General features: G+C 40.6%; 1 protein-coding gene across 3 annotated transcripts; it reads right to left on the reverse strand.

The window, feature by feature from the left end:
• Positions 1-12,286: 12,286 nt before the first annotated feature.
• On the reverse strand, positions 12,287-54,113 carry LOC111144516 (LON peptidase N-terminal domain and ring finger 1). 3 transcript variants are annotated; one of them, XR_002640406.1, is made up of 13 exons: positions 53,405-54,113; positions 41,745-41,863; positions 40,644-40,766; positions 30,442-30,591; positions 29,690-29,930; positions 29,492-29,588; positions 28,206-28,320; positions 25,141-25,262; positions 22,695-22,853; positions 22,447-22,609; positions 19,210-19,362; positions 16,610-16,868; positions 12,287-12,337 (listed from the first exon to the last, which is right to left on the reverse strand). XR_002640406.1 is itself a non-coding variant. In XM_022498833.1 (12 exons), the coding sequence occupies exons 1-12, from the start codon at positions 54,111-54,113 to the stop codon at positions 16,710-16,712; spliced, it is 2,277 nt and encodes a 758-aa protein (XP_022354541.1). In that variant the 3' UTR covers positions 16,367-16,709. The 3 variants fall into 3 exon arrangements, 2 of the variants coding, with proteins under 2 accessions (XP_022354541.1, XP_022354540.1); XM_022498833.1 differs by lacking the exon at positions 12,287-12,337 and having other exon boundaries at positions 16,367-16,868; positions 29,492-29,555; XM_022498832.1 differs by lacking the exon at positions 12,287-12,337 and having other exon boundaries at positions 16,367-16,868.
• Between the last annotated feature and the right edge of the window lie 17,976 nt (positions 54,114-72,089).

The following is a 72,089-nucleotide window of genomic DNA, read 5'->3' on the forward strand; positions in this document are numbered from 1 at the left end:
ATCAGGGATTTGTCTTCTCAGTGTGAGTCTCCAGAACCTGGGGTGGTTGCTGTTAGGTCTCCTCCTCTCCCGTCTGTGTGCTCACAGCCTCCCTCCCTCACACGGAACTTCCTGCCGTTCAGCTCCTGACCTCATCTCTGCCCTCCTCAGTGTGGCCTCTTCCCTACATTTGCTTTGGAGAATCTGTTCCGCCAGTCTTTGGGTCATCAGTCACACTGACTGGGTGTTATCTACGTGTATCCGTGTGGCAAGATAAGCCTAAGATCCTCCTCCTCTGTCCTTGTCCCCCTAGTCTAAATTTTGAAAATCTTACCAAGTTGGTGGTAACATGAACTCATTTATTCACGTATGTCCAAATCTCTATAGTCATTCTGTACGTGTTTTTTGAGTAATGACTATATGTACAAGGTGCTAGAAGCATTCAGATATTTTGACTTGGGATGGAAGGGTGGATTTTCCTGGCAGTGTCTCACATTTACCAGCCATGCTGAGGGGAATGATAAATAGATGTTCTGGGACCCAAAAGCATGATTATGTTGAGTCTGACCTGCTGATTTTTCTCTAAGTCCCTTCCTTTCCTTGTGTTTGGCAATGTTATCTCTACCTACAAATCCTCCACCTGAAGTTACTAGAATCAGTTATGATCTAAGAAAGGGAATTTTCAACCGGCTGTCACCATGCTTCCCACACAGCCTTTGCCTCATAATCCTTATCAGTCTGAAAGGAAGGCTGTGTTAATGTCCTGAGGCTGAGGAGCAAAGTGCACAACCTTGTTTACCACAGCTTTGTGGTAAATCTTGAAATCAGGGAGTGTGAGTCCTTCTACTTTTTTATAATTGTGTCAGCATTTCCATTAATTTTAGGATTGGTTTGGTCAGTTCTTCAAAACAAAGTCATCTATATGCATAAGGAATATTGGTCTATAGTTTTCTTTTGGTATCTTTGTGGCAGCCAGGAATAAGTCTGATTTTTTTTTTTTTAAAGATTTTTTATTTATTTATTTGACAGAGATCACAAGTAGACAGAGAGGCAGGCAGAGAGAGAAGGGGGAAAGCAGGCTCCCTGTGAGCAGAGAGGTCGACGCGGGACTCGATCCCAGGACCCCGGGATCATGACCCGAGCCAAAGGCAGAGGCTCAACCCACTGAGCCACCCAGGTGCCCAAGTCTGATTTTAAAGAGACCAATGATATAGAGAAAAATTATAACACAATACTCTGGAATGAATTTATCATTAAAGTAGCGTGTTTCTTTTTTAAAGATTTTATTTATTTATTTGACAGAGATCACAAGTAGGCAGAGAGGCAGGTGGGGGGGGAAGCAGGCTCCCTGCTGAGCAGAGACCCCCCCCCCCGCAATGTGGGGCTCGATCCCAGGACCCTGAGATCATGACCTGAGCCGAAGGCAGAGGCTTAACCCACTGAGCCACCCAGACACCCCATATTTGAAATGGTTAAAGAGCATTTCAAATCAAAATACTAAAAATCAGAGTTAACCATAGGGCCTAGGTGGCTCAGTTGGTTAGGCATCTGATTCTTGATTTTGGCTCTGGTCATGATCTCAGGGTCATGAGATCCAGCCCCACACGGGCATGGAGCCTGCTTGAGATTCTTCTCCTCTCCCTTTTCCTCTCCCTCCACATGTCCCCCCCCCCAAAAAAAAATCAGCACTAACCTGAATTATGATAGACAATAGAAGAAAATCATCTTAGCGATGAAGACTTAATTACATTGTTCTCAAATAAGAACAGATTTAAGTGACTATCGACTGACTTTGAGGAGGATAATGAAAACAGCCTAGGGAACTGAAAACAAAGAGGTCAGAAGGATATAAGAGGAAGTAAGAGATACAGAAGATAGGGGATTAACCACCAAGAGAAGAAAATCACATTATTTTTTTAAAATTATATTCAGGAGAACTTTTTTAGAAATAAAAGGTCTGAATATTCATATTAAGAGTCCACCATTTACCTAAGAAAACTGAACTATAATGTTCAAGTTTGAGTCCAAGCCTTACAAACTATTAGACTTGAATGAATTTTTGCTTCGAAGCTGGAGGCTCCAGGTAAAAAACCTAGATCACTTGCCAGACTGATTGTTGTTCTTTGTTATGCACATGTCTACGTCCATTCCTGCTGTGGTGTCCCCCACCTAGGAGGTGCTCTGTTAATAACAACTGTTGCAACTATTTCACTTGCCACTTACTGCCCTGTTTGGGGGTTGAGCATTTGAGAGCAAGAGGTAAATCACAGGTCTGTTCGAACTCCACTGAGGTGGAAATATTCTTGGAACTAAAGGTATGTTTTTCTTTCACTCCCTGGGTTGCATAAGGAGTTCTTAAAACCTTTCACCTTGCCATTTTGTTTTTGTCCTTGCTTAAACATGTTCTAGCATGTTCTACTATTGAACAATGAGTTACACTGTATGCTGCTACATCATTATTTCTTTACCTCCGTACTCAATTTGTTCATGATAGTAAAATTCACTTCAGTAACCCCGCAGACACACATCTTTTTTTCCCTCCCTTCCTTCCTCTCTTTTGGAAGTATCTGATCTGCTTTTGCTTCCTTGGAATATCTTGACTAATTTCAGTGGCACTGGTTTATAATCAAATGGATTAAAGTTTGGTAATTATTCATTGAGTACTCAGTAATAAAGGCATTTTAAAGAGTGCAGAGGCTATTTTAAATATGGAACACATAATGTTATATACCTTTGTTCTATTGTTTGTTTTGTTTTAATTTAGATCTCTGCTAGTTGAAACTACATGAAGGGATAAGAATATCCTACATGAGGGACACCTGGGTGGCTCAGTCAGTTAAGCCACTGCCTTTGGCTCAGGTCATGATCCCAGGGTTCTGGGATCGAATCCCACATTGGGCTCCTTGCTCAGCGGGGAGCCTGCTTCTCTCTCTGCCTCTGCCTGCCACTATGCCTCCTTGTGCTCGCACTCTCTCTCTCTCTCTCTCTGACTAAATAAATAAATAAATAAAATCTAAAAAAAAAAAAAGAATATCCTACATGAAATCTGAGTAAACAATACAAAATGTGGAAAAAGTACAATGCATGATGGCTGTTATAATCAGGACAGGCAGCAAGTAAAATAGGGCCAAGCAGAAAGACCATTCGTGCTACTTGAGAGGTTAGGCATTTGACAGCAGAGTGATTTTTTAGTTCAGCCTTGGAGGATAAGTAGAGTTTCACCATACACTGTAGAGAAATATGGCTTCTAAGACAAGAAACCAATGCATAGGGCTGGTGGTGGAGGGTTCTTGGAGACCGTGTCAGGAAATATGTGACAAAAGAGGCTGAGAAGCACTGTAGGCTGAAGGTAGAGCTGAAGAGGTTAGACTTTATCCTTCCTCTGACAGCACAGGGACCATCAGAGGTTTTCAAGCCAGGGAACAAGATGATTGGATCGGAATTTTCGAAACGTTTTTCTTGAAGTGGTGAAGGGGGTAAATGATGGAGGGAGAGACTATCAGAAAAATTCATGAGAAGAGGTGGTCTACCCAAGTAGTCTTCAAACATTTTTGTTCATGAAGTCCCTAAACATTTTGAGAAAAAAGTTCCTCTTCACATATTTTAAGTTGAGGTATATGTTTATATCATAAATTTAAATAATGACAAAAAAGTGCAATTTTCAGCTTACAGTAACAATACTTCACAATAAAACAGTATAAGACTATTTTTAAATGTACTCAATGGAATAAATATAGCAGCAATTTGATTTTTACCCATAACCATTTTTTAAAAATATACAATCTCTTCTTTAATCCTTTTGTTCTTTAATTCCATTCTATTATCCTTCCAAGAAGGTTATATAACATATTTTATACTTGAAAGTCTTTTATTAATCACAATTTTTTTGCAACAAAACACACATGTATATGTATATAATACACATATATATTTGCCAGGCCTAAATCCCTTGAAGCCAGAAATTAAAAGTTGACCTACTTGAAAAAATTTTTTTTAACATTTTATTTATTTATTTGACAGGGAGACACAGTGAGAGAGGGAACACTAGCAGAGGGAGTGAGAGAGGGAGAAGCAGGCTTCCCTCCGAGCAGGGAGCCTATTGTGGGGCTCGATCCCAGAACCCTGGGATCATGTCCTGAGCGGAAGGCAGATGCCCAACAACTGAGCCATCCAGGCGCCCCTTGAAATAGTTTTAATAGCGGTAGGCATATAAGGAGAACACAAGTGTATGAATGAATTATCCTGCCACCTTTCCAAATTATATAGCACAGTTTCTGAACATAAACAAAATTCACTCTACACAAAGATTTTTCATGTGTCAAAAAGTAATAAATTCAACTTTATGCTCTAACTCTGAGAAAGGTAATAGTGTTTGATAATGCCACTTCCTGAAAATAAATTTCTAAGACATCCAGTGTTGTTTCTGAGTTGCCTAAGTGGAAATTAAACCCAAATTCCAGATTCACATTCTCTGTTCTGCTGAATTTCACTCCTTCAGTATTGCTGCAAACTAAAGAATCGTAGCTAACCCCCGAAAGCAATGACAATTCCCACTTTTCTTTTGTCTTCTAAAACAAGAATTGAATCTTCCCTGTATTTCTCGCTTTTGTTCTTCTTTAAGGATAAATGAAAAATTTATTCAGGGAATATAAAATTGAATGGCAGAAGACTGATGCTGGACAATGTCAAGTCAGAAACTTTTTATAAGTAGAGTTTTTAATATCCCAGGTTGGAAAGCCTAGAACAATCTCCACTTAGGCCCTTCTGTATTCCTGCCTTCCTGAGTATACCGGTTTAATGATTCTGTAGAAGACCGTCTTCAGATGTTCGTGTTAGACATATAGTTACAATAATCATGGTTATTTCTCATTGGAGTACTTACTCTTCTGCTGCATATTTTTTATACATTGTCTCTAACCCCCTATTTTGAAAAAGAGAAAGCTGAGGTTTTATATATATGAAAATACCTACCCAAGCCCAAACAGCTAGTTAGTAAAGGGGCCTGGATTTAAATTTGGTTGTTTAAAGTGGTATCCTTTATACAGAAAGAATGTACTATAGTCTATGAAACTGATGATAGGTTATAAAAATGTCAGTCTTAAAAAGTCATTTAACTTTACTTTCTGTATTGTTCCCATTACAAAAGGAAAAATCTTATAAGAATTCCGAGTACCATGTTTTTAAAAATTTTTTTTTAAATTCCAATATGATTAATGCATGCCATATTAGTTTCAGACATACAATATAGCGATTCAATATTTCTATATAGTACTCAGTGCTTATCATGTAAGTGTACTCTAAATACCTTCTATCTATTCCCCGCCCCCACCCCAAGCACTTCCCTTCTGGTAACTACTAGTTTGTTCTCTATATGTAAAATTCTGTTTTTTGTTTGTCTTTTTTCTTCTTTGCTTATTTGTTTTCTTAAATTCCACATATGAGGGAAATCATATGGCATTTGTCTTTCTCTTATTTTACTTAGCATTATACTCTCTAGATCCACCAATGTTGTTGTACATGGCAAGATTTTATTCTTTTTCATGGCTGAACAATATCCCATTGCATACATATGCCAATCTTCTTTATCCATTTATCAATCAATAGACAATATGGTTGCTTCCACATTTTAGCTATTGTAAATAATGCTACAACAAACATAGGGGTGCATATTATCTTTTCAAATTAATGTTTTTGTATCTTTTGGGTATATACCCAGTGGTGGCATTACTGGATCATATGGTAATCCTATCTTTACTTTTTGGGGAATTCCCATGCTGTTCTCCATAGCGGCTGCACCAGTTTGCATTTCCATCATGAAGGTTCTTTTTTCTCTACACCCTCCCCATCACTGTTATTTCTTATTTTTGATTCTAGCCATTTTTACAGATGTGAGGTCATACCTCACTGTAGTTTTGATCGCATTTCTCTGATGATGAGTGATGCTGAGCATCTTTTCATGTATCTCTTGGCCGTCTGGATTCTTCTTTGGAGAAGACATTCATTCGTTCATATCTTCTGCCCATTTTTAATTGAATTATTGGGGTTTTTTTTGTGGGGGGTCTGGAATTGTGTATGTTCTTTATATGTTTTGGATACTAACCCCTTATTGGCTATATCATTTGCAAATATCTTCTCCCATTCAGGAAGTTGTCTTTTAATTTTGTTTTTGTTTCCTCTGTTGTGCAAAAGCTTTTTATTTTGATGTAGTTCCACTAGTTTATTTTTGCTTTTTTCTTTCCCTTGCCTTAGGAGACCTGTCTAGAAAAATGTTGCTATGACCAACGTTAGAGACATTATTGCCTGTTCTCTCTTCTGGGATTGTTATGGTTTCAAATCTCGCATTTAGGTCTTTAATCCATTTTGAGTTTATTTTTGTGTATGGTATAAGACAGTGGTCAGTTTCATTCTTTTGCATGTAGCTGTCCAGTTTTCCCAACATTTGTTGAAGAGATGGTCTTTTGCCTATTGGATATTCTTGACTCCCTTGTCATAGAGTAATTGACCAAAAAATGTGTGTTTATTTCTAGGCTCTCAGTTTCATTCTGTTGATCTATATTTCTATTTTTGTGCCAGTCCCATACTGTTTTGATTACTACAGCTTTGTAATATAACTTGAAATCTAGGATCATGATACCTCCAGTTTTGTTTTTCTATTTCAAGACTACTTTGGCTATTCAGTCTTTTTGGCTATTGAGTCTTTTGTGGCTCATACAATTTTAGGATTGTTATTCTGTGAAAAATGCTGCTTTATTTTGATAGAAATTACATTAAATCTGTAGATTGCTTTTGGTGATATGGACACTTTAACAATATTTAAGACTTATTCACAATACTTAAGACTAGTCGATGGACATGAAATATCTTTCCATTTGTTTATATTTTCTTCGGTTTCTTTCATACATATTTCATAGTTTTCATAGTATAGGTCTTCAGCAGAATTTATTCTTGGATATTTTATTCTTTTTGGTCTAATTAGAATTGTTTTCTTGTTTACTCTTTCTGCTGATTATTATTTAATATTATTTAATATTTATTTAATATTTATAAATTTATGTTTATAAATTTATAAAAATAATATTTATAAATTAAACATATTAATTTATAAATTAAATATTAAATATTTATTTAATATTATTATTATTTTCTTGATTACTCTTTCTGCTGATTATTATTTGTGCATAAAAGTACAATGGATTTCTATATATTGACTTTGTATCCTGCAACCTTACTGAATTCATTTATCAGTGTTAGTAGGTTTTTTGGTGGAGTCTTTAAGGTATTCCGTATACAGTATCATGTCCTACGCAAACAGTGAAAGTTACTTCTTCTTTACCAATTTAGATGCCTTTTATTCCTTTTTCTTATTTGGTTGCTGTGGCTAGGACTGCTAATCTTATGTTGAGTAAAAGTGGTGAGAGTGGACATCCTTGTCTCATTCCTGATCTTAGGGGAAAGGCTCTCAGTTTTCACCATCGAGTCTGATGTTAACTATGGGTTTTTTAATATACGTACTTATTATTCTGAGGTATCATAAATGGACTTTAAACTCTGTCAAATGCTTTTTCTGTGTCCACTGAAATGAACATAAGCTTTTTATCTTTTCTCTTGTTGATGTGGTGTATCATGTTGATTGATTTGGGAATACTGAACCCCCTTGCCTCCTAGGAGTAATCCCACATGGTCATGGTATGTTGAATGATTTTTTTTTAATGTATTGTTGGATTTGGTTTACTAATACTTTTTGATGATTTTGGCATCCATGTTCATCAGAAATTGGCTTATAGTTTTGGTTGTTTTTTTGTTTGTTTTGGGTGTTTTATTGTATGTTTTTTGTAGTATCTTCATCTGCTTTTGGTATGAGGGCAATTCTGGACTCATTGAATTTGGAAGCTTTGTGTCCTCTTCTATTTTTTGGGAATAGTTTGAGAAGAGTATGGATTGGCTCTTCACTAAATATCTGGCAGTATTTGTTTGTATTTGTGTAGGGTCCTGGACTTCTCTTTGTTGGAAATTTTTTGATTACTGATTCAATTTCATTGCCAGTAATTGGTCTGTTCAAATTTTCTATTTCTTCCTGCTTCAGTTTAGGGTGGTTATATGATTCTAGGAATTTATCCATTTCTTCAAGATTGTCCATTTTGTTATATAATTTTTTATAATATACTCTTACCCTTTGTCTTTCTGTGGTGGTACTTCTCCTTTTATTTCTGTTTTGAGTCCTCTCTCTCTTAGATGAGTCTGTCTAAAGGTTTATCAATTTTGTTTCTTTAAAGAACGAGCTCCTGGTTTCATTAATTTATTTTTTTAGTTTTTATTTCACTTATTTCTGATCTAATCTTTATTTCCTTCCTCCTGCTGTTTTGGGTTTTGTCATTCTTCTAGCTCCTTTAGGTGTAAGGTTAGTTTGAGAATTTTCTTGCTTCTTGAGGTAGGCCTATGTTGCTATCAACTTCCCTCTTAGAATAGCTTTTGCTGCATCCCAGATTTTGGACCATCGTGTTTTCATTTTCATTTGTCATCATGTAAATTTTGAAATACTCTTTGGTTTCTTGGTTGACCCACTTACTTCTTAGTAGCATGTTATTTAACCTACATGTATCTGTGTTCAATCAATTTTTTCTTGTGTTTTATTTCTAGTTTCATAGCACCGTGGTTGGAAAAGATGTGGGGTATGTCTTCAGTGATTTTGAATTTGTTGATGCTTGTTTTGCAGCCTAATATGTGATCTATTCTGAAGAATGTTCTCTGCGCATTTGAAAAGAATGTGTATTCTGCTGTTTTAGGTTAGAATGTTCTGATTATATCAGATTCATCTGGTCCAATGTATCCTTCAAAGTCACTGTTTCCTTGTTGATTTTTTGTTTAGAGGATATATTCATTGATGTAAGTGGGGTGTTAAAGCATTTTACTACTATTATATTAATATCAATTACTTTCTTTGTTAATAGGGGCTTTATGTATTTGGGTGTTCCCATGTTGAGTGCATAAATATTTACATCTTCTTGGATTTTTCCCTCGTGATTATGTAATGTTCCTCTTTGTCTCTTATTACATTATTTGTTTGAAGGTCCATTTTGTCCCAGGTAAGTATTGCTACCCTGGCTTTCTTTTCACTTCCATTTGCATAACTGCTTTCCCATCCCTTCACTTTCAATATGCATGTGTCTTTAAGTCTGAAATGAGTTTTTTGTAGGCAGCATGTAGATGAATTTTGCTTTTGTATACATTCTGTCACCCTATGTCTTTTGATGGAATGTTTAGTTCATCATTTACATTTAAGGTAATTTTTATTATTTTTTAGTTGAGAAAGAGCACAAGCGGGCAGTTCGGGACCAGTAGAGGGAGAGGGAGAAAGAGAATCTTCGGCAGGTTCCACACCCAGCACAGAGCCCTTCATAGGGCTTGTTCTCACAACCCTCAGATCATGACCTGAGCAGAAATCGAGATCAGACACTTAACCAATTGAGCCACAGGTTCCCCCTCAAGGTAATTATTGATAGGTGTGTTCTTAATGCCATTTTGTTGTTTGCTTTATGATTGTTTTTTTCTCTGTTCTTTTCTTCTCTGCTCTTCTTTATGGTTTGTTGGCTTTCTTAAGTGAGATATTTGTATTCCATTTCTTTATTTTTTGCAATTCTATTACCAGTTTTTTTGATTTAATAGTTACTATTAGGTTTATATATAATATCTTGAACATATAGCAGTCTATATTAAATTAGTGGTTAAGTTTGAACACATTCTAAAAGCACTAAGCTTTTACTCCTCTCCTCCCTCACCCCCCATTTTAGATCTATAGTGTCATACTTTACACCTTTTATTGAAACCCTTAATGGATTTTTATAGATATATTTTTTGCTTTTGTGTTTTCCTATTTTTCTTATTCCTGCTTATTTATTTCCCTTTCCACTCAGAGAGTGCGCTTTAATAATTTTGTAAAACTGGTTTAGTGGTGAAGCATTCCTTAAGCATTTTTTTTTTTTTGGTCTGGGAAACTATTTATCTCTCCTATTCAGAATGATGGCCTTGCTGGATGTACTATTACTGGTTGTAGGTTTTTCTCTTTCAGCACTTTGAACATGCTACTCCCTTCTGGTTTGTGCAGTTTCTACTGAAAAAGCCTCTGATAACTGTTACATAGAAGAGAAACCCCATAAAGTTTTCTTTTCTCTTGCTACTGGTAAAATTCTCTTTATCACAACTTTTTGCCATTTTAATTACTATGTGCCTTTGTGTGAACCTCCTTGGATTGATTTTGTTAGAGGGTGTCTATCTCCTAGATCTGGAAATCTGTTTCTCCAGATGAGGGGAATTTTTGGCTATTTCTCTAAATTTTTGGCTCCTTTTTTTCCTCTCTTCTCCTTCTGGGATCCCTATAATGGGCATATTACTATGCTTGGTGGGGGTCACTGAATTCCTTTAGTCTCTTCTCATTTTCATTTTAATGCAATTCTTTTTTTTCTCCTATTCAGCTTGATTCCTTTCCATTACTCTGTCCTCCAGGTTGCTGATCTATCCTTCTGCTTCTGCTGGTCTACTCTGTATTCCCTCTAGTGTATTTTTATTTCAGTTACTGAGTTCTTCATCCCTGGTTGGTTCTTTTTTGTTTTCTATCTCTTTGTTGAGGATCTCACTGAGATCCTCCATTCTTTTCTCAAGTCCAGGGAGTATCTTTATGACCATTATTTTAAATTATTTATCAGACATTTTACTTCATTTCATTTAGGACCTATTCTTCTGTCTCCTCATTTTGTCTAAATCTCCGTGTCTGTTTCTCTGTGTTAGTAAAGTCAGCTATGTCTCCTGCTCTTGAAAGTAGTGGCCTTAGAAGAAGAGGTCTAGTGCCCTGCAGGACAATGCCCCCACATCCCTGTGGGTTGCACGTACCCTACTATTGTGCCTGACCAATGTTTGTCTTCAGTCATCTGCAGTGGCTTTTTTTTGCCTATTGTGGGCAGGATTTTGTGCCTCTGATGTTAATATCTTGGGCTTGTGTTGAGTCCAACCGGATGTCTGCCAAAGCTGTAGTAGCACTAAACTGTGGAGAGCTCTCCTTATGTTGTCCCCTGTGAGGCTTTGTTGGGTGGGGCCTGCAGTCAGACCAGATGTCTGCTCCCAACCTATTGCTGGGACGAATGTCAAATTGATATGTGGTTATTTCCCCCCACTCCAGTGGCCTGAATCACCTTGGAGTGGTCTTGGCCCTCTTGGGCTGCTTGGGCTGCCAGAGTTGTGGCACCATTTTGTGTGGTCTCCTGCTGATGGCGGGTTAGAGTAGGTGGGTCTATAGAACAGAAAGGCTGGTTTCACTGTGAACATGCTAGGCAGAGTGTTGGAGCTGCACTGGTTCCTGCAGGTGTCTGGGTATCTAGGCTGGGGATTGGAGGAAGGAAATGGTATCTGACAGTTCTTTTGTTCTCAAAGAAGTCTCTTAAAGATTCCTGCCCTTCCAGAGCATGTTCTGAGAGTAGTAAATAAATTTCCTTCCAGTATACCCATCTTCTTTCAAACTGCTGCTTCTATGCTTTATCTCAGTGTGCATGTTTGTTGTGCTGTCTCTTTAAAGGTGGGGACTCCGTTTCCTACTGCACTCCTGCTCTCCCAGAGTGGAGTCTGCTTATTTTTAAAGTTCCAGGTGTTACATCACTGATTATATGAACTTGGGATGTTAGGCGTCTCTGGTTTTCAAAGACAAATGTTGGGGGGAGGGGAATTTCTCTTTCCAGTGGGGGTCCCCCATGCTTCAGGTGCCTGGCATGGGATCTGTACCCTTTTCTGTGCCTTTAGTTGTCCCCCCTCCCTCCTGTGGACAGTCTTGTGGGTCAGCTTGGTTCCCGACCTCATCTGCCCTTATTACTGTTCTTGGTGTGGCATCTTTAAATTTGACTTTAGAGGGTTTGTCCTGCCAGTCTTTGTGTCACTTTCTGGGTTATTTACACTGGTTGGGTGTTATGTAGATATATCTGTGGGACAAGCTGAGTTGAGTATCTTCCTATTCCACCATCTTTCCTGGAAGTCCTTTGGTTAGCGTGGTTTAACATTTTTACCACTAAACTAGGTTTTCACATTCACTTCTCTTGATATTTCCTAATAGCAAACAGTGGAAGGATAATGCCAAATACTCCGTGACGTTTTTTGTTGTTGTTATTGTTTTGTTTTAAAGGTATTTGCCTCTACAATCATTCTTGACTACTATTTCCAGTTTCCAGTCTTCAAGCTTTTGTGTACTTGAAACATGACAAATTTGATCAGTGCAACCATGCTGTTCATAAAGGTTCATGGAATCACAATTTCAAATAGTAAATCCCAAGGAGTAAGTAGTTGTAGATTGAACAGATGAGCTCTAGATGGCTGGCCATCCCTACAGGAAAGACATACAGGAATTTCTAAAGAAAAATATACCACCTGTTGATTTATTGATTTCATTTTTACATAGTGTTTTCTACTTCTTAATATACCATGGTAATCGTGGTATAATTGTACTTTTGAATTGTACTTTTTCACATGGTCTCTCCATTTGTTACCAATAATAGGCACTGGTTGTTTCTAAGTTTTTGCTGTTCTAGAGACATTAAGAGTATCATCATTCATGTGGATTCTATTTTCTTGAATTAATGTACTTCCTTTAAAATAAGATTGGGTCAAAGAATATGACCATTTTAATGATCCTCGATACATACACTGCAACATAACTTTCTAAAAAGGTTGTTAGCAATTTACACTGCTCCCAGAAGTATATGGCCAAGCCTGACTTGGCCATCTCACAACCTGGGTGAGCTGCTTAAAAACAAGCTTTAATTTCATCACTGTATAATGCCTATTATGTGTCAAGCCTGCGATGTCAGAAAGTCAAGTGAATCATTTCCAGACCCTTCCTTACACACTAACCTTCTTAGATGTTTTATAACTTGATATGGTGGTAAGGTCGAGCCAGATGCCCGGGTTCAAAGTCAGTTTCACTGCACATTAGCTGTGTAAATCCTTTGACAATCACTTAACTACTTAGTCTTTCGGTTTTCTCATCCGTACAAGGAGAATGCCTACTTCGCAGGATTTTTCTGCGGATTAAATATGGTCTTACTACATGTTGAAAGTAAGCCTATGCTCTTTTCAATACCCTAAGCCAGGACCCCAAAAAATCCTTACGCATACATTTAATTTTGGTGAACAGCCAAAAGCTATTTGGAGGCAGGTCTGCAAGAGAACTCATTTATTAAACTGTTATAAATGTTTAATGTATAAAACCACTTAACATTTTTAAAGTGCTGGCATTTAAGCATTAGTTTATGAAGAAAATTTATTTTTTTATGAAGAAAATTTATATTGAATTCATATTGGGCCAGTCCTGTCATTGCAGATCGATGCCAGACAACGGAGTTATTGCTATTCTGTCTGTCCTCAGTCTGCCTGTGTAAGCTTGCCTTCTTTCCTTTTAAATGAGTCAGTTTGGTCCCTGAGAAAGCAAGATTATTTTTGTCTTGAGGTCTGAGAAAACTACTTGTATGAATTGCTTCTTCTCTTGCACTCTCCTTAAGAGACTTCTATTAGATGGATGTTAAAATTTGAATCAATCCTCCACGTCTCACACTTTAATGGGTCTCTCCTTGTGTTCTGGAAGGGGCCCCCATCCAACCTTCCACCTCACTCATTCATTCTTTGCATGCATTCTTCTATTTTGCTCGTCTACTTATTTTTATGATTCATTCACTGATTCAACAAACTTCTGTTGAATGTTTCTGTGGTACCAGGGATTGTCTAAAAACATTTTTTAGATTTCCAGATTTTTTTGAATTACACATCCTCAAATCGAAGACTGTTGAGTTTGTTGTCTCATTTAGAACTTTTCCTCAAATTTCTAGGATTTGTCTATTTATCTTTGACATTTGGGATCTTTGTTCATTCTTTCGGAATTGCTGGTTCAGTCACAGGTCACCTGCCTCCGTTAACTGTGGGGGAACATAGGGACACAAAACCACATGAGGTAGTGCAGGAGTCTGCAGTCTTAGAGTGTGGGCTCTCATTCCTACTGGGGATCTATAGCTAATGTTTCATGGGCCTTCTCTAGCCCAGTGTCCCCATTCTGTGATTTGGCTGGAGAACTATTGCTGTTGCTACCTACGGCTCAGCCCAAGTAGGAAAGAAGCCAAATGATCTACTTTTGTCAGGTGTTAGCTCCCCCAGAAATCCTCTGGAGTCTTCTAAGATCCTCCCCTAGTTTGGGGGATAGTCCTCCACTTCCGCAAAGCTGTGCTCTCCTCAGTCTTCTAGATCATGTCCTGTTTCCCTATCTCAGAAATTCCTCAAAAGCATTTGTCAACTGATGGATTTTTGATTTCACAACATCATTAGATTTCATTTTCTTTACTGTCATTTTGTTGGATTTGGAGGAGAGAAGGCAAAGGCATCGCTCAGTCTAACCATCTTTATACAGTCTCTCTTCTTAATGGGCATTTATTTCAGTTCGGTGGTCAGGCTAGTAAATCTGTCCAAACTGCTAGACACCAGTCATAATACTCGTGAGAGGGTTTATGCACGATTCAGTTACCTCCTGTCAGTGCCATCAGCAAAGTACAAGGAAAGTGCTATGGAGTTCAGAGTTCTATTCGAGTGAGGGTGTCTGGGTTCCTTGAAGAACAGGAAGATACGGGCATGTGGCGACAGGTGTATTTAGAAAAGAGCAGCAACTAGCTTCTTGGACTTGAAATGTTCAAAAGTGACAAAACTTAGTTACATCAAGTGATGAGGGTAAGAAATTGATCAGGTCTTTGTTTCCCTTTCTGGATAAATGGTTCGTAAGGTACAGGATGAAAATAATTGTCCAGGGTTCCAAGAAAATCTATAGATATAATAACAGAACATTCATCACAAAATTAGGGTCAAATGATAAAACTCATGAATTCCCATGTACATGTATGTATGTACATGTAGTATGTACATGTAGACAGAGATCCTTTCATGCCCATTTGTGTGTGCGCTTATCAGCCATAGATTCAGCACCAGGTAAATCCTACTTCTTTCTCCTACATATTTTGAGAACTACAGGTAAAATCTGCATGTGTATTACTACCCGGACACTACTCAACGGGCATTCAATAGTTTATTATAAGAAAGTTTACCACTCCAGAACTACAGGTAAAGTACATTTGGGGAATGGCCCACTCTTTGGACAGATCCTTAATTAGCATAATTGTGGGGGCAAAGGAGAGTTCACTAGGCCTTCATTTCTGAATATATTTTTTATAAGAATATGCACTGTTCAATGACTTATCTAATTTGGAAAATCCTACCCGGGAAATTGGGGCCTGGTGTTTAACCAAGGAATCTCAAATGGGGGTAACGTGAAGAATCGTGTCTTTACCCTAATTCTAAATGTTAAAAAATTGTACTTTAAAGGTTTGTTTTAGGGCCTAAAGCCACCTTAAGACACTGGATTGTTTAGTCAAAAATGATCAAAAGAAGTATTTTGAAGGCTATAAGCTTCTCGTGTCACAAAACAATAAGCAAAACTCATCCGATCTTTATGACACTGACCTAAAATATAAGAAAAAAATTATTATGAATTTAGCTTTTATTCAAAATTAAATAAGCAAAAGCAAAAGTTTAAGAAACTTTTACAAAGTACTTACATAAAAGAAAGTTAATAGGGACAGTCACAAGTTTGCAACAAATAATTACAAAAGTATCTAGGGCAGCAAGAATATAAACCATGTCATAGCATGGTGATCTAATTGTGATATGAATAAGGCATAACTAACATTTGCACCAAGACCAGAATTAAAAAATAAAACATACTTTAAAAGCTTAGTTCTACATTAAGCTTCTCCTCTTCCCCCAGATCCTTAATGCATGTATCCTATGTAATTCTTTTAAACACATCATGTCAAACTATAAATTATATAGATGGGCAGTTAATGTGAAAAGCCCCCTAAAATGTACAAACTAACTGGTACTGAGTTGAGTTCTCCATTTACCTTTATGTACAGTTCAATGTAAACCATATTTTCACAGTTTTGAGTGTTTTATGAATAGATGCACAGTACCATGGCAGGTTTGCAATTGTTCCTAAAAACTGGCTCTAGGTTCTGCATCCCAAGCCTGCTGGCCTCTAGGACGCAAGTATTTACATAAATAAGGAACTGTGTCATAGTCAGTGGTCAAGACAGTTCAGCAAGAGCAGGATTTCCAACCGAGAGAGATACTCAATACCGTAGCTTACAGACTTGTGCAAATAGAAGCATTTAGGACAGATACATCTGAGGTGAATTCAACTCGCAAAAACTTGTCTCACTGCTGTTGTAAACTCAGGCAATAACCAACCCTCAGCCAGGTCTGCTCTCTATGGCTTTTTTTTTTTCTTTTAAAATTTTAAAGCCAGAGAAAATGCGCACGCGCGCACACACACACACACACACACACACACACACCCCACATACACACGGGTCTCGCTTCGTTTTAGAATATGGTACATAGTGCAACTTCATGACAATGTAGAGGTCTGACACACATTCAGTGCGTGTTTTTCTGTGCAAGTTCTTAGTGGTCTCCGTCCTACTTGAAGGTATTGATTTGCAGAACCACATGATTCAGGAGGTTGAAGGAAGGGGAAAAAAAAAAAAAAAAAAGGTTTCCTTACATTTCTCAAACCAGCACTGGATGTGCAAAAGGCAGCAGACAACCCGGCCGTCGGCACAGCCAGATCAGGGTAACTTTAAAGGAAGATCCAAGCAGTCAGTTTACTTAGATTGGTCTCTAGAAAAATAGGTCAGTATATGCTGTATCTTTGTCAACCGTTCTTTCAAAGACTTCATCGACAAGACAGACAGCTGGTATCGGGGATCTACAGGGAGAACGGCCAGGAGCCACCAACACCAAGCCGGTCCGTTAGGGGTTGCCTAAAAACGATCAAGTTCATAGTGTTAATACAAGGCACATCTCTGGGACAAAAGCAGTAACAAACCAACAAGCCACTGGTCACTGAGCGCTTTACTACGTGTCCAAGAGTGTCTCTCAAATTCTTCTAACAGGCAGGTAAGGAAGGCTCTTATGCCCGTATGAAAGGGGGAAAGGGGACACCGGACTGAAACCCAGACCTGACGCCAGGGCCGGCCCTCTCTCCTCGGCCCCGCGCTGCCTTGCGGCAGGGTCGCTCTCCTTCAGGCTGCGGACATCTGGGGACCGTCCTGTGCCTGGTGTCCTGTTCAGCAGCAGGTCTGACCTCTCTCCACTAAGACGCCAGAGGCGGCAGTGAAAAGTTCTCTCGAATTGCATGAGGGGTGAGGTCTTAAATGTGAAAGACACACATGGAATAGCAAGGGAAAGAGGAAAGGAGCCGTCAAAGACAACGACACACCACATGTGCCACGGGGACAAAACTGTCCTGAGAACTACTTTCTTAAAATACATATCTAAAACGTTAAGCGGATATTTAAAAATGTCTGCAAAGAACTGTGGAATCCTAGGCAAGATATGAAAAGGTCTCCACCTCTAGCTTTGTTCTAAAAATAAACATTTCCAGCAAAGAAGTCCTTCGGATGCTGCTCTGGTGTTGCAAGGGCTGTCTGCGAGCTACTGAAAGAACTTGGAATTTGTACACAGGAATTTTTAAGCCACTTCTGTTGCACACTGGCTTGCTTCTTACTGAACCTGAAACCCGAGGTTTCAGAATGACAGAAGGCGCTCCCGAGATCAGTGTGGATCCCTCTAGAATCTCCTAGAATCACACTGAAGTTGCTGTGTTCGTGGACTATCTCCGCTCAGCTCAGCCTCACTACCTCCTCCTCCTCGCATTTCAGGGGGGTTGGAAACGTTTCCCAGAATCCGTTCCTTCACATGGTTCTGGGTTAGAGTTGGCTAAGGAGAGGCACACTTCTGTGAGATGTGGAAGTTGGAAGAGAAGAAACCATTGTTCTCCTGAGACTGTTGCAAAGTGTCGGCAGATCTGCAGGAGCGTTCCAGAGAATTCTTAGCAGCCACCTGATACTGATACTGGTGGGTACCTCCCTGGTCTTCCTAAGAATTACAGAAACTTCCTGCAAGTTCTTGAGAAGATGGTGCTTCACTGCATCAGGCTGAGATCTATGGTGGCAGGCCCCCGTCTCCCATCCGTGAGGTCCCTGATCTTCACTCCTCCAGCTCTACCAACAGCTGTGTCAACTCTATGTCCTACAGTAAACCCCTCCCGCCTGGATTATACAGCGTGGCCGCTTTTGTTTTCCTGACCAAGTCCTGATTCCCGACAATACTACCAGAAAGCAGTGCTAGAGGACTGAATAATAAAAGGGAAGGGTGGTGAACGCAAGGTTGGATTTTTACATTTAAATTCTACTTGTTCAATTTTATGATTATCAAAGGCTATTCCGTCCCAGCTAATCAGATTCAGGTAGCGAGGATAAAACAAATGTGTGGCAACTGCTGGGATGTGGGACACAGAGGGGTACTCAGTTCAAAGAAGATGGTCTGGTGTGAGAAGTTCAAGTTCAGGTGAAGGATTCAGCAGGGATTCAGACACTTAGGCGAGCCTTTGAAAATCAGAATGAGAGGCAGTGTCCATCACACTGGGATCTAGTCTCTCTCCCTCTTCATCTCTTTCTAGACATTCCATTATGAAATCTACTACCCTCTGACCATCAACATTTTAATCAATTCAAAATGCTTAGGTCTAAAAGTTAGTGTTTTGATGGATCGATCATCAGATTTTCCAGAATGAGGATACTTCTTTTCGTGCGCCTTACAGTGCCAACTGCACCGATCGGCTCGCACAGAAAGTGCCTTCTATACATTGAAGTTAAACATAAACCTTAAGTACTTGAGCAAGACCATCAGAACGATAGTTTCCTGAGGAGCGAAGTGTTAAATATGAAGAGACACAAAACCCAGCTGTCACAGAATAGCTGACTGGCTCCAAGGCTGACTAGGTCTCTTATTAATCACAATTTACTAGGTGGGTACCATTTTACTAGACTATTCTACCTTCCACTCCTTATGCTTCCTTCAAGCAAATCCCCTGTGAAGGGCTTTGTTCTATGCACTCACAGCTACAGCTACCTCAGGTGACAACTCTGTCCTTGCCCATCCCTATGCAAACTCTAGTGGACATCAAAGGAGAACAGGGTCATGACTTTAAAGCCAGCAGGGACAAGGAAATGCTGTGCAAAAGGAAAACAGAACTTAAAAATCCACTAATTTGAGTTTATTTAGAAAAGACTTTTGGAAACAATATCCAAGCCATCCTACCTGAAGGTTCTCCTCCCTCCCAGGCATTGAGCCAAAGTGCTGAAGAATTTGGCTTCGAAATCTGTCTCTTAAATTCTGAAACCAGCTGCAGGCTTGTGAGTAGACCAGATCATGAAGCTGTCTGAGGTTCTTGATCTCCTCTTCATTCTCAACCTAGAAACACAACAGTCAGTTAAGACTCGTGTCTAGTCTTCCGGTCCCTTATCACTAACCCTACAGAAATGAGAAAATAGTAAGAATTTAGAAAGAGGCAATACCTATTCCAGCGCTGGATCAGAGTACTCTGCAATATATATATGTATATAAAAAATATATATCATATATATATATATATATATTATGCATTTCTGCCTCACGTGCTGCCCACAGCCAGACAGAAGAAGCACCAATGGAGGGCCACCCCACTTGTCCACAATACTGTGGAACCCTCCCGAGAGCTTCCAGGTGGGAGTGGGACTCCTGAGGGTGAGTTCTTGGATAAAGGGCTATGCAAATTTGAAACTCCTTTTTGGCTTTATGGATTAATGGCTCTTGAAAATAGTGGAACAATAAAAGGGAAGACCAGGGGGGAAAGTTTTAGGCAGAGCTACCATGGCAGAACCCAGGAACAGGATGGAGGACAACCATAGTGACACCTTTTTACCAGGGAACTGGAGAATAACAAGAAACTAAAACCAGTATATCAGAAAAGAGAGAATAAATTATGCCAAGATGAAGTGCTTCCTGTGAAGGCCAAGGCTGGGGCTACCTCCATCATCCCTCCCTGCATCCTGCAGGCAACATAAAATTAAACGCATCCGCCTTGCAACCTAAGATCCAGAAGGAGTAGCCTCCAGAACCCAGGAGAGAAAATAGAGCATTAACTCATCCATTGATTTCTTCGGCACGCGCTTCTAGCCCACTCGCTCCGTGCCAGGGAGCGCCCCACTTCACATACATTAAGCCCTCTGAACAAACACCAGGCCTGACTCAGCCTTTGATACTTTTAGAGTGACTCACTATAAAAACAATATACTTTTTATTTTTGAAAGATCTGAAATGAAAAATTAAAAACCACTTGCTTTTTGCACAGTGTGAATGTACTTAATGCCACTGAACTACAGACTTAAAAATGATTAAACCGGTAAATTTTGTTAAGAAAGAGACAGAGGAACCACACAACTGAATTCTAGTCTTGGAATGATGACAGAAGGTTCAGTCCCTTGCTAACACTCATTGGTCTTGATAGGAGCTGGAAACAAGCTTGTGACTTGTTAAAAGTATTAAAGAAAACTGCTACTTTGTACCCTGCTAAAATTCAAGGAAACCACGGGCTGGAGAAAACAATGACAAAAAGGTGAGTGCCTGAGATGGAAAACAGAGCTGGCTAAACGCGAGTAGAACCTGAAGTCTTCAGTAGAAGTCACAGAAAACGGAATCACTACACTAAGGAGAAAAAGAAAAGGCTTTGCTGTAAAAACCAAATTTGAGAAGCTCTTCCAAAGAAGACAACAAATCATTATGGAGATGAGGCCTTAGGAGGAGGAAAAATTATGAGACATTCCTAAGACTACAAAGACAGAGAACGGTCTCTAAACCTCAAATCCATAATGCTTTCAATATGCTATTCTCTTGCCCCGTATCAACAGTCACAGGGTTAGCCATATACTCAAGGGATTTTGTCATCAAATCCAAATGTGAAGTGTAAACTTGCAAAAAGCTAAAACGGGGCAGTACTTTTACAAGGAATATTGCCTTTAGCACATGATTCTGTTAACCAAGCATGTCTGTTTATCAAGGCACAGATGTTATCAATCAGCTCAGAATTTCAACTCATTTCGAGGTGATGGGGAAGGGGAAGGGAAATATGTGCCATAGGCCACCAGCAAAGAAAAAGTGTCGTGGGGGCGCCTGGGTGGCTTGGTGGGTTAAAGCCTCTGCCTTTGGCTCGGGTCATGATCCCAGGGTCCTGGGATCGAGCCCCACATTGGGCTCTCTGCTCAGCAGGAAGCCTGCTTCCTCCTCTCTCTCTGCCTGCTTCTCTGCCTACTTGTGATCTCTATCTGTCAAATAAATAAAATCTTCTAAAAAAAAGTGTCGTGTCCCCATGGCATCGGGAAGGGAAATTTGTGCCATAGGCCACCAGAAAAGAAGTGTCGTGTCCCCATGGCATCTTTATAATAAGCTAGGACAGGGAATATCAGACTAATCGAGTTCACCAGAGAGGCAGTACCGCATATGAAAGCAGAGCACTCAGGGGCCAGAAAGCTTGCTTTCAGTCACTTTTAGGACTCTGCCTCTAGGATCTTAGGCAAATTAACACTTTTTTTTACCTCCCTCATCTGCTAGCTGAGTTTTGCAAATTCAATGAGCTTACGTCTGTAGAAGTGCCTAATGTCAACATTCAATAAGCAATTAAAATGAAGGGCCCAGTGGGAAAAGTCCATGAACAGTGGGAGTGTAAGATCAGTGGTTTTATAATGTCCTTCCAAAAGAAACTGCCTTTAATTTGGTACCTAGCCTAACTGCAGATGGTGACTGAGCTACTGGAAACATCAGAAGGGCCCCATGAACCCTGTCCAAGAAGGTCATCCCAATAAACCTCCCCAGGTAAGCCGTCACCAGGAAGTGTAGTGATGGTACTTTCTCTGTGATGCCCTAGACTTTGAACACATCACCCAACTATGTCCCTTTATCATTAAGGTTACGCCACACACACATATAGAAGTTTTTAAAGGATTTTGTGTTTACATTTATGTCATTTCAGTCTGCTGATTATATCAGTTTTGACTACTAAATTTAATCGAGAAGGGCAGGGATTAGCAGCTTTCCTAACTTAGATGGACTAAGCCCCCTCCATACCCACATACTTCCAGGTACCATGCTGGTTCTAGAGCCTGGAGAAATGAAGACCTACGTTCTGGACACCCAGGCTCGCCTGGAACTCTCCGTAAGAACGAGACAAGAAAAACCTAACTTGCAGGTAAAATGTCTAACTCTAGAACTCTAAACTGTTTTCCTCCAACGGTATCAACCACAGACCTTCCAACAGGTAAGAAATGTACATTCCTAATTTGTAACATTCAACCATAATCTGCAAAACTAAGAGAGAATTTCTGATAAATACCAAAGTTCAGATCAGTGAGGATCTCTGAGAGGAAGAAGCGTTCTATGTGCCTGGAAAAGTATCAGCCTGCATGTCTGTGTAAGGACTCGGGCAGAGGATACTGAGGTGGTGAAAAAATCATTTTTTCATACCTTCACATCTTCCAGATATTCAATGTCTGCAGTGCAATATCCATCTTTCATTCCCCTTTTTAAAACTCTAAACCGTTTTCCTCCAACGGTATCAACCACAGACCTTCCATCAGGTAAGAAATGTACATTCCTAATTTGTAACATACAACCATAATCTGCAAAACTAAGAGAGAAATTCTGATAAATATCAAAGTTCAGGCATGTGAGTTCCGATACAAACAAAAATATTTATGCACAGAAAAGCGTACCTATTTTGTGTGTCACTGACACACATTCCAAATTGCTTAGTCCCAGTTTGCATACTTCTTCGAATCATCAATCTGTATCTTGGCTCAAACACATGAAGAGGGCAAGGCACAGTGGGGTAGGCCATAGTGCAAACAAATATTGGAACATTCTTGGTCAAGCTAAAGAAGAAAAAAGTTTCATTATCACATATCAGAACATAAAAAAATCTGTGAAGCTTGCCACGTTATAAATTAATATAAACAATTAGCTCTAAATGAGGTGATTTTTATTTTTGCCAAGAGCAAGAATCAGCATCTCTTCATTAAGCTCTCACAGATGCAATATTAATACTAAAAATCTGTGATCCTTTTATCAAAGTAAATCTGAATTTAAGATACCAAATTATTATATAGAGCTAAATCATTTACGAATAAAAGGTATAATTAGTATTTGGTATTAAAAATTTGTTTAAAATATATGTAAGTTAACCTTTTGTCCATAAAATACTCTTAGAGAAGGAAAAATGAGCTCCCACAATAGACAAAAAGCAAATCCTTAAGATTCTTAGTGCATTTGAAAATATTTCAAATGCACTATGAAAAACAGATTAACTCTTTTTTCAGGATGATTAAAATTAGAGAATATTTTTCACTGCCAGATTGGCAGGAAATAAGAAGGATAAAGGCAACGCCCAGTCCTGGCAAGTTCGTGGGAAAAACCGGCAGTGAGGAGGACAGTTTGAAACCATACAACCCTGCTGGAGAAGAATTTGGCTGCGTGTGTCAAAAACTTTAAAAAGTTCATATCCTTTGAACTTCTAGAGATAATTCTAAGCACTTTAGGACAGTTTACTGTAACATTGTATACAGTAACCAAAACTTAGAAGAGGGACTACTAAAATCCTATAGGCCTCTCCACAAAATGAAACACTGTTTTCATTAAAAGATGTGTACATGTTGACTTGGAAAAAAAAGAAATAACAGGAGATTATAGACTAACATAAATAAAATGATCTCATTTTTGTTTAAAATGTATTTATACATATATTAAAATCTAGAAGGATATATGTCAAAATGCCCATGGGTGATTCCTTTCAGGTTATAGATTGTGACCTTCCTCCTCCCTTCCCCCACAGGCTAATTTTACAGTATTTTCTAGTTTTTCTTCAAAAAGGCATAACTATATTAAAGTAATATTTCATATTACAAGTGCTTGTTCCTCTTTTGAAAATGTGTATTCTACCCTCACTGAGCACTCTACTGGGTCTTACAGCTCGTACGTTGACAAGCAGTGGATCTATTAATTAGGAAAACTCTCGAGTACCTGGGGATGAGCTACCTCTTTTAAAAAATCCCCTGTTGCTAAGCGGCAAGACTCCCTCCGACCTCCCTGCCTCACTCAGCACCCCCTCCCATGACTCCTTCCTCTGTCATTTGAAGATTCCAGTCTTTGGCAGAGTTAGATTAATTTCTAAATTATATCTGAGGCTTTCTTATATCCGGCTTTTCACACTGTTGACCAAAAAGGTTCATAATCCTCGTATCAAAATATTTTCTATCCTAAAAATCACACAACAGAACATGAGTTCCATGGAAGACCAATCAGTATCCATTTTGGTACAGAGAAGACTGGAAATCGTTCTTCTGTGGAAGGCCCCTGGCCCAGTGAAGACAGTCAGTGGACACATACTAATTTTGCAAGCACAGTTTTTTCTTAGAAAGTAAGAAAAAATGTATTTTGAAAAATAGTCGAAACAAACAAGGTATTACGTAAAAACTGCAATTCTGTTCTTCAGGGTGGAAGAAAAAGTCAAGAAATTAAATACCTAGGAAAAATTTGAGAGACTCAGGTGACTGGAGCAAGAGGAAAAGACATGAAGGGAAAAGAACGGAAGAGAAGGACGAGGAAGGAAGAATACAGAGCAACAAAAGCAGGTCCGACCTCCCCAGCCCCGACTAGCCCTTGTGTGCTCGCTCTTCACAGCGGTCTATACCAGCTGTACCAGTCAATAATCTTCATTGACTGAGAATTTGGCCCCTAAATCTTTCAGTCTCAGGCCTCAAAGTCCCACCCCCTTCCCTAAGCTCTAATTGGCTACTGCGCCTGCCAATCAGGGCCCTCTCTCCTCAATCCTCTTCTTGTCCTGCCTTGGGGCACCAAGGCACCTGAGGGCTCCATTCCCAGTTCCACTGCCTGAAGTCCCTGCAGGAAATCCCTCCTCCACCTAAAAACCTGCTTGGGGCAAAGAGCTGAGTTGCCAGCCTCCAGTGGAAGATCTGGAAGTTACCAGAGAAACTCTTAAACTTCTGTCTGTTGAGGACAGGGGAAGCTGACCAGGGTTTGTTTAAAATGCGCCTCTGGCTAGACTGGGTTGGACTGTAGACAGGATCCAGCTCGCTGGGAGGAGGTCTCTCCTTACTGTGTCAAAGGGCGGGGATCACAGTAACTTTATGAGAAGAAACTTACTGTGAGAGCTCAGCAGTTTCTTCATCATATATTTTTTTTCTCTCAGACAGCTCATCAGGCAGATACTTCACTATCAATTCTTCCAACAGCTGTGTGACACAGTACCTCCTATCTGCTAGATACTAAAAGACAATATTATTTTACATTCCAGTGCTTTTCCTACGGTATAAAACAGGCAAAACAGTTGAACTGAATAGAGTAAAGCCTTAATGACATATTTATACAGTCGAGTCTGAATTAATGGGGGAGGGGGACATGACAATGGATGGTGCCAAACGGGTCCACCTGCCCAGGCTGTGCCCGAGACCCTGAAGGCTACGCGGCTGCAGCGGAAACTGCGCCCTGGACAGAAGCCCCTGGTCTTGCGGTGGCCACAAAGCCTCTCTCAGCAGCAGTCAGGCCTGCCCTGCCCTCTCCCACACCAAAGGCCAACTTCTCTCGTGCGGCTCCTGGGTACTTCAAACTAGCATTTTGTCGGAGAAACAAAAGCGATGGAATAAAGAAAATAAGACCCTCGCCTTAAGTTGGGTTCCCTATTTCAGGGGCGGAGTTCCCAGATCATTTTTCTTTCAGATATTCCTTCCACCGTCACCTGCTATCACTCAGACCCTTAGGGTGCGGTTGCTTTCCCCCCTCTATAAAACGGTACATTTGTACTTCTCCCTCAGTCCTCGGAAAAACTGCCCCTCACGCATTTCTGTCCTTCTCTATTGCAACTGCTAAAGGCCGTACCTCTCCCTCCTGCCTAGGAAGAAGCCTGCCTGTCCTGCTGCAACTTTACCTTTTCCATGACGTCTGCTTAACTAGGTTTCTGTCTCCCAAGAGGCCCATTTTTACCGTCTTTACCACATAAAAGGCCGTCATCACAGCCTGCCCCGTATGCCTCCGTGGACAAGGAGACCTTCTACTTCTGTAGGTAAGTTAAAAACTGCCTGAGGCCGGGGACCAGGTCAGAGTGTGTGTTCAGGATTTTGAAACAAGAAAATCACCAGTATAATCTCATAAAACTAGCGAGGCACAACTCTTGGGAAACAATCACAAGATTAAAGAGAAGCCGTACTTTTAATCTGCAGATGCGGCAAAAAATAAGGGTTTGTCATTATCCGATGAGGAACAGAGGAGGAGGGAGCGTGAGAGGTTGGGAAACGGGACAGGAGTGGTTTTCAAATGTGAGCCTCCGTCAGGGCTTGTTAAAATGCAGATTGCTGAGCCCTAGCCCGGAGTTTCTGACTTAGTGGCTCTGCAGTAGGGGCTCAGAATTTGTATTTCTAACAAGTTCCCAAGTGAAGGGGAACACATTTTGAAAACCAGGGTACAATATGTTATACATAATATATAATGTAATACTCATGTACTAAATTTGGGGAAATACAACCTCTCTTACATTACCGACAGGAATCTAAATTCGTACAATATTTCTGGAGGACCAAGCTACGCAGCAATTGGTTTAAAAAGTCTTATGAATATATGACTTTTGATCAGTAATTCAGCCTTCCAGAAATTTTATCCTAAGGAAATAGTCAAAGACGCCAAGCATAGCATATTTAAAAAAAAAAAAAAAAAAAGAACAAAGCAACTTACATACTCAACATGTAAGAGAAATGTTAAATCAATGGACTATTATGCTGCTATAAAAATCCTATCTTTAAAATACATTCAAATGAAAAAAAATGAGCAAAAGAAAATGACAAGTAGGAAAAGTATAAAACTATAGATCATATCAATTTGTTCTTTAAATATTAGAAATTTACCTATTATACAGGGTATCCTTAGGGCACAGGGTAAGATTATTTTCAAACAGTACGTTAACTGTATTTATAAGTAACACGCTTATAAGGTGAGCTCTCTCTACATTTGAAGCCACATATTTAATTATTAACTTGAGAGAAAGCATAATAAATATACTACAGAGTATCTAAAAACCTGGAAACACAGGAAAAACAGCACGGTTAGAGTACTTCACCTGAAAGTATAGCAGTTGGAATGTAACTAACAAACTCTTTGAGTTTCTCTTGTTTCTGGACTTTATGAAAATTCTGTATATGGTTTTATGTCTCACATACTGGTTTGTTATGTAAGACCCATATCAAATGTAATAGCACATATGTATTATTACAGTATCTGTACAGAGCTGAGTTTTCTATATAGAAAATAACTATGTACATTCAACTGCAAAATGTCTTATCCATTTTTCATTCATATTGGAAGGCACTTTTTTCTTTAAGTAGTCCTGTCACCCACAGAGACAGGATCACTCTCCCTGATCAATGCTATCCTTGCAGTTGGAGCTTAGAATTCTACAGCCTGGGCCTCAGCTTATGGGGGCTCCAGTCACCCAAGCAGGACTGGGAGAATGCAGTCTTCCCACTGGCGACAGAAGAGATGCACCTGAGATCTAGCTGTTTCCCTAACACAGGTTACCACTGACCATACAAGGGGTGTGGGAAGCTGTTCTGTCCAGTATAGCACTTTCTAGAGCTGGGCTGCCCAAAGGGTAGCCACCAGTCAGTCACATGTGCCCACTTATATGAGAATTACAATCTAAAATACAGTTCCCCAGTCACACTAGCCACATTTCAAGTGCTTAATTACCACATGTGGCTAGTGACTACCATGTTGGACAGCACAAATATAGAGCATTTCCATCAATGCAAAAAATTCTATTGGACAGAGTTGGTCCATACCTTAAGGGGTATGGACTAGGGGGTAGGACTAGGGCTGATATCTAACCTATTAAGGGTGGAAGACAGGGCAGTTGGGTTTCCCCAAAAGTGTCATCATTAAAATGGAACCAGTTCTAGACCAGGTACTTGACCATCCCACCTTCTTCAAAAATAAATAAGTACATGGGACTTGGCCTCTAGGACCACCCTACTTTCCCCTGTGCTCTCTAAACTCACATTTCTCCAGCACTACCATTTGGATAATGAAATGTCATCCTCCTTGGTCACTCAGCCTACATAATGTAATTTATTCTGAACACATAATCCCTATTTCTGTGGCCAAACAGAAATCAACGTTGCCAAGCTTAAGACCAATAAGCAGATAAATAGACGAATGTTTACCTCTTTTAAGCTTTCTTTGCAAAGAGGACAATATGGTGTATGATCTAAACAACGCTCAAGGCAATTCTTACAGAATGAGTGTCCACAAGGGGTTGTTACTGGCTCAAAAAACAACCTGAAAACAACCAAAATACCTGTTAGTTTTACATTAAACTCTCCACTGGAAAAAGTGAACAAATAATGGAACCATAACACTACTCTCTAAGGAGGGGCTGGGGGGCAGGAAAGGAAGGAAGGGGCAGTGATAAAGGTAATTATGCCCTCCTGAACCTTTTAAAAGTTCTCATCAACAGGGGTACCCTGCCAAGAGCCTAATGCTATACTGACTAATGGAACAGCCACTCACCACATGGGGCTACTGAGCACTTGAAATGTGGCTGGTCGTGGCTGAGAAGTACAATAAATGCAAAATAAACACCAGATTTCAGAGACTATGTACAAAAGAATTAATGTAAAATATTTACCATGATTGTATAGATTCTTATGTTATCATCACTTTAAAATGGCTTAATATGTTTATAAAAGCCTTACTATCTAAAATTCATTAATAAGAACCCAGTAAACCTTACAGTTGAATCTTAAATATTATGTTTAATACCATATGTAATAAATAATATAGAAAAGACTGATTTTACTTACATTCTAATTCTTTCCTGAAACATGATACTTCTGAACTGCCTCGAAGTATTGTTAGATACACAGGTACTTGAGCAGTCATCTGGCCTACTGCCCTCAGCTCAGGGTCAAAGACACGAAGGCTCAGAGGCAGGGGACCTGCTGGGAACTCAGCTAATTCCTACCAGCCCGATGTGGCCGGCACTGGGTCTCCTGACTCTCCATGCACTGTTCCCTTGACACCACAACAATCTCGGTGGAAATTATTCTTTTGAAACTCTTAGTGTTCTAGAATTACAAGCATTCTGCATGATGGAAATCTTTATCCAATTTTACTTAAAAAAAAAAAAAAATGGATGTATCTACATTTTAATAATATGTGTAACTTCTATGGTACTTTCCAATTTCCTAGTAACTTTTTTATATTTAAGTTGGGTGAGTCTTATACCACCTGCAGTGTAGGCTATGCAAATACTGACTCCACTTTCTAAGTAAGAAAAATCCAAATAGTGTTCAGAGATTAAGTTATTTGCCCAAGGTGTGCAAGGTATTTCTATCTTTTGATTTAGTCCAGGATTCTGTCACTTTACAATGCCTATTATTACAGTGGGTTACCTTTATCTACTCTGTAATTGAAAATATTCATCACTAATAAAACCTTATGTACTTACCTCATGCATAGAGAACACTCAAAATCTGAGACATCGATTAATTCTTCTGGGATGTCACCAGAAGTTAATGAAAATGTACAGACTTCATTACGAGTTTCTATTAAAAAGGAGAGACAGGACTATCATCTTTTAGGAAAAAGTTTAAAGACCATTCTAAATAAGTAAATGTGTTTTCTATGACTGTATTGACATTTTTACCTCCTTGTTTTTTAAGCTTGTTTCTTCCATCTTCATCTACAATCACATCCTGGTCTAAAAGAGACAACTTTCTTTTCAGCAGAGCACCTTTTTCTTGAACAGAGAGTAAAGGCTCCGAGGACACTCTTTTTAAACAGTCCTCTCTGGCAGGCATTTCTGTTGAATTTATAGCCTGTGCTGACCAAGTGCGGTTTAAGCTTCCTCTGATAAGCTCGGACGTGACCTCTGGTACTTCTTCGTTCTACAAAAATACAATAAACAAGGGTAACTGTATTTCTTCCCTATCCTTTATTGCTCTCACCAAGAATCCACTGAAATGAAATTCCAATGTCTCGCAAGGTTCATTTTACTGTTCAATTAAAAACACCAACTATTAATTCTAATACCCTGATAAATGACTTTTGCCAGTAATTATGCAGCTCTAGACATCAAGCTGGTATGTTACAATGAGGTTTACGCAGTTATGCTAATATACTTGTTCCAACCCTGAGGCAACTAAAATAAATCCGTGTTCTATATTTTCCACCAAAGTTTTCTGATATGCAGGATGACCTAAAATTGTGATTAATGAACAGGTATTTTACATAAAAGTTTAGTGTGAAATCAAAGGCTACAGACAAAAATCTAAGACAATGCTTAATAGATTAAAAGTGCCTATATAGATTCTAGTACTCCAAACAAAGGAAGTGAGAATCGTAATGTGTAAAGAAACAGATGCACTACACCCATGAAAATCCTTCCTCACCCTTTACCTGCTCTGGACTAAGCTCGCTGGCAGAATGAGACTCTTCCATTACTGAAGGAAAACCAAAATGTTTGTTTTTACTACATGGCAATGAGCTCCAGGAAGAGTCCTTCAGGCCTTCTTTTAAGTTCTCAGGTGATAATAAATCACATAAAATCTGTAAGAGAAATAATATAAAAGTAATGGAAAATATAAAACATTTGGTTAGGAATAATTTAATATAAAGGATCTAATATTTAAGAAATTTTAGAAAATTCCTAGCAGACATGGTTTTTAATAAGCAGAGGAGGAAGAGATTAAGTAATAAGCAGAACTGCCAAATTATTTGAAAGTCTTGTAAAACCAAGGTGTGCTTTAAATGGGGGTCAGATCACCTCAAAGAAATCATTCAAAAGGAAGGTATGGGAGCAGCTAGACTACTAGCCCAAGAAGGAGCCCAAAATAAAAACCAACTTTTTAATGGAGGATTGTAAAAAGAAGAGATCTTAGGAGATCTTATGTACCTCTGAACTTTAGGGAGTCCTATCCTGTCAAAATGGTTCACAGTTCACCCCAAAGTATATTGTAAGGCTGGGCTCTGAGTGTTTAAGTGAACTAAAGAACTCACCTAGTTACAAAACTCTTAAAATTCCATCCGTTTACACTGACTTTACTCACTGAACAAATAACCTGCGCAGGCAGCTATCACTGCCCAGCTCTGGGATGGGAGTACCATACGGCAGCTAGCCCAGAGCAGCTGGGAGTGCACCTGGAAGGCAGCTGTCCTATTCCTGACAGAAGCACCCAGAAATTTTAATACATCTATACACATCTAAACTCTCAAAACAACAACAACCACAGTAGGTTAAGTTAGGGGAAGAACCTGGCTAGAAGGAAATGAGAAGGGCTCAAATGTCTTTGTATTAAATGAACAGCAGAGCATTTCTTAAAGTCGAAATCCAGAAGTTTGGTCGTTCAGTTATACTCTCTCTCGATCTCACAAAAATGAGATTAGTCCTGAATCATTACAATGTAAATAAACAGGAGATATAGTCAACGTAAATAAAAGAATATCTGGTAGGAGCTCTAGCAATACCCCCTTTAATGAACAAGCATTTTAAAATTTGTATGTTTTTACATTTCCCCTGGTCTGAGTCTTAAACACTCACCTACTCTAGACCCCAGCAGATCCAGTAGGTACTTACCAAAGAAATAGAAAAACACATCCACAAAAGAACTTATACAAGAACGTTAGTTCATAGCAGCAACTGGTAACAACGCAAATGAAAATCACTACTAATACCATAAGTTGTGCTATGCTTCTACAATGGAATGCTTAGTGAACAATGAAATTTTTTAAAAATTGCTAGATATATCTCAAAACTATTATTTTCTGCAAAAAAAAAAAAAAAAAAAAAAAGCCAGACACAAGAATACATGTTGTGTGATTCCACTTGTGTGAAGTTTAGAATAAGCAAAACTACTCTATTTATACTCTAATAAAAATCTAAAGAGTAATGCCTCTGGGAGCAGGGATACAGGGGATTTGCTGAAAAGGGGATGACTGAGATGTCTAGCATGATGGAAATATTCTACATCTTGATTGGGGTACTGATACATGCATGTATAATTTCCAAAACAGTGGACTGTAAAATCCATGCATCATACGTAAAGTATACCACAATTTACAAAAAGCATATTGGGAGAAAAATATTTCAAAGCATCAGCTGTTTTGCCTTCACCTAACCTTATTAAAGGTCAACTTTTTAAATATTTACAGAAATAGAAGGATATTTAGTAGCATGGAAAATGCAAAATTATAAGCCCTTAAAAAGTCTGCAGTCTCCTCAGGGAGAGACCCCTAACAAATATAAAACAGAATACACACAATAGTAAACCATTTTTCATTAAATCAATGGGCTAGAAGCCTCGTGGAGGATATACTGATTATTAGCCATATTCATGAGGCATTGGGGATCTGAGAACATTTTCAAAGTTGTCATCCTTCTAAACGCACAAGAATCTCCCTGGGTTCTTGTAAAACTATGCCCAAATTCCAGAGATTCTAATTCCAACAGTCTGTGGTGAAGTCCAGGAATCTTTACATTTACCAAGCACCCAAGGTGATTCTGACAAAAAGCCACAATGTAAAAAACACTATCAAGGTGATAAATAACACCTCATGTTTCGTGGATACTGAAGAGAGTGTCATGATGACACTACAATTATATGGGGACAGACATTCCCAAAAAATTTTTCAAAGACTCTAGTCTTTCCAGATGCTCTGTGAATATGTTTGACAAAAGCTGAATGCTGCTCTCATGTTAGCAGAGCAAAACCTCTGAGAACTTCTGAAGAAACCTGTTTACCTTGGTTTAACCCAATGTTCCCCAAAATCATTTAATCAGAGGACTCCTTTTTACTTAACACCTACTAACACACCATAAAACAAACCCTGGAAAGTGATATATGGATTACTGAGAAAATTAAGGCAAAACAAATTGGGGCACTACTATGAGCACCTTGAAAATAAGCAAAACTGGGCGCCTGGGTGGCTCAGTTGGTTGGGCGACTGCCTTCGGCTCAGGTCATGATCCTGGAGTCCCGGGATCAAGTCCCGCATCAGGCTATCAGCTCCACGGGGAGTCTGCTTCTCCCTCTGACCTTCTCCTCGCTCATGCTCTCTCTCGCTGTCTCTCTCTCTCTCAAATAAATAAATAAAATGTTTTAAAAAAAAAAGAAAAGCAAAACTTACACTGGAAATTAAAAGCAAAAAGCAGCCCAATAAAAATTCCTAAGTTGGGGGTCCCAACGTGAGAAAAGAAAGGGCCAGAAAGCTTCTCTAACCTGGGGAAGAAAACAGAATCTCCAGGTCCAGGAAGTACAGGGTACCAAAGAAGATGAACACACAGAGATTCACACCAAAACACATTATAATGGAAATAGAAAAATTTCAAGACAGAATTCTAAAAGCAGCAAAAGAAAAACTTATTTGAAAGGGAAACCCCACAGGCCATCAGATTTATCACCAGAAACTTTGCAGGCCAGAAGAAAGTGGCATGACCTATTTAAAGGGCTGAAATGAAAAAACTTCCATCCAAGAATTCTCTACCCAGCAAGATTGTCATTCAGAACTGAAAAAAAGATTAAGAGTGTTCCATACAGGGGCACCTGGGTGGCTCAGTCGTTAAGCGTCTGCCTTCGGCTCAGGTCATGATCCCAGGATTCTGGGATCGAGCCCCACATCAGGCTCCCGGCTTGGTGGGAAGCCTGCTTCTCCCTCTTTCACTCCCCCTGCTTGTGTTCCCTCTCTCGCTGTGTCTGTCAAATAAATAAATACAATATTTAAAAAAAAAAAAAAGAGTGTTCCATACAAGCAAAGGCTAATGGAATACATCACCACTGAACTGGCCCTACAAGACATGTTAATGGGACTGCTCTGACCTGAAAAAAAGTGGCACTAATTAATAAGAAAACATCAAAGTAAACATCTTAGTGGAAAACAAATAGTAAAAGTAAGTAGATTAATCACTTATAAAGCAAATCTAAAGGTTAAAATTCAAAAAAAATTAAACTAATGGGTTAAGAGATGCATAAAATAAAGAGATGCCTAAGGTGACATGTAAAAATATAAAAGGTGAGCAGGGGGAGAAAAATGTAAAGTTTTGGAATGTGTTCAAATTTAAGTTGCTATCAACTCGAAACAGACCATTACATACAAAGAAAGTTCTATGTGAACCTTTTGGTGACTGCAAAGCAAAAACTGATGGTAAATATCCAAAAGAAAATGGGAAAATAATCTAAGCAAAGCACTAAAGAAAGCCATAAAACCACAAGCAAAGAGAGAAAGAGAAAAAAGGAAGACGAGGAATGATGAAAAGAGCCAAAAAAAATCATTAACCAAATGGCAATATACACATACCTATCAAGATTTACTCTATAGACCACACTCTCCAATCAGATGACGCAGGATGGCTGAATGGATAAGAAAATAAGATCCATCCATATGCTGCCTGCCGGAGACACACTTCACAAATAAGGATACATACACACTGAAAGTGAATGGATGGAAAAAGGTGTTCTGAGCAAACGGAAATGAAAAGAAAGCTGGTATAGCTATATGCATAACATACAAAATAGACTTCAAAGCGAGGACTTTAATAGTAGAGAAGGGCATTCCATAATGATAAACAAGATCCAACAAGAAAACATAATATTTATAAATGTATATACACCCAACATAGGAGCACCAAGACATATAAAGCAAATAAAACATACCTAAAGGAAGAAACTGACAGTAATACAATAATAATGAAGGACTTTACCACTTCATTGACATCAGTGGATAGTTCATCCTGACAGAAAATTAACAAGGAACCACTGGCCTTAAATGACACATTAGACCAGATGAACTTAAGAGATATACACAGAACACTGTATCCAAATTGCATCCAAAAATTTCAAGTGCGCATGGAATGTTTTCCAGAATAGATCACATTAGTCCACAAAACAAGCCTCACTTAAAGAATAATGAAATCATACCAAGCATCTTCAACCACAATGGTATAAAACTAATAATTACTTACAAGGAAAAAAAAAAAAAAAACAACCAAAATGTGGAGATTAAACATCATGCTATGAAACAACAAATCTTTGTTCCATCAAATAAATAAGAAACTTAAAAAAATAGCCAGAGATAATACAGAGGGACAATTACTAAAATCTTTGGGATGCAGCAAAAGATGTTCTAAGGGTTCTACCTCAAGAAATAAGAAAAATCTCAAACAACCTGACTTTATACCTAAAGAAGATAGAAAAAGAGAAACAAAGCCCAAAGTCCTAGAAGAAAGGAATTAATAAAGACCACAGCTGAAATAAATGAAACACAAAAAAAGGGAAGATCAAAGAACTAAGAGCTGGATCACTGAACACATTAATAAAATTGGCAAATGTCAAGACTAAAAAGAAAAGAGGGCTCTTGCATTAGAGAGAGAGAGAGAAAATTTGGACAGACCAATTCCTAGCAATGAAATTGATCAGTAATTTAAAACCTCCCAACATATCATAGTCCAGGAGCAGATGGCTTCATAGAGGAAATCTAACCAAACATGTAAGAATTAATATCCATCCTCAAACTATTCCAAAAAAAACCTAAAGGAAGGACAGATTCCAAATTCATTCTATGAAGTTAGCATTATCCTGACACCAAAACCAGATGAAGACAATACAAAAAAAGAAAACTACAGGCCAGTATCTCTGATGAACACAGATGAAAAAATCCTCAACAAAATACTAGCAAATAGGATCCAACAGCACGTTAAACAAAATCATTCAGCATGACCACATGGGATTTATTCCTTGGATAAATCCAAGGAATCCAAGGGTGGTTTAATACTTACAAATCAGTCAATGTGATATATCACATCAATAAGAGAAAGGATAAAAAACTATATGATCATTTCAGTAGAGACAGAAAAAGCATCTGACAAGGTAGAACATCCATTCATGAATAAACCTCTTAAAGTATGTTTCGAGGGAACATACTTCAACATAATTAAGGCCTTATATGAAAAACTCACAGCTGATATCACCCTCAGAGGGGAAAAACAGAGATTTGCCCCTAAGGTCAGGAACGAAACAAAGACGTCCACTCTCACCACTTTTCCGTAACACAGTACTGGAAGTCCTGGCCACAACAATCAGATAAGAAAAAGGTATAAAGGCATCCAAATTGGTGAGGAGGAATTAAAGTTCACTATTTGCAGGACATAATACTCTATATAGAAAACCCTAAAGACTCCACCAAAAAACTACTAGAACTGATAAATGAATTCAGTAAAGTTGCAAGATACAAAATGAATGTGTAGCAATCCACTGCACTTCTATACACTAATAATGAAGCAGCAGAAGGAAATTAGGAAAACAATCCATTTACAATTGCACCGAAAACAGTAGGATACCAGGGAAAAACCTAACCGAAGAAGTGAAAGACCTGTATTGTGAAAACTATAAAACATAGATGAAAGAAACTGAAGATGACATAAACAAATGGAAAGACATTCCATGCTCACTGATTGGGAGAACAAATGTTAAAATGTACTATCCAAAGCAATCTTTGGATAGTACAATCCCTATCAAAATACTAACAACATTTTTCACAGAACTGGAAACAATCCTAAAATCTGTATGGAACCACAAAAGACCCCCAAATAGCCAAAGCAATTTTGAAAAAGAAAAGCAAGGCTAGAGGCATCACAATTCCACAATTGTATATTACAAAGTTGTTGTAATCAAAACGGTATGGTACTAGTACAAAACCAGACACACAGATTAATGGAATGTAATAGAAAACCCAGAAATAAACTCACAATTATATGGTCAATCAATCTTCAACAAAGTAGGAAAGAATATCCAATGGGAAAAAGTCTCTTCAACAAATTGTACTGGGAAAACTGGTCAGCTACATGCAAAAGAATGAAACTGGACCACCTTTTCCCTACCACTTTCTTATACCATACACAAAATTAAATCCCAAAATGGATTAAAAACCTCAATGTAAGAGCTAAAACTGTAAAAATCCTAGAAGACAGCATTGGCAATGATGTCTTTGACAGTGGTCGTAGCAACATTTTTCTAGGTAGGTCTCCTGAGGCAAGGGAAACAAAAGCAAAAAGAAACTATCAGGACTACATCAAAACAAGAAGCCTCTGCACAGTGAAAGAAACCATCAACAAGGGCACCTGGGTGGCTCAGTGGGTTAAAGCCTCTGCCTTTGGCTCAGGTCATGATCTCAGGGTCCTGGGATCGAGCCCCACATGGAGTTTTCCACTCAGCAGGGAGCCTGCTTCCTTCTCTTTCTGCCTGACTCTCTGCCTACCTGTGCTCTCTCTCTGCCAAATAAATAAATAAAATCTTAAAAAAAAAAAAAAACCATCAACAAAACAGAAGACATCCTGCTGAATGGGAGAAGATGCTTGCAAATAATATACCAACAAGAGGTTAATATCCAAAATATATAAAGAACTTACACAACTCACCCCCCCCAAAATAACCCAATTAAAATGGGCACAGGACATATAAAAGACATTTTCCCAAAGAAGACATACAAATGGCCAACAGATTCATGAAAAGATGCTCAACATCTCTAATCATCAGGGAAATGCAAATAAAACCACAATGAGATATCTTCTCGCCTGTCAAATGGCTAAAATCAAAAACACAAGAAATAAAAGGTGTTGGCCAGGATGTGGAAAAAAAGAAACATTTATGCGCTGGGGTAGGAATGCAAGCTGGTGCAGCCACTATGAAAAACTTTGTGGAGTTCCCTCAAAAAACTAAAAATAAAATACTATATGATTCAGTAATTCTACTACTAGATATTTGCCCAGAGAAAACAACACTAATTCGAAAAGTTATAATGCACACTGTGTTTATTGCAGCATTATCCACAATAGCTAAACTATGGGAGCAACAGCTGAATGGATAAAAGAAGAGGTACATACACACAATGGAATTTTACTTGGCCATAAAAAGGTATGAAATCTTGCCATTTGCAACATGGATGGATCTAGAATATATAATGCTAAATGAAATTTAAGTCAGTCACAGAAAGATAAATACCATATGATTTCACTCCCGTATGGAATTCAAAGAACAAAACAAAAGGACAAAGAAAGAAAAACAGACTCTTAAAGAATGGGTGACTGCCAGAGGGGAAGGGGAGGACAGGTGAAATAGATGAAGGGATTAAGAATATACTTAAAATGATAAACACTGAGTAATGTATAGAACTACTGTATCACTACTATAGTATACATGTGAAAGTAATATAACACTGTATGTCAGTTATACTAGAATTTTAAAAAGTTAAAAAAAAAAAAACCCTGCCAAATAAAAAGAGCACTCTGATAAAATCAGAAATGAAACGTGATGACTGACACCACCAAAATATAAAGGATTATAAGACACTACTACAATTACATGCCAACAAATTAGACAACCTAGAAGAAATGAATAGATTCATAGAAATACACAATCCTCCAAGACTGAATCATGAAGAAACCGAAAATTTGAATAGATCAATTACTAGTAAGATTGAATCAGTAATCAAAAACCTCCCAACGAACAAAAGTTCAGGACCAGATGGCTTACTAGTGAATTCTACCAAACATTCGAAGATTTAATACCTATCCTTCTCAACTCTTTCAAAAAATTGAAAGGAACGCTCCCCAAATCTTTTTGAGGCCAGCAAGCTGACAAGAAACCACAGAAAAAGAAAATTACAGGCCATTAGCAGTGACTAACATTAATGCAAAAATCCTCAACAAAATATTAGCAAACTGAATTTAAAAATACAGCAAAAGTTCATACACGATGATCAAATGGGATTTATTCCAGGGATGCTCATAGACTGGAGGAATTACTATTGTTAAAATATCCATACTCCCCAAAGCAATCTACAGATTCAATGTAATTCTTATCAAAATCCCAATGGTATTTTTCCACAGAACTAGACCAAATAATTCTAAAATTGTCGAAAATCACAAAAGATCCCAAATAGCCAAAGCAATCTTGAGAAAGGAGAACAATGCTGATTTCAAACTACAGAACAAATCTATAGTAATTGAAACAATATAATAATGGCATAAAAATGCACACATGCCATCAGTGAACCAGAATTACGAACCCAGAATTAAAGGCACACATATACAGACAATTAATTTACACAATTAATTTACAATGGAGAAATGAGTCTCTACAATAAATGGTGCTGGGGAAAGCTGGACAGCCACATGCAAAGGAATGAAACTAGACCAGTGTCTTGCACCAGAGATAGAAATTAACTCAAATGGATTAAAGACTTGAATATAAGACCTGACACCATAAAATTCCTAGAAGAACATAGGTGGTAAGCTCCTCAATATGGGATTTAGCAGTATTTTTGTGACTCCAACACCAAGGAAAAGAGCAATAATAAACAAATGGGATTGCATCAAACTAAAAAGCTTTGGCACAGCAAAAGAAATCATCAAAACAAAAAGGCAACCTACTGAATGGGAGATTTTTGCAAATTGTATATCTGATAAGGGATTAATATCCAAGATATATAAAGAACGCCTACAATTCAACAACAAAAAGACAACCTAATTAAAAAATGGGTAGAGGATCTGAATAGACACTTTTTTCCAAAGAAAACATACCGATGGCCAACAGGACCATAAAGGATGCTTAACATCATTAATCAGGGAAATACCGACCTAAACCACAATAAAGTATCATCTCACAATGGTTAGAATGGCTATTACCAAAAAGACAAAAGATAACAAGGCTTGGAGAGGATACAGTAAAAAGTGGACCCTGTAAACCATTCTTGGTAAAGCCACTGTGGAAAACAGTATGGAGATTCCTCAACAAAGAACTTCCACTTCTGTGTACTTATCTTCAGCATGCAAAAACAGTGATTTGGAAAGACGTGTGCATTCCTATGTTCAGTGCAGCATTGTTTACAATAGCTGAGAAGTGGAAAAAACCTAAATGTCTATCAGTGGCTGATGGAATAAAGATAAGTTATACATATACAATGGACTACCACTTAGCCCAGAAAAAAACTTGTGACAACACGAATGGACCCTAAAGGTATTATGGCAAGTGAAATAAGTCCAAAAGAGAAAGATAAACATGGTAGGACTTCACTCATATGTGGGATCTAATACAGAAACAAAAAAGAAATGAACAAAACAAAAACTCCCAGATATGGAAAACAGATTGGTGGTTATCAGAGAGTAAGGGGGTTAGGTGAAATGGGGGAAGGGAGCCCCTGTATTATGATGGATTGTAAATAGCCTTTTAGTGGTATCTCTTATAATGTATATGGAAACATGTAATGTTATAGACCAGTTTTGCTTTAACTAGAAAAAAAAATTTCTGAGCAGGAATATCATGACAACAATTAAGGATGATTAGTTTGGCTCCAATCAAACAAACCAGTAGAAAGCACCTAAATTTAAGCAAAAATAACACATTTAAGTATCTGCAAATGAAATGTTTTGATTTCAGTAAAAACTCGATATGCTAAGTGTATGACCCTGAAAGCCCACTTGTCAAACTGCTGCTAAATTTGACTTACTGGACTCCTTATGTTCTTACCCCAAGTTTCTTATTGTAATTAGCATTTTTAAAAAGACCCGTGTCTCAGACCTGCCTCCGACTATAATTGGTAAAACCGATTACCTTTTCCACTTCTAGCTTTGCAGGTGCAAAATCCTCATCCAGAGCTAAGCACTGAAGAAAGAGCTGTAAGGCATCACCTAAAAAACCAGCATCCTGGAGTACTTTTCCTTTCCTGAAGTAGACCTTCAATGAAAGCACAAATACACAACTTTGACTGACACAATTATTTTTGAAAAATCAGTATCTAGAAAAAAAAAAAAATGGTTTGCTTGGAAATGTGCATTTTGAAATTCTGAATAACTCTGAGGAGCCCATAGCATTTCAAGGTATGTTTACACGCTTCCCTGGAGAAGCACTTAACGGAAAAATGACTTCAAAACTGTATTTCTAATTATATCACATCAGTAATAAATGCAGAGGATTCCGTCTTTTTTAATAGTTTTAAAGGTGTCCATACAGATCATTTTCCATCATTACGTTTGCCTTATACTAACCAGTCAAGCCAGCATGGGATTTAGTATTGTTTTTCATATTAATTTATAATTTTTTAGAGCATCCTTAATATATTGTCCAAAAGGCATGGTTTCAAATGGGGGAAAAGTCATATAAAATAGTAACTTCTAGCTTGAAGAACATATACGGGACATGAACTGATTTGCTTTGGCAATTGGATAAAAAATTAGTAAACTGATTACATATATTTGCCTCAAGTCTTTTTTAAAATTGTATGGGCAAGGCAACCTCTGTTGTCCCCATTTACTGTATTAAATCACTCCTCATCTGGTCCCCATGATGATGCCTCCATTTTCCAGTCTCTTCTCTTCGCATCAGTACACCTCCTCCACCAATTTTCAGTTTGGATCCAGCAGGACCAGTTATATCTATTTGAGGAAATTTTGCACACTCATGTCTCTTATTACTTTTTTTTTCTCAGTGCCTTAAGTTCAGGTTGTTCTTTAGTTAGAAAATGAAGGTTTCTTAGGGTTTAAAAAATTGCTTTATAGCCATCTGCTCAAAATACTAACCCTAGATTTCTAGAACGCTATATGTTTTATTTAAAGAGCCAACAAATCTATTTTGTTTAAACTTATAACCATAACTGAATTCATGTTCCCTACAGGTGAAATCTTTAAATATGTAAATGTAAAACAGTAACTTTACCTCAGGCCAATTTGGCAGTTGAAAGAGGACTGCATTTAAATCTTCTATGGCGGCTTTAAACTCTTGGAGACCAGCATATGATTCCGCTCGGTAAATTTTTAGAGTCACATCACTGGGCTCTGAAACAAATATTTTATAAAGGTTTATTTTTAAAATACTATTGTCAGATCCACAAGATACAAACTAGATTAAGAACTGACTTAGTGATTCCAGCTAATAACCACCAAAGCAGAGTACAGGTGCAACCCATGTAAGTGTTGAATTTTATCTAGAAGTTTAATCGTTAAGACTATATGTAGATAAATTTAGCACAGGAAAGGATGGTTTTTAAGTACTGAAAATATTTTATAATGTAAATAATCACCTCTAAGAAAACAAGTGTTTTCTTAAAATAGGGAGGGCATTCTACACAGATCTGAAAACCAGATCTTATAGATGTTTAGAAGATTTGCCTCTTCATGGGAAATCTTAATTTTTCAAACCTCAATTTCTAAACCCTCACAAACAACCATACATGCAACTACTCCACACACAATTTCCACAGTAACAAAGACTGACCAAGGCTCAAACTTAGGAGGGTACACAATGGTCCTGATTCTGGAGAAAATGGATTGATAATTTAAGAGGTCAAAATTTTAATTCCTGCCATTAGCACAAATGATATTTTGTCACTGCCAAACAGATCTAATTTCGAATGTTTCTGAGAAAAAAACTTTGTTGATATTTTGACTACCGTCCTCTACCTCTGTACTTGAGAAACCAAATTCGTACCCAATGGCGGTCAGAATTTCAGTTAGGGGGCACCATCTGTGATACTCCCATCACTTGTTACACGTACATAGATTCGAAATCTGAAGTCTAAGCCAGAAACTGATTTTCAGCACATGTATAGACAAAATTAATCTCACTCTTTTAAAGCTGGTCATCTTTGAAGCCTTCAAAAATATATGTTTATGAAATAAGGCAATTCATTGTGAAGAGGGTATAAAGACCCATAATGCCTCATTTAAAAAAAAAAAAAAAGACAAAACGGTAATAAAACCCTTCAATAGTTCCCTGGTTTACTTTACATTTTAGATGATTGCTTTCCTACACAGAACTCCCAACAATGGGACTGGCCTTTTTCAGCTGATGCTTAAGAATTGGAACTATGTTGTTCCTTCGAATTTATACCAATGGAAATTTTCAAAGAAGAATGAAATATTTCAAGAAAATATTTCATGCTTCCTAAATAAAAAAGACACATCTAGAATATTTTGTCTTTTGTTTCGTAAAGGAATGTAACTGGAAACCATTATCTCTGAATAAAAACACATGGAAACTGAAAGCTCAATATGGATTCATCAATCAAGAATGAGTCCTGGCAAAAAACTTGACCCTGTTGGTCCTCGGAAGACTTTATTTTATCCCTGTCTTTGAGGAGTTTACAATCCAATTAGAAAACTTTATTTTATTATGAAATGGGATCATGTAATCTTGATTTGACAGAAACAACTCCAGTTCAGAAAACTGAGAGCAGCGCGTGCCAAAATGGTCCAGGAACGAGTAGTTCAAAAGCACCAAAAGAACCCGGACCCATTAAGGACTGCTCACCCAGAGCTGGGTGCTTCCAACAGCATCCTTGAGCCCCCTTCTTTGCATCTCAGAGAGAGGGAGTTCACTGTGGCAGCAAGCAGCCCTTTCCATTCTTGGTTCCCTGAGGGGCTTTTTTTCATTTCAATTTTTTTCCTTTTACAGCAGGTCCCCCGTTGCATCACACTTGATGCCGCACACATTCAAAACTTCTGAATATCCAACCCTTTTATCAATGCTTTCACTACTGAATACAGCTTCTTTGGGTTAGCACTGTAGCAAGTGTCCGAGGACACGTCTGTCGTTGACAACACCCAGCCAACGTATCAGACTTCTCCACTCTGACCAAAGTGAAAAAAAAAGACGGTTTCCCCTCTCCTCTCAACACAAAAACACTCAGGCTCCTGAGATGCTCTAAAGGCGGCCTAAGAAGTTAGTATGTATTGGGAGAAGAGAAAAGATACACATAAAACGACAAGAGGGCTAGATTTTAAAAGTCTTGCCCCCTAATACTTCGTAGGTAACATTTTTGTTAAGAACATCAAATGTTAGGGGCACCTGGGTGGCTCAGTGGGTTAAGCCACTGCCTTCGGCTCAGGTCATGATCTCAGAGTCCTGGGATGGAGCCCCACATCAGGCTCTCTGCTCAGTAGTGAGCCTGCTTCCCCCTCTCTCTGTCTGCCTGTCTCTCTGACTACTTGTGATCTCTTTGTTAAATAAATAAAATCTTAAAAAAAAAAAATCAAATGTTAATGGAATATAATTATTTTAAATGACTTTATAAGGGGGGAAAAAAACCTCATCAAGTGAGTTGAAATTCCTAAAGCTTCTTAAGAGATTAGGGTCACCCCGCCCACTTATTTCAAACCCTTAATTCTAAAAAAGAGCCAAATGCACTGAGACCCTAGAATCATCAAAGCATACAATGTCTGCCCTCCATGTAAGCTTCTGTAAAAGGTAACTATAAACCACTCTCCTTCACTCCCCAAAAAACAACTATCAGCCCAGCTGTGTTAGTAAATCAAGTCTGAAAGGGTCAACAAATGTTGCTAGTATGTTCTCCACATCGCCTTGAGGACCTTGGTGTGAACAAGTCACCTCATCGAGCATGCTATCAGAGAAGGGCCTCCCAGGCCACTACTGTGGGCACCCTACTGACTGGCACATAACGGACCCAATGTGTTGAAAAAGTGAAGAAATACAAAGATGTGGTTGGGGCTAATTGTACTAAAAGCATGATTTAACTTCCAAATCTTTATCTTCAGTTCTGAGCTTTTCAACCTGCCTTCAGATTCACCAAATTTCCAACTGCCTGCTATAATTTCCACATACTCAGTGCATTTCCATTAAAAAAAAAAAAAAGTCTTGGGGTACCTGGGTGGTTCTGTGGGTTAAGTGTCTGCCTTCAGCTCAGGTCATGATCCCAGGGTCCTGGGATGGAGCCCCAGAGTGGACTCCCTACTCAGTGAGGAGACTGCTTCTCTCTTTCCCTCTGCCCCTCTCCCTGCTTGTCCTCTCTCCCTCAAATGAATACAATCTTAAAAAAAAAAAAAAAAAAAGTCTTTTTACTGTATTCTCTACTAGTAAAACCACTGACTTCCCAAATCAAATCCCCAATTTTGTCAATTTTACTTTCTGTAATATTTCTCAAATCTGTCCCAGGTCTTTTCCAATCTTCCTGCTAACAGCCTTACTTAAGGGTCTGGATCCAAATCTCTTAAGATTTTTGCAAGAGCTTGCTAACTGCTCTCTCTGCCTCCAGGCTTACCCTACCTATATCCTCACCATCCAGAAGATCAGATGGGTATATTAGTACAACATGCAAATTCCTACACACCTGGCGCTTGCCCCTCTCCAGCCTCACTTCCCATCATTATCCAGCTCCCATTTGAGGTTCCAGTAATACCTAAACTCAGCCTGCCCCATGTCTGCCATTCTATTTCATGCCTCCTTCATTTACTCACAGAACTCTCTCCTTGGCAGAGCCCTACTTCAATACCGCACCTCCCCTTGGTCTGGGGAACTATTTTGCAACCAACAGGACTCAGCTCACCAATCTCTTTCTCAAGATGCTTTCTTCTGAGTCTACCCTCACTTGGCACATCACTAAGGATCAAGAATAGGAACTCTGAGGTTCTCACACTGCTGGGTTCAACTTCTGGCCCCTCCACTCACTGCGCCTGGGGCAAACAGCCAAACACCTCTGTACCTGTTTCCTCAGCTACAAAATTGAGAGTGTTTCCCAAAATTCATTTTTATTTAAGAAACACCACTTACTATGATTTGCAACCTTCCGAACAATCCTGTGTGGGTCTGGCTCTGTCCACATTTTCCCAGATAAGGAGACTGAACACAGTTTAAGTAATTTGCCCAAGATCAAAAAGCTAGGAAGCGGTGGATTCAAGATTCTCACTCAGGCGGTTTGGCTCGAGAGTTCTTACTGTTCACCTCTGCAGATAACAGTATTTACCTCACAGTATTACTCAAGTTAATATATGCAAAACACCCAGCACAGGGCTTGGTACATTATAAATGTTGGCTATTATGACTGTGTTCCTTCACTGTATGTGCACTGCATTCAGTCTAAAGTCTATTTTTGAGCTCCCTCCATTATTTCCTGTCTTTGTGTCCTCAAATCCTGGCTTTGCTAAATGTTTGCTGAACAAGGGAAACTTCATTAAAATCTGTCCCCTTATGCTCCTTAATTCATGCTCCCATTTTCTCTTCTCTTAGACCCAGTAATATTGCCAGTCACCAGGCAAATAAAAAAACTGAGATAAAATTCTGCTTCACATCTGAGGAAAGCAGGTCTTAAGCGGCCGAGGCATTTCAGGGGCTGAGGAGAGTTCTTCAGAATCCCCATTAATCATCCTTGTTCCAATCCTAAGGTAGTTTCCTTAGTTCATCTTCAAGAAACTTTTTTTCAGATTATAAAAATGTTTACTTATACAATTTGAAAAACCTACATATTAAGAAAGAAATTTTTAGTTAAGAAATGTTCCCACCATAAAGAAATAACCAGTGTTGGCCAGTTTTTCCTATGTGTGTAGATTACATTTTTAATTTTACAGTTTTATGAACTCTACCCTATATACAGTTTACAACCTGCTTTTTGGTCACTGTAATTAAATCCACATGGTTTTTAATGGTTGCAAAATATCCTACCATCTTCACAATCTATTTCAAAATACACTACTCAGCAGTTTTTACTTCTAATGTTTGCTAATATAAAAAGCACTACAGGGACCCCTGGGTGGCTTGGTTGATGGTCCTACTCTTGATTTCTGCTCAGGTCATGACCTTAGGGTCCTGGGATGGAGCCCAGCCTCAGGCTCCACACTCAGCAGGAACGTGCTTGAAATTCTCTCCCTCTGCCCCACCTCCCCATTTGTGTGCTCTCTAAAATAAATCTTTTATTTTAAAAAAAAGAAAAAAAAGAGGTGCTACAAGGAACATCTATCTGTATGCCTTTACATATCTGTTTATTTCCTTAGTCACTGTCTAGAAAGTTGAATGGCTGTGTAGAAAATTATATATACAGGGACGCCTGGGTGGCTCAGTTGGTTGGACGACTGCCTTCGGCTCAGGTCATGATCCTGGAGTCCCGGGATCGAGTCCCGCATCGGGCTCCCGGCTACCCGGGGAGTCTGCTTCTCTCTCTGACCTTCTCCTCGCTCATGCTCTCTCTCACTGTCTCTCTCTCAAATAAATAAATAAAATCTTTAAAAAAAAAAAAAAGAAAATTATATATACAAAGTTTCAATACAGTCTGCTGGCCCTTTTATAAAAACTTATTTTTACATTCCCACAAGCTGTGTGTTTTTGTTTCCTAGAAAAATACAAAAAAGCATTGTTTTAATGTGCATTTCTTCAGTAAGTCTGACCTTTAAAACTATATATTTACTGGCTACATTGTTTATGCATAAGAATAAACATTCCACATTCATAATCTTTTACTCATTCCTCTGAGTGCCTTTTTCTTAGATTTGTATGTTGAGCTGTTTCAACAACCTCAGTGGCCAACCAAAATGCCAAATTTCTTTTCTTCTGTCACTTTTTCTTTTTCTTTTTTTTTTTTAAAGATTTTATTTATTTGCCAGAGAGAGAGAGAGCGAGCGAGCGAGCACAGGCAGGCAGAGTGGCAGCAGAGGCAGAGGGAGAAGCAGGCTCCCCGCCGAGCAAGGAGCCGGATGTGGGACTCGATCCCAGGACGCTGGGGTCATGACCTGAGCCGAAGGCAGCGGCTTAACCAACTGAGCCACCCAGGCGTCCCATCTTCTGTCACTTTTTCAAGTTCAGTATGGTAGGGCTTGGTTATCATAGAAGCCACTTGGGTGGCTCAGTGGGTGAAGAGGCTGACTCTTGATTTCAACTCATGATCTCAGGGCCCTGAAATTGGGACCCCACCTGGACTCCACGCTCAGCAAGGAGTCTGCTTGGGATGCACTCTGGCCTCACCCTCTTGCCTCTGCCCCTTCCCCTCTACCTCATGCTCTCTCTTTCTAAAATAAATATTTAAACTGAAAGCCACCAATTGACAAGTTATTAGTGATTGATTAATGGTATACTATGAACGGAATAGTCTAGCATTAACCATTGGATTCAGAGCATCTGGGTTTAGATCCCAGGTTGAACAGTTTAACTTACTCTTTAATCATCCGGCTCCTCACCTGTGCAATGCTGGTGACATCTATGTCGTAAGACAGTTGTGAGGACTACACAGACATTAACACAATGCCTGGCACACAAATAATAAATGATAGGTACTGTTACTATTATAAAATGTTTCAAAATAAGTTGAATAGCAATGAGATTAGCTCTCGATACAAGGTATTAAAGTGTTTTCCTTTCTTTTCCCCAAATAAACCTTTGCCACGTGACAAACATCTTTAGGGACTGGCAGTGCAAACTGGACAAAAGGAGGGGAAAGGGAGAAAAAAAAAAAAAACCAGACTGATCCCATCCTACCAAAGGTGGAGAGGGGCTAGAATTTGAACAGAAGTTTCTGTCTTGCATTTTAGAGTCTAAGTCATTCACCTACAGTTAAACATAGTAACAATTTTGAAAAATATCTTTACAATGCAAGGCATAGAATACTATAAAAACCATTTAAATTTTCACTTGAATGTATCTAAGCCTCTTAGAATATTCCACTACACAGAAAAACAAATTCTGAATACACCAAAGGTTAATATACAAATAACTAGAAATCTAATATAACAAGAATTTTGGTAAATTCTGCATTGTTTGACAAACAAAGGAAAAAAAATGAACACTTAATATTTACATAACCTGATTTCCCATCTTCTATATCAATAAGAATATGCCACTGTAACTGGTCTTTGTAATGACCCTGAGGCATCACAAAAATTCTTAACATGACTTCTGATTTTAAAAAAGGGTGAATCAGAAATGTACTGCATACGGGCTCGATTTGTCAGAGGTCAAGCCCCTTTTCAATAAATACCAATTTGCTGAGATTTCAAATGAAATTAAAAAAAAAAACAAACTCCATAAGGACAGGGTCTTTATTTTGTCCACTTCTCTATTTTCAGCAACTAAAACATAACACGTATGTAGTAAGTCCTCAGTAAAAACATGCCGGATAAGAATACGTGAGATTCAGGATTTATATGCTAATTTTTGAAAGCAATTTGAGTCTTAGAAACAACATCCACACACTGGGTACTTCTGCTTTCAGTTCTAACTTGCTTATTTACTTGCCTCAAGAAAGGCACTTAAAATTCTTGGAGCTCTCTTCTTCAGTCTCTGAGCTAGGAATGCTCAAGTTGCCCTCCTACCTCACATGATCTTTTTTAACGATCAGTTAAGATAATGGAAAAGAAAATATTTTGTGCACTATGAAACACCAAATAAATGTCAATGTTTACTGTTTCAGGTGTTTTACAGATTAAGTTAGGACATACTAGGTTTACTGATTAAATCAATTTAAATCTCTTCACCTTAACCTAGTTAAGATATTAAACACCTTTACATTTTCTGTAAGTGTATTCAGCATTTACCTACAATTTGGCTCATCTTTTTATAACTAAAGCCTTTCAGGATCTGTACTTTATTGATGGATGCTAAAATGTCACTACTAACTCACATATATAGGCTAGAATCCGGATTTAACTCTCACTCTGGTAATATTATTAATGTGGGAGAGAGAAAAGAACAGGACTTGATGTCATAAAAGTTACATTTTAATTGTAGCTATATCATCTAGTTGCAGCACAGCTTTTACATTTAAAAAATATATTTTTTAAAGATTTTATTTGAGGGGCGTCTGGGTGGCTTTAGTGGGTTAAAGCCTCTGCCTTTGGCTCAGGTCATGATCCCGGGGTCCTGGGATCGAGTCCCGCATCAGGCTCTCTGCTCGGTGGGGAGCCTGCTTCCTCCTCTCTCTCTGCCTGCCTCTCTGCTTACTTGTGATCTCTCTCTGTCAAATAAATAAATAAAATCTTAAAAAAAAAAAAAAGATTTTATTTGAGAGAAAGCAAGAGCCTGAGAGAGAGCATGAGCAGGGGGAGGAGGGGGCAGGGGGAGAAGCAGGGAGCCCAGCTCCCCAATTAGGAGCTGGATCCGAGGACCCTGAGATCACGACCTGAGCATAAGGCAGATGCCCAACCCACTGAGCCACCCAGGCACCCCTAAAATTTTTTAACTAATATTTGCTAGGCATTACTCTGTCAGGCACCATTCAAAGCATTTTACATCTCAGTTCTCCTAACACCCCTAGGTAGTTGTTAACCTACTGTTATCCATCTGGAAGTTATCTATCTACCAGATATTATTCTCGCTTTTCAAATAAGGAAACCAAAACAGTAAGATTAGACAACAGGCCCAAGGTCAGAGAGTAAGTGGAGGGCTGCGCTGGGACACACGGCCAGGCGGTCAGCTGCCAAGATGTACAGCTTTAACCACTACATCACCCTGCACCCGAAAGACAGCTGCCTCAATTTCCTTCTGAGGTAAGGGTATTCCACAGGATTCTTTGTGAAGATCAAATGATTAAATAATTTTTTTAATGCTTGATAATATGCAAGAACTACATAACTAATGCTAAAGACAAAAATTTACAAATATTTTAAATAAACTGTTCTCCCCTGAATGACATTCTTAAAAAAAAACTAGAACACTTCAAACTGTAATTTACAATGTTCTTTTGTCTTCTTTTGGGAGAGAGGGGTATATATGGGAAGGAGGCAAGTCAGTGTAAAAATTCATTAAAAATTAAAGGAAAAACAGCATAGCAAACTCGGATAATTTCAATAAGTATAAAGACTCAACACAGAAGAGACTTTTACACAATAGCCCTAAACTAAAGAGACAGAAAGTTATGAAACATCTGAGATAATACCAAAAGATCAATAGATTAAATGTTATCTAAATATATTTCAATTCAACAGAAAGTTATGTAATCTCAATGGGAAACTTCTGATTTTGGAAAAAGGTTTTCAAGCCTTCTTTTCTTTTCAACAGGGATAAATTGGAACAGGTGTGGGCTAACTGCAGACTAGATTCTTTTTCTGGTTAATAGTATTTAGTTTTTCATGATAAGAATTCTAAAAAGAAATTTCAGTGAAGGTCTTTCAATAATGAAAAGTAGCATGGGGAGCTACAACTGTACAATTATATAAACACATTTAAAACACCCATCTAGTTAACTAGCTGACACTGAAAAAGTTAAAGCCTAACTACAGATTTATAACTCTACTGAACATTTTTATTCACCTCCATAAATTGTTAGGACACTCGATATCTATATTTCACCAACTATAATTTGTTAAACTCTTAAGATTTTTTTCCCCTATGTTGAGTATGAAATTAATGATTTTTCAAAGACCTCAGAAGAGGGAAAAATAGGTTAATGAGGTGAACGAAGACTTGAGTTCTAGTTCCACACAAGAAAGATTTAAGTGGCTGAACAGGCAAAATTCCCATGTGCTGACCATGCAAATTATCTTTACAAAAGGAAAGCAGATATGGGTTTTTTTCAGTTAAAAATAATATCCTCAATCCAAGGCCCAAATCTTCCTTAATTAAAAGATTACTGGTTATAGAACATTAAGCCAAACCTTAAATTAGTAATGTGTTCACTGTTCTGTAGACTCAGACCTGAATTCCTGTTAAGTCCCTGATTAAATTCTTATGGAGTACAGTATTTAATGCCATATAGTGCTATCAATAAGTTTCAGCCTTTATTTTATACTAGTGACAAAGAACAGCCTTTATTTTATACTAGTGACAAAGAAAACTCCCCTGGGAATTGGTTAAACATTTTCAATGGTTGAGCTATAAAGCCAGGACCAACCCTGGTGCAACAGTTAGGAGAAAGGGATGATACAATGTTGCCTCTACAACCAGCTAGCTGTGTGACTGTAGACAAGTCATTTCACTGCCCTAGCTTTGGCTTCATTTTTTAAAAATGAGGACCAAGGCCTAGATGATCTGCACTTCCTCACTCAAACTACCCAGAAAGGCAGAGCTGTCTATATCAGAATTTTGTATTCCAACTAGTTCTCTTTTGTTCTGGGTCTATCATTCTACTCCATTTTATAACTGCCTACACTTCCCATAAAGATTCTGAAAGACTATGAAAATATGCCAAGTTTATGTTTTGAACTCTAAAGGTATTATTAAATAATATACTGTCACTATTCGAAATGACTAAGCACTTAGGATAAAAAAAAAAACCCACAAAAAAGAGAGTTTCAGTTAAACAGTTTATAAATTTACCTGATACATAATAGCAGTTTATATTTTAGATGTCTTTCTCCAGGATTATTCTCTCCAGCATTATTTCATGCCAATAAAGACACCAATTTTGAAATAGGCTTATTTAACACAAGATGTAACAGTGACACTGTTGACATTTGGGGGCTGATAACTGTGTGGGAGGCTGTCCGGTGCTCTCTCCAATGTTTAGCAGCATCCCCAGCCCCTACCCACGAGATGTACCAGCACTACTCCCACAATCCGTGGCAATCAAAAATGTCTCCAGGTATTACCAGACACCGCTCTAGATAATGCCCCCCGGGGGGTAAAATCCCCGCCCCCCGGGGTGGGGGAACCACCGATTTATAGAACTCTTTATTCTCCCTAGAAGAGTCTGGCAGTGTCCCCTTCCACAGTCTAAAACCATCTTAAAAGTGCTAACCTAGGTTAGGAAGCCGAAGCTGCTTCTTGGAGAAGAAACAGACCAAAGATCTAAAAGGCTTTTCCCCACATCTTGATCAAGTGTGGAAGGGCAAACAAGGGTGTCTAAGAACTCATCAGAGACTACCTCTTCATCTTGACCGTGAAACTAGGGGTATTCGAAAAGTAAGCCACGTGTGTTTACGAAATAAGTATGATCTGGGAATAGAGGTAAACCGTCGTTTTCAGGTAAGCCTGGACACCCCCGAGCAGCTCCGACACCCGCCCCAAGCCCAGTGGCCGGCGGGGCCTCCCGGAGCTGGGTGCCGGCGCCGAGCTCCCGCCACGCCCACCGGACGTCACCCGTTACACAACCCCCCCCCACCCAGCTTATGCAATTCTGCCCTCCCGCGGCTTCCAATTGCCCCAGTGACTTTTGTGGGGTACGACCGTAAACGTTGCACGCCTAGCCTCGGCCGGAGGGATCCTCTCCCCGCCCCGGCTGTCGTGTGCCCGCGGCGGACCCGGCCCGGCCCGGCCTGGCGGGCCAATTACAGGAAAGAGCGCGGCAGGAAGCGAGCGGTCGCTCCGGCTCGCCCAACTTCCAGCCCATCCCGCGCTCCCGCGGCCTCGCCCCGACCACCCGCTCCGCTCGGGACGCTCCCTCCAGACCGCAAGGCCGCGGCCGAGGGAACCCCGAGCCTGTGCGCCCCTCCCCGCGCCGCGTCACACTCGGCTCGGAAGGCGATCCCCATTGTGACCGAAGCACCCCGGGGCGCCGCCCCCTCCCACACCGTCCAGGACCCCGAAACCCTACAAGCGGGAGTCAGGCGGCCTCGGGGAGGCAGCGAAGCCTCCCTGGGGCGCAGACGAGCTCCGGGTAGCCGGGCCGTCGGGGAAAGGAGGGTGGGGTCGGTCGGGCCCACGCCGCATCCCCGCGCGGTCACCTGCTCGCAGCGCCTCGCAGGCGGCGGCCAGGGCCTCCCGGTAGCGCCCCTGGTGCAGCAGCTCCCCGAGCCGGCCAGCCGCGCGGGCTCGCTCCCGCTGGCCCGGGAACCACTTCTCGGCCAGGTGGTTGAGGACGACGCTGGTTCTGAAGCCCGAGGCGGCGATGGCGGCGGCCAGTGGCGGCGGCCGCGGGGTGGTGCCCTCAGCATCAGTGGCGGCGGCAGGCGGCAGCCGGTCCCGGCAGAGGCGGCAGCGGGCACGGAGCTCTCTCCGCAGGCAGCGACGGCAGTAGCTGTGGCCACAGGGCACGGTCACCGGCTCACTCAGGAAGCCCCGGCAGCCCAGGCAGCTGAGCAGCCCGCCGGCACCGAGGTCTGCGCCCGCTGCCAGGGTCGCGCTCCAGCCCAGCCCGTGGCGGAGCCGGTAGTTGAGCACCAGGCAGTCCACCAGGGTGCCGAGGCACTCGGGCCTGACCGGGGCCCCGCGGCGCAGCGCCGCCGCGTACGCCTCCAGCGCTCCCTTCAGGTGGCCGCCCAGCGCCAGCAGCTCGCCGCGGCGGAGCAGCAGCTCCCAGCGATCCGACTCCGCCGCCGCGCGCTCCAGCCGGTTGCCGCTGCCCACTTCCCAGAACCGGCCCCGGCTCCGCGGCGTGGGGGCCATCTCCCGGCTCCCTCCTGGGGAGCTCCTCGCCACGTCCGGAGAAGACATGGCCCGCGGAGGGCTGCTCCGCCGCCGCCGCCCGCCGCCACGGTCGCGGAGCCTCCGGGGCGCGCGGCTCCGCACGCGGCCCGCGAGCTGGGGGGCGTGGCGCGCGGACACAGCGGGGCGGCGCGCGCCCGGGAAGCCCCGGGGGCGGGGCCTGGCGGGCGCGGGGCGGGGCGGAGCTTCGCTGAAGCGCCCGGGACTCCCCCGCACGGCCTGCGCCCCGGGTCCCGGAGGAGCCTACAGCCTGGCCCCGCCCCTTCCGAAGCCCCTCCTGGGGAGGAACCCGAGGTCAGATGATCCCCCAGCGGGGATCTAATTGGCTTCTCCCGAAACAGGGGCCTGGCTTGTAATTGAACAAAGCCCCTAGGAGCCCGGGCCTCCACCCACCTCGCCTTTCTGCTGGACGCATACGCTCACCTGCCGAGGCTTCTCGCCTAATGCCTGCCTGGTCGGTACTTTTCTGCCGGCGGCTGGCCTCCCGGGACTAAAGCCCAGATCGCCAGCACTCCCCTGACATGGCCAGCGTCCTGAGTGGGGACCCGCCCTCTCTTCCTGGCCGGTGGGAGCTTCCCGGTGAAGATGTCAGGTGCAGGTCTGCATTTTCTTTACACCCAAGTTACAGATGGACATGTAGAGGCAGAGGACCTAAGAACGCGCAAAGTCGGTCTGATGACTTAGTGCCTCCTCAAGTCTAGGCCAGGTCAACTTTAAAGACGAAATGACCCCATCCACGTTCCTGAGCCGACTCCCTCCAGTGGCAAGTTACTGAGACCTTTCCCTTTTAAAACACCCCCACTTCCAGGAAGGAAGCCCACAAGTTCCCAAGGTGTCAGATGGTACTCCTCACATCTCATTCAACGCTGTAAAGCTGGCTAAGCCCCATATTTGACATTTTTAAAAAGAAACCACCAAGATAAAATAGTTTTCATATGTCAGTCACAATAACACTACAACCCAAGCAGGGTCTGCAGTACTGCCAATGGAAGAAAGAAAAAAAAAAAGATCTGGGTTTTATATAACGGACTATATTTCCTTTAAACGTGATGTCAGAGTTTAAAGCTCTCAGCTAAAAATACAGATTTGATTAGAGGCCACTAGATTGTTACTGCTGGAAGTGACTTAGAACTTTCATCCTTTTTCAGATGGTTAGAAGCAATGGCCCAGAGGGAAGGTTACCTGCCCCAAATCACACAGCTAATAATATACAGAGGCTCTGCTTCCTACTCTCATTTCACTGTTAGGTTACTATGTTAGATCTTAGAAATATATTACACAAGATTTTCAAAATCAAGGAAGTTGGTAAATGAAATGTTAACCTGAGCCTGCTATGCCTGAAATTGGCAAAGGTTTAATTAGCATCCTTCTTTATATGGAACAGGCAGTTAGGCTCAAAACTGCTTTTTGAGTTACATATGTTTTTACTACACAATGAGCAAATTCTGTAACTTCAGAAAAGATGCAGCTATATTGCCCCAAAAGGAACAAGGAAAAAGCTAGCTGAGGAAAAGCTAAGGTTCCCACTCCTGACAGGGTGCAGAGGGAACAGGCTCATTTACCATTCACACCGCACCTGAAACTGTAGCCAAGAAACAAGGAGCAACTCCTAAATCATTTGAGGTGGGGAAGATTGGGATTAAATCATACGCATAACCTTGAATTTAATCCTCGCCCCCCTATATTACTACCTTCCCTCAATATTATTAAAAATGACTTTAGTCAGATGCCCACATTCTCATTTGAGACTTGAAACCATAACTGGTAAAACAAATATCCATATATATATGGACATTGACTTTTTGTGATACATACATTCCAGCAGCTGGCAAACTGTACATTAGTAAATACTTAATACATGTGTTCATGATTACACATGAGGTATAAATTGATAAATCTTATATATAGTTCAAATCAGGTTTTCTTATGGAATTTCCCCCCAAAGTAAATTGTGTGGTTCAGAAAGTAGTGTGAAGTATCATCTGTCCTTTGGAGTTTCTTTCCCTAATAAATGTGACAGATAACTACATCTGATTCTGGTGTGAAATAAAATGGTACAATTACAATAATGTGAGAGGGGGAAAAAAATGGTTCCGTGGGAGGAATCTTGCCGTGATCTCCTTGGCATTTGTGAATGGTTATAATTCATGTTTGCTGGTTTATACATTTACATAACTGGTTCTCATTTATGTAACTTATTTATGTAAGAGGCTGTACCGCCTCTCTCGCCTTTGTGTGCTGCACAATTTCCCTCTGAAACAGGAAGTCTGGGGCAAAACAATCACCGGCTGTAGACAGGTCAGTCTTCCATCATTCTGTGCCACCAAAAGAGGATAGGTATGCACTTTGATGTGACTGCCTTTTAAATTAAAAGAAGAGAAAAATGAGTACCTTTCTTCATTCATTTTGTAAAATTCAGACTTTGGTGTCTGGCTTACCCGGAGGCTGTAGTGGAGGAGAGGGAACCCCCAGGGGAGGGGGGAGAACAGCTCCCTGGCAGGAAGGAGAGCACTGGGGGGAAGCTCTCCCCTCTTTTCCTGCGAGCATTACTTGCTTCTGTCTTTGCTAACAAAGTAGTAAAATCATGAGATTTGTATTTCATTTCAGTTTTTTAGTGTTGTCTTCTAAAATAGATCAGTTATGTAAGAGAGTAAGAAGAAAAGCATATCTGTTTCCTAATTTGGAAAATGCTTATCACCATCATTCCCTCCATATCCCTGCCCTCCCCCCCTCAGCCACACCAGAAGGAGACTTTTCCTGATATAGTTAGGTAAACTCCTATTTAAGAATAACGTAACATAGTGCTTTTCCTGGACATGAGTCAGCTGAAGATGTGTATTTGAGCCTCTTTTTTTTTCCTTTTTTTTTTTTTTTTTTTTCGTGGGTGAATTTACCATTTGTTTCTTCACATTCTTACCATTAAAAAAGAAAAACTGAATTTAAGCTTTAAAGAGCCAAGAAAAATTATGTCCTCTTCCTGGTAACATTCTAGCCATTGCATGGAACACAGTAAACTCGAACGTCCAATATAATCTGTACACACCCAGTAGCATATCTGACCATAATGCACAGATGAAAGGGTCTTCAGAGACCACCTCTCACATAGCCCTTATTTTATGTGTATGAGAACACTAAGATCTGCAAAACTCCTGGTTTAATGGAAGTCCGGCCGGAGGGGCAATCCGGGAACCTGGGGCTGCCCATTTTTGTGCTCTCTCTCTGGGAGGAAGTCAGCCGGCCTCCCTGAGCCTCATTTACCATCTGTGAAATGAGGGAACTAGAACCATCTCTCAGGTGCCTCTGCCTCTGGAGCTGAGCCCCAGGCGTTTGTTGGAACACAACTGACAGGAGGCAGAGAGCCTTCCAAGCTCAGGAACACAGCAACGTGACACCTGTTACATGAAAATGTAACAGCAGAGGCAAGGCTGAGAATAGAAGAAGGGGGTATCAGGAAGCACATTTTGCGGATACACACCCAGCCCCGTCCAGGGAAGAGGGAACCAGCCTCTGGGACGTGAGCATTTTCCATCCCAGAACAGGGATCTCCCACCACGCACATGTCCTCGCCCCTACTGTAAGTCTCTGAGAGGCTGGAGAAAAGTCTGGGTGGGGGGGTGGTTATATAACTTGGGCATTTGTAGGGAAGTTTATATAAGATGCTAAAAATACAGTATATGATTGCTATAATGGTGTTCTAAGTGAAAAGCCCTAATGAGGACAACCTGAGTAGGTTAAATAGAGGTGATGCTATGTAGATACCTAAACCCAATTGTCTGCAGTGACTACTGTCTAAGCAAGTACTTTGCTACTCATTATTCAAATATTCTGTTATCTTCATGGGTAACACTGTACGTGTGCTCAGGGAGCACACTACAATTATCCTGGGCGCCATTCTTCATTCTTCTTTCCAATACTATAATAAATCTAGAAATACTAAGTATGTGACCCATATTCTATTGTATTGGTAGTCAAATTGATAAAATGAATATATTTCCCAATATCAAGCTGTTAGAAACAGATGCAGGAATAAATCCCCGATATTATTTAATAAGCCCTAAGAACTAACCACATATGAATTTCCCTGGTCCTCTCTATTCTCCTTCCATGTCTGCACCCTGCCCCATGCATTTAGCACTTATCATCATCTCATATATATATAATTTGTCTCTACTCTCGAGAACGTAAACTCCTGAAGAGCTGCCCATCCTGGTCACCGATGTGTCTGCAGCACTGAAAAGACACTGGACAATCCTTGTTGAATGAGTCACCGACAAATTAATGTTATCACCTAATCTTCATTCTTGTTAGTGATGAAAACACATTTACCACTAACACACTAGGACAATTGATTTTCTTCATTTCTCCTCTCTGCCTCTTATACTTCTCATCTGGTCTGCCAAAAGATCCTTTTGGTTCTGCCTTCAGAATATATCCAGAATCTGACCCCTTCTTGCTGCCCCCTCTCCCCCTCTGACCTTTCATCCCTTCCCTCCCTCGCTCCACACTCCCACAGTCACCCTGGCCCAAGCCACCAACATTCTCCAACTGAAATAGCACAACTGGTTTTGGTATTCTTTAGATAAGAATCTTGCAAGTGGAAACAGATATAAAGAAAATTATACTCAGCCACACTATATATGTATTTGCACATCAGAAGAACAAAGAAATACATAGTTGAACAACATAAGTTTGAACTGTGCAGGTCCCCACTTATATGTGGATTTCTTCTGATAGATACAGGATAGTACTGTAAATGTATCTTTTTCTTATGGTTTTCTTAATAATATTTGCTCTAGCTTACTTTATTGTGAGAATGCAGTATAAATACATATAACATACAATATATATGTTAATCAAATGTTTGTGTTATTGGTAAGGTTTCAGTCAACAGTAGGCTATCAGCAGCCAAGTTTGGGGGTATTGAAAGTTATACGTGTTTTTGACTGTAAGGGGTGGTCAGTACTTCTATCCCCTGCATTATTCAAGGGTCAACTGTACAACCACCTAACATAGCAAATGAAGCTTTTAAATATTTGAAAATTATAAAGCACTAATGCTTTGGTGCAGTCATTGTGCCACTGCTAGCGGGGAGGGTAAAGTTTATGGAATTAAGCATGTGGCATGAAACCTGCAACACGGTTTCCTCTGACAGGATCTAACAAAAGAATAATTATATTTAGAAAGATAAGTAGAAATAAAGTTCCAATGTCAGCTTACTTGAAAAGGAATCCCTAATCCTAGTGGACAGCACCGAGTAAATATACTTTTGGAAAATTCACGTATGTCCTGGAAAGCTGATAAATTCATCATACCCATCAACTATAGAGGAACCCCCACCTCTGTCCCCCTCCAATGCAGTTTCATTTCATTTGTACATTCCCAAGATTATACAGTTTGGTCAGGCTAACACCTGGCTCAGAGGATAAAGGCTTCCAACGCACTTTTGCCTGGCTCATTTTCAACTCCTGGGTGACTTTTTTAGAATCGGAGTTATTGGATTGTAAAAATTTCAGACTGAATTCATAGAAGAAAGAATGATGTGTATAAAGTGAACATGTGTATAGCTTCCTCTGAAAGACTGAAATAAGTTATTTAGGAGGGTAGGCATTTGAGTTGGTGAAGGAGATTCAGCACGTTAAGAAGGCTATGAGTAGCTTAGGCCAGATGACCTGTGTCCTAAGATGGTCCATGAGTTCTCCAAAAAAGGAGAGAGGATAACTTCAGGTGAGAATTCACAACCAGGAGATGAAAATATACAGATGAGAGAGTCAGGGCAAGGAGATAATGGTGGAATGAGCCACCAGGCTAGAGGTTGAAAGTTAAGAGAAAACCAGAGGAAGATGAAGATATGGAATGTATCAGGTGGACAGGTGCTACAGACCATCTTTATTCAGTGTCCAGTGTGTGCTCTAGACCAGGCTGGCTTAAGGCCTTGGAAAGACAGAAGGATGTTTTTCTATTCCTTTTGCAATTCTGATATAGCTAGATGAAGAGACATTCTTATGTCTTACAGGAAATAAGTTAAGTAAACAACACAGACTCTGTCATCCAGTATGGAAAACTTATTATCCCCAAAATAAACAATTTTGAACGAGTTTAAGAATGATGGATACATTAAAATACTACTAAGGGAAGTCAGGCCCAACCAAAGTTTTAAGTCAGCCCAGAAAGACAGTGATGCTTTCCCGTGATTCATCCTTTGGTGTTTCTGTCAGTAAGAGAACACGGGCTGGTTGGTCTGGGGATCTAATCCCGTAAGATAGTTCCTACATTCTTATGTCCTGTCTTAATTCATCCCATTAGCTCCCTTATGAAACCAAATCACAAACACATAATAACTCCGAAAAAATTGGCTTGCAATCCAAAATGTCTTGATTGGAGCTGTAAGTAAACTGTGAAGCATGGGAGTATGTTCCGGTACGTATATGGCTTTATGGCGACACCTTCTCCCTCTTAACAGGCTAGCTCCTATGAACTCCCAGAATTCTGGCCACTACTTTAATCTGATTCTGACCCTGATCTTTGTAAAATTTCAGGGCCTGACAATCTTTGACTCTGACTCATTTGTTAGGTGACGATCCTTCTTATCCAGTGTGGAGGGAACCAACGCTTCTTCCCGCAAACCCATTTATTACCAGGGTGACTTCGCTTCGAGTGCCTTCGACTTTAGAGGATTTCTTTATCCTGGTATCACTGTATCATCTCCCTTATTACATCAACCCAGGCCTAAAAGAATTAAGGCCTATCCCATAGCAAGTGCTCCTCCAGATTTAGATAAAATCTTTCTGAGCAGAAGTGGCATTTTGAGTAATAGAACACCTCCATTTTTGTTTCTTCTAAATTTGATGTAGTCAAGTTATTTGATTCCAAATATAGCTAAATAGCTCAAATGCAGCTCGCAATAGCAGTGAACACTAAGCTTCCATCTACAGCTCACCCTTAAACAACGTAGGTTTGGGCTATGAAGGTCCACATCCAGGAAGACTCTTTTTCCATAGATACTGTACAGTCCTATAAATGTGTTTTCTCCTTCTTATAATTTTCTTAATAACATTTTCTTTTCTCTACTTGCTTTATTTTAAGAATACAGTATATAATACAAATAACATATAACACATAACACGTGTGTTAATAGAATGTTTATGTTATCAGTAGGCTCTCAATAGTTAAGTTTTGGGGCAGTCAAAAGTTATCCTCAGATTTTTAGACAGGCAGGGGTCGGCCCTCCTACCCACCCCTACACCCCCTCGTGTTTTCAAGGGTCAACCGTACATCTGTTAAAACTACTTGTTTCAAAGAATGTTTTGGATTTGTTCATAGGATAAATCAAACTTGCTTTGTGTTTGGGGGGGGGGGGCGGAAATGCCACTTCTATGTATAAGGAAAGTTTGCAAATGCAGAGATGCTGTCAGTTGAAGGACACTGCGTGATGCCAAAAAGCATCTCAGCCAGAGGGTCAGCCTCCTAGATTCTGGGTACCTGTGGGAAAAGTTACTCCAACTCTGTGTAAGATGAGGGGGTTGTAATACATAATTTCTGAAGTCCCTTCCAGCTCAGAGAGACTGTAATTTCTGAACAAATACAGCACCTGCCTTTTGATAATTTTCCAGTGGAAAACGATGCAGTTTGGGCCCACGTCTGAAATCTTTAACTTTGTAATTACAAGCCCCCTTCTCCCGCCCCCAGAGGTTTGCCAGTCCCTGTAGAGGCGCTGTCTGAGCATGCGCCTGCGCTTCCGCCCGGCTGTGGGCGGGGTCTTTGAGTCTGCGGGTTGGAGTTCCTACCCGTAGGGGCCTGCCTTTGCAGAACGAGGACAAAAGGTGGTGGGACGTCTGTAGGTCACAATGGACAAGAGAGGGTTAAAGGTGGCCCTGGGGTTGGTTGTAAGGAAGGCTCGGGAGGAAGGCGCGTTTGGGATTGGCTCACGTTGAAGGATGACAATCAGCAGCGGTGGAGACCAAGGGGGCGGCTAGGGGAGGCCCCTCCCCCGCGCGACCCGCATCTCCTGCCCTCGGGGAGTAAGTCAGGCTTGTCCCGGGCTGGCTGCAAAGGGCTGAGTGGTAGGTAATCATCACCCCCACACCTTCCTGGCCGATCGCCTCGGAGCGCCCCGGAACCAAACAGGGTCTGCACAGACCAGGCTCAGCCACCTGTCACCACCGCCTGGGGAGTGCTGGTGGCCTGCCTGTGAGGTATGGTGAGGGAGTTATGGAGGACCCACAGCGAGATGTCTTGGTAAAAGATAGCCCTGAGCAGCGAGCCTGCCCATATTACACAGCGGAAAGCAGTGCGTAGTGACCATTTGTGTTACCTCCACGGGGACACTGCAGCGACAACTGTACAAGGGAGCGACAACTGTCCAAGGGAGAGTGTGCCATATTCAGGTACCCACGGATCTTTGAGACAGCCTTTATTCAGATCAGCAAAAGAGAAGTGATGGAGGTACACCATATGCTGGTGGTGATCTTGAACCTTGAACCGTGCTAGGAGAAGCAGGACAGATGTGGAAGACACCTAGGGAAGAGGCCACGGGCCTACTAAGACCTTGGAGCTAACCAGGCACCTTCCCTTGAAGTTTGTAAAGATAGCCATCCGAGTCATGAGAAACAACAGTCCCACCTGAAGCTTGCCACCCGCCACATTTTTAACTGTCAGTTATGTGTGTGTGTGTGTGTGTGTGTGTGTGTGTGTGTGTCCCCACCGTACAAGGGATTTTTTTTTTCCCGCTAGGAAAATCTTGTTTACCCCCAAGACCTCCATGGAGGCTTACAGCTGTAACCAGGCCATCCCAGGGGAAGACACAGTGGACATACCTGTGTTTGAGACAGAGCCCCATGGACAAGGTCATCACCATGAGGTCAACAACATCCCTGAGGTGTTTGAGGCCACCTGCTGTCATTACGAACCATGCTCACGGAAGTACACCCTTTCCTAATCCCAGGACCTACAGTGCCTGACAGAGGGGCAGCAGTGGTAATTGCTGGCAGTGGTAATGACAACACCACCGCAAGGTGGTGTGGACAAGGAGGCAACTGAATGCAGATTTGGCATTAATACAGCACTGGCAGGAATAGCCTCATGGATCTAGCAGGAATTGGAACCCACATGGCCGTGACAGGTGCTTATGCTGTGGCCTCAAGGTCTTCATGTGCTTTCTTCTAGTGCATACTTGCAGTATGTCCACAAGAGCTGCTGGTCCCTCCCTTGTGGGTAGCATGCGTGTGGCCACCGTAGGGCAGAGATGACCAGCGAGCCTGGAGCAGAAGCAGTTACAGCCCTACAGCAGACCTCTCCTCTCAGTCTTGCAGAGTGAAAGCTACCCAGTGGATGGGATGGAAGCCCGAGAGCCCCCAGCCCAAGGTAGAAGTCTAGAGGGGGTGAAATAAGGAGGACAGAATTCCACCAGAAGTCCATTCCAGCACTACAGGACCGGGGAAGATAGGCAACCCTAATATCCTCCTCCTTCTGCTCCTTAGCTCCCTAACACTGAAGGTGAAGAAAAGAAGCTTGAGCAGCCTAGGGAGCTGAGGACACAAGTCCTCTCCCATGAAAACACCAGGCTCAGCCTTATCACAAAGGAGTCTATGTTATCCCAAAATCGAGAAGAGCTGAACTACTGCTAGTTTAGGGTCTGCAAGTGGAAAAGGTTCTTCATGAACTTCAGTGCCTGCCTTACTGCACGGAGCAGAGAGGTGATCATCAAATCCAAGATGGCGGAGGAGTTTGCATGGAGACCACCATGCAGTCATCTCAGTGTGACAGGGCCTTCGGCTCCCTGGGACTCTATCTGAGAACAAGGACAGAGTAATTTTGAAGCCTATCACAAAAGGAGTTAGAGCATGGAGACCTAGGTATTTTCAGTTTAGCTTGCCTTAGATTTAAGTAAATAATTTTTTAAAAATGAATGATACATTCTTAGAATAATAATAAAAAAAAAACACCTTAAAGCACAATTCAAAGGCACATCTCTTTTCATCATGACATTTATGTACGTGTGTTGGTGAGAAGAATTTAGTAGGTGATGGAAGAATCCGAAAACACTTGTATTCACACCAAGAATGAAACTGTGACTCAGTGGGCCTGTGATGGTCTGAAGAGGAGTCTCTTACCTTCTTTCTTAATCTGGTTGGACTGCTATGACAAAAATACCATATACTGGCTGGTTTAATAAGTAAACATTTCTCACAGTTCTGGAGGCTGGGAAAGCCAAGATCATGGTGCCAGCAGATTCACGGGTGAGAGCCCACTGCCTCATTTATGGCTATCTTCTCACTGGCAAGTGTTAGCTCTGCGGCCTTCCTATAAGGGCGTTAATTACATTCAAGAGAACACCACCCTTAGGACCTAATCAACTCCCAAAGACCCCACCACCTAATACCATCACTTTGTGGGATAAGAATTTCAACAGATGACTATTCAAGGAACACAAACAGAAAAATCCCATAGTGCCTTCCTTCCTTTTCTCTAAAATGAACTTATTTAATTAGCCCAGTGATTCTCAAACTGGACTGAAGAATCAGCCAGGGTGCTCTCCAAAAATGCTGATTCTTAGCCTCAGACAAACTGGGATAGGACCATCTTAAGTGCTTCTGATGGAGGTGACCCAGGATCTTCACTCAGAAAAACACTGTTACATGATCCAATTTAAGAACTGACCTTGAGAGGCAGTAGGCCCTATAGGCTTTTCATGTAGGTGCGTTCATCTTTTTGAACTATGTGCTGGTTCATTTTAATCATACCTACTGTAGACATTTACCTTATTAACAAATATTGGAATAAGGGCTTACTGTATGCCAGGCACTGTTTTAGGTGTCTACCAGTTAAACCTTTGGATTTTAAAAAGATCTGTTTTTTTATAATGCTACACACAGTCTACCTAATTTTTTAAGCAGCTGGATTGTATGGATGAGTGCTGCATAGCCTAAGAGACAGAGGACGGGATGAAGAAGGGAGACAAGAGCCTTGTTTGTTCTTATCCTTCTGATAATTAACCTTTGCAAAGTAGAGGGCAAGCACTGAGCTCCCAAGGCTTATCATGTTGCCAAAAATAGAAATACAAATATACCACAGAAATATGTAGGAAAAGACAAGTGTTTTCCAACAGTGGGTTGGGGGCGGGAGGTCACGAAGCAGTGGCTATACAGGACAAAAGAAAAGGACACGTCCTTCTGCTGTTTTGAGAAGGTATCCAAATTGGGAAACATAAACTCCTCTGTCTCCCCTCTTAATCACTGGGGACTAGAGTGAAGGAGAAATGACATACACATTTAAGGAAAGGAAATAAAATTCCTAAGGTACCAAATGATTGCCTCTGTCTTACAATATTACCTTGTCACAGTCTGGTGTCATATGTAGGAAAAAAATAGGGTCCTTTAGCAGAGGATAGTCCCCGTTGGGAAATCCATTTGCTCTGGTTTCTACAACAGAATGAGAGGTTCCCAATGTTGACAGTTGTGGTATAAGGCCTAAAACTAAGGCCCTGTGTTATGGACCACCTTGACATCTGGTGAAATTGTGGGGAGCCTTGAATGTCCTAGTGGACCTCATGGATAAAGTCCCTCACCAAATAACCCTCCTTATCAAGGAAACCAGAGGTCATTCCTACTTGTCCTGGAGGAATGGGTTTCAGCCCCCTGGTAGCTAGCAGAAGTATTCAAACAGGCCACCGAGGGAAGCCCCTGCCACTTCCTTCTCTTGACAACAGTTTGCCATAGCCCTTAGCTGTTCATTCTGTTCCTGTGTGGCCCTGCGTGACATCAGTGTCCTCCTCTGGGCTATAAGTCTACGTGACTCATGAACTTCCATAGGTCTCTGTCTTCCGGGATGGGTGTTATTGATTTGGCCATCCCTGTAACCTTAGGGCAGGAATCCCTCCCTCATCAACAGGAAGAAGAGGTGATTAAAACGTGTTTTATCCACTGAATAGGATCTTTGTTAAAGCGAACTTCTCTAGATTAAATAAAATAAGCTTGTGCGTAATTTTAGAAGGCTTTTTTTTTTTTTTTTTTTTGGTTAACCAACAACGAGTTGGTCAGAAAAGGCATCTCCTCGGATACTTTGTTTCCGTCCTAACCTGCGCTTGTGAGAGACTGGTGGTAACGTTGAAATGCTTGGCCAGTTACGCTGTGTCTGCAAGGGCCACCGATTATCATGACCACAGTGAGCCCGGAAATGAGTCAGTCCGAGGTAAAAGAAGCAAACTAAAACATGCACAAGGAATAGGGCCTCCCTCTAATGTATGCGTAGGTTAAGAGTGTGATTAACACCTGTTGCTTAGTTAACCACAAATTAGAGCTACGCTCCCAAGGGCCACGCAGCACAGGGGACTTGAGGGCTCCAGAAGATGTGAGGGAGAAGGAAGGGACGAGAGTGTATGTGCCCTCAATTCCAGGTTCTGCCCCAAGTGCACATGCCCAACAGGGGCATGGGGACCCTTTGTGATTTCCGCCCAGGGATGGTTTCCACCCAAGAGCATGTGGCAGCCAGGCAGTGAAGGCCCAGTGAGGCCACACAAAGATTATGCTATGTCAAGAATGCTCTGGAAGGTGAGGCCAGCAGGTAACAGGGAAGCGGCCTTTGACTTACCAGGGACAGCACTGGGGTTAAGCGGCTGCCTCCGCTCCTGTGTGAGAGACTTCCCTCACAGTGCTCCCCTGAAGTGGGCCATAAACGCTGGTTTGCACACATCAAATGCACCTGGGTGTTCTATAATCAAAGTAGCTAGCATCTATTAGCTCCTATGTACCACCCACGGCTACATGATCTCCTTTAATCTGCTTACCCACTTTTGGAGATAGGTGCTATTATCCACATTTTAGCAAGGAGAAAACTGCCTGGAGTAATTTATTCAGAGTCGCATAGCTAATAAGAAGCGGAGTCTAGATTCAAACCCAGAGCCAAGGTTCTTCACGGCAACCAGGATGTGTCTGGGCGTTTCTGGAGAGAAGGAATTAGAAGAAGGGGGGCTATCTAGGACAATCAACTCCATGTACAACGCTAATAAAGAAATAGGTCATGGGTGCCTGAGCGGCTCAGTCAGTTAAGCGTCTGCCTTCGGCTCAGGTCATGATCCCAGGGTCCTGGGATAGAGCATTGCATCGGGCTCCCTGCTCCGTGGGGAGTCTGCTTCTCCCTCTGCCTCTGCCCCTCTCTCTCTGTCTCTCATGAATAAACAAAATCTTTAAAAAAGAGAGATTGAGAGAGAGAGGTCATGGCTTTACCAGAAAAACAGTTTTGTATTAGAACAGGAAATCAGCCCGGTGTCCCATAAGCATCTATGTCGGAATCGACAATCCAGCTACGATGAAACAGACACAGAACCACAGAACCACACAGCCCCGCTGTGTATTTTGATGCCATTTGCTCCATAGCTTGCACCTTCTTGCACAGATCTATCGAAGTCGTGTTTTGTGTTGTACGTGAAGCACGATTCAAAGCAGGCATGCTCTGGCATCGCTCAGCAGCCAGCAGGACATACCGGTTGCATGTTTCTTTCTCCTTCCCTTATGTAAGCATGTTTACATAACATCAATACCCAGCGCGGGAGCCAGCTGACGTTACGCTCACTGATGGGAGCAGAAAAGTTCTGCGGAGCTCAGCACTTTAGGACAGCGTTGTCTTCTGATGGGATCTAGTAATGAGAAGCCCTCCACCTGGAGAACATACCTCCTGCAGATGCGGACTCAGTTCATTTCCTGCGACTGCTTCTCTTGGGTGGATGGCAGCCCAGCTCTAATTTCCACTGATGACTTAGGGTTTGATTTAAGCAGTTTTAAAATCCACTGAGGCTTAAAAAAACTGAAAAACAAAAAACTGACCCAGCTGAATGGGTGGTGACCTTGGGGAAAGTCTCTTGTTAAAAATTCTTTGTTATAAACCATAAGTGACTCTTAATCTCACAAAACAACCTGAGGGTTAATGGGGGGGGGGGGATTGGGGGGGGGGGGTGGGGTTATGGACATTGGGGAGGGTATGTGCTATGGTGAGTGCTGTGAAGTGTGTAAACCTGGCGATTCACAGACCTGTACCCCTGGGGATAAAAATATATGTTTATAAAAAATAAAATTAAAAAAAAATTCTTTGTTATGAATTATTTTCAACATAATGATCTATGATGGCATTTGTGGACCTTAATGTTAGGTCTGAAGGATTCGCTTGTAAATTATGTAATTTGAGCAACAGCCATGCTAATTGTGTTAGTTCAGAAGAGTGTTTACAGGGACACGAAATCACTGTTTTGGAGACACCGCGGTCTTCAAACCAGATGAGGTTAGTCCCCCCGAACTTCAACACTCACTTTAATTAGTATTTATGTACACTCTATAAATATGTAATTATTTGCACACGTCTGCTCTATGGTCTCTAATTAGCTTTGACTCCTCTTTATTACTTCGGAAAAGATTTTTCTTTCAGATGCATGTATGTTTCTCTGCTCTCCCAATTCCCAGACTCCTTGCTGAAATCCTCTGAGCACTGTGAACACACAACCAGGATTTCATCTGGCAGCAAGACTTTCAAGGCAATTAACGATCTCACAGCTTTGCAAGCCTCTCATAGGAATCAAACCTAAATGACTCTTTCCAGAGACAAGTCATCTCTTGGGCAGTTTCTTGTCTTAGAGTAAAAACACTTCCAATTGCTTGTTTATGTATTCAAATGGCCATGCACTCTTCTGAGAGCCCACATTAAGAGAGTCAGCATCTAAAGACGCATTCATTTGTAAGAGATCTCCCCGTATCGAGGGGCCGAAGAGAGTTTGAATGTATATGCTCTTTCTATGTTATTTACCTACTAATTTACCTAATTTCCTATTCTTATTTTTTTTTCTCAGCCTTTTTGCTCAGAACTATGAACAACCCTTGATTTTCCCAGGTCAGGCCTATAAGTATTTCTAGAGCTCTTCTGTGTGCTTCAGTTACCTGATAGGTGTTTTTAATGAAAATCAGGCATATTAAAGCCTGATCTTGGGGTGCCTGGGTGGCTCAGTGGGTTGGGCCTCTGCCTTCGGCTCAGGTCATGATCTCAGGGTCCTGGGATCCAGCCCCACGTTGGGCTCTCTGCTTGTCTCTCTCTCTGCCTGCCTCTCTGCCTGTGATCTCTGTCAAATAAATAAATAAAATCTTAAAAAAAAAAAAAAAGTGTGATCTTCTCTAGTGGTTAAATTGGGAAGGACTTCTTTTCCCCCTATATTGCGAAGGATCCTTCACTTTACAAAAGGGACCACGGACCTCTCATCTCTTCTTTCTGTAAATATTATTGAGCACATCTGTGAGATAAAAAAGGAGTTCTTTCGATGACACTACAACAGTGTGAAAGTACTAACTGCCACTGGCCATGGCTCTGAGTTCCCTTCATTGCCCACATGCCCACAGAGTAGTCTAGCGCACTGACCACATAATGCAGGAAACGTGGCACAGTGCTCTGAAAGGTATGTTGCTCAAATGGACTATCTAGCAGAGGGAAACTCACTTACATACAGGGCCTCAGAGAACAGCCTCACATCAGGAGGTATGTTAATGTGAGGTGTGGTCAGACTTTTCACCCATGCAGGGAAGGGCTTCATGGCTGAGGGATCAGCATAGCCCAAAGATTTAAGGTGGGAGAGAAATCAATGTATTTGAGCAACTAATAAAAGGCGAGTGTGGCTGAAGAAATTCAGGGGTGGAGGAAAAATTGGAAAGAGAAGAGGTTGGAGAGGAGTCAGAATCCCCATCACTCAGGTCGAAACTATTTGGATTTTATTCCAAGTAAAAGGAAAGCCACTGGAAGACTTAAAACTGGGAGTTGACAGGATCTTGTTTATATTTAAAAAAAACAAAAAACAAAAACCCAACACCCTGATTGTAGTATGTAGATGATGACTTGAAGGGGGATAGTAGAAACAGACAAAATGGGGACTTCTTTGAGTACTTTCTCCTAATGTATCCAAAAATATAACTTGCCTTTAAAACACGAAGGACATTGTATTTTTCAGGGGTACATCTCAGGCAAAATAAAATGCAAAGTATATCCATTGGTAATTGTTTCATTATATGCATCTAAATTTTTTCTTTGACCTTTTCTACTCTGCTACTCCTTAATTTGCTTTCCCTTGTATTTTTCCTGAATTTTCTGGGGTTGTTTTTTGACCAAATAGATCATTTATCATAAATCTATAACCTATAATCTAACAGTCATCATATGCAATGTATTATTATTGCTGTTATTTAAATATCAGATGACAAAGCACCCTAAACAATATTTCACTGGCTCAAAACATGTTCCTAAATTATTGATTATTGCCTTCCCATTAAGGGTAAATATTGCCTTCCCTTTCATCTTATTTGAAACATCTAATTCTTCCCTGACTGATGAGCATGACCCCTGGAGATCAAGTAGGAGGTCCTGAAAAAGGGCACAGCTCTGAGATAAGCCACATACTGTAAGAAGTGTCTGTTTCAACACTAAAATAAATAAATAAATAAATAAATAAATAAATAAATAAATAAATAAATAAAAATAAGATTAATACTTGAATTGCCCAAACCAAAGACTGGCAGAAATCACACATGGAATGAGGACAGAATTCCCATGACCAATAGTGAGAATAAAGTGGTACTGAGAAGATGTACCAAGGTGCTCTGCCTCTCTTCATCTTCACTCTTCCCTTCAAAGAGCAACAGCCACATCCAGCATAAGAAAATACCTCGTAATGGTATAACTCAAAATGCTCAGGCTGTACACACTGGGAAACAGGACTTTGTGTCCCTCTTCTCAGGTTTATGGTTTGAGAGGTAGCCTATGTGATGTCATCCTACCTACAAAACTCCCACCCTCTTCTCCATATCTCTCTGTGCCTATCCAGATCCAGCCACTTTCTGAAAATAACTGTGATGGGAAGGGGTAGAAGAAAGATAGTATATATTGGTTTAAATACATTCACTGCTGAAACAAATAAGCCTAACATTTCAGTGGCTGTAGCAGAAGTGTTTTCCTCCCTCACACAGGAGTCCAAATTGAGTTGCAAGATGGTGATGAGGGCGTGGGGCAAGGTCCACTCTACACAGTGACTCAAGGATCCAGGCTCTGCCACAGGCTCTGCCCTCTTAAACAGGTGGCTTTTGGGGGAGGGAAGTGGGCAGGAATGGGAAGTTGTTCAAAGGGTATAAAGTTACCAGTTATACAAGACCTATAAATTCTAGAGCTCCTATCAACCCAGAGCCCCTAGTGAACAATGTGGTATCGTGCACTTTGAAACATATATACATAATAGATGCAGTTTTTCATATATTAATTATACCTCAATAAAAACCATGTGGCTTCTAATGTTTCCTTGAGTACCAACCGCCAGTAAACAGATGTGAGAAGCAGTGGGCCACATATGGGAGCTCTGGCTTGGTCAGACCTAGAAGAGCTGCACGTCACTTCTGCTCATTCCTTTGGCTAGAATCGTAACTGTGAAGAAACTGAGATAGCTAGTCTGGCCCTGTGTCCAGGAGGAAGAGGAAACAGGGTTGTGATCAAACAGGGTTGGTTCTCACGTGTGAAGACCTAAAAGCGTAGGAGTGGAAAGTGGGCTGCTGGAAGTTGTGTTTTATTTACTTGTTTGCTCTCGGTTACAGAGAACCAGAAAATGGGGGTGGAAAAACAATTTATTGTTTTGTAGTAGACAAATATCTATTAGGAATTTGAAATAGCTATCAACTTACCCAAACATCTGAGAAGGGCAATTATTTATCACCTACATCCATAGGGCAGAGCAACAGTGATTCAACTTTGGCATATTTATGTTGGCAAACACTGAATGAGTCCGTGCTGATTACATTACGCGGAAAGACCAAAAACTAAATGGGGCTTATAAAATTCTTCTTGGAAAAAATTAAAGGAAATATCATGGGAAGACAGACTAAAAACATACCTCTGAACATGATTTGTTATAGAAACCAGAAGTAAAACACTCTCAGTAGAATAAGAGACAGCTAAGCTTCTAAGACATGAAAGTTGTGT

Source organism: Enhydra lutris, unplaced genomic scaffold, assembly GCF_002288905.1.
Source record: "Enhydra lutris kenyoni isolate GAN:26980312 unplaced genomic scaffold, ASM228890v2 scaffoldscaffold11, whole genome shotgun sequence".
Classification (NCBI taxonomy): domain Eukaryota; kingdom Metazoa; phylum Chordata; class Mammalia; order Carnivora; family Mustelidae; genus Enhydra; species Enhydra lutris.

Excerpts from the sequence above, each read along its gene's own strand:
- LOC111144516 (XM_022498832.1), bottom strand. The coding sequence starts at position 54,113 with ATGTCTTCTCCGGACGTGGCGAGGAGCTCCCCAGGAGGGAGCCGGGAG. Across the intron at positions 28,321-29,491 it reads GAGTGTTCTCTATGCATGAG|GTTGTTTTTTGAGCCAGTAA; the intron begins GTAAGTACATAA and ends GGTTGTTTTCAG. Across the intron at positions 25,263-28,205 it reads GCAAAGAAAGCTTAAAAGAG|TATCTAGCAGATAGGAGGTA; the intron begins GTAAACATTCGT and ends ATTGTCTTTTAG.